General features: G+C 38.5%; 3 protein-coding genes and 3 pseudogenes across 4 annotated transcripts in view; 3 read left to right on the top strand and 3 right to left on the bottom strand.

Annotated features, from left to right (window-relative positions):
* Window positions 1-7,018: 7,018 nt before the first annotated feature.
* Window positions 7,019-7,137, bottom strand: LOC120610924 (uncharacterized; annotated as a pseudogene).
* Window positions 7,083-13,100, top strand: LOC120610811 (zinc finger protein 791-like). The gene is given in 5 exon segments (XM_039873113.1): window positions 7,083-9,096; window positions 9,416-9,542; window positions 9,748-9,808; window positions 10,212-11,670; window positions 11,672-13,100. Coding segments are annotated over 5 exon segments (1,950 nt in total). The 5' UTR covers window positions 7,083-9,057; the 3' UTR covers window positions 11,936-13,100.
* On the bottom strand, window positions 8,011-8,110 carry LOC120610939 (uncharacterized; annotated as a pseudogene).
* A 12,448-nt stretch (window positions 13,101-25,548) lies between the features above and the next one.
* LOC120610812 (zinc finger protein 709-like) lies at window positions 25,549-46,947 on the top strand. 2 transcript variants are annotated; one of them, XR_005655006.1, is made up of 5 exons: window positions 25,549-25,728; window positions 40,522-40,648; window positions 40,853-40,913; window positions 41,270-42,987; window positions 44,262-46,947. XR_005655006.1 is itself a non-coding variant. In XM_039873114.1 (4 exons), the coding sequence occupies exons 1-4, from the start codon at window positions 25,726-25,728 to the stop codon at window positions 42,930-42,932; spliced, it is 1,854 nt and encodes a 617-aa protein (XP_039729048.1). In that variant the 5' UTR covers window positions 25,549-25,725; the 3' UTR covers window positions 42,933-43,506. The 2 variants fall into 2 exon arrangements, 1 of the variants encoding a protein (XP_039729048.1); XM_039873114.1 differs by lacking the exon at window positions 44,262-46,947 and having other exon boundaries at window positions 41,270-43,506.
* A 20,139-nt stretch (window positions 46,948-67,086) lies between these two features.
* The window catches only part of LOC120610813 (zinc finger protein 709-like), a 20,027-nt gene continuing 15,024 nt past the window's right edge, over window positions 67,087-72,089 (top strand). Inside the window, exon 1 of the mRNA XM_039873115.1 lies at window positions 67,087-67,268. Coding sequence (XP_039729049.1) covers window positions 67,239-67,268 — 30 coding nt within the window. The 5' untranslated portion in view covers window positions 67,087-67,238. The remainder of the gene's footprint in view (window positions 67,269-72,089) is intronic.
* LOC120610935 (uncharacterized) lies at window positions 69,334-69,451 on the bottom strand (annotated as a pseudogene).

The raw sequence follows: 72,089 nt of genomic DNA on the forward strand, positions 1-72,089 counted from the left end.
GGATTCATCTATTTCTTTTGCATTCTGTCAGTTTTACCTCATGTGTTCTGCCTCTCTGTTCTTATGCACATATATATAAAAGGTGCTATGCCATTTTCAAGAATGGTTCCTTTTATCACTGTAATGTCTCTGTTTTGTCTCTGAGTTTTCCTTGGTCTGAAATCTGCATCTGAAATTCATATACCTCCGGCATCTTATTATTTTATTCGTGTTGGCATGATATATTTTTCTCCTTATCTTTATCTTTCATCTATCTCCGTCTTTATATTTAAAGTGCCTTATAGACAACAACATCGAACTGTTTTTTTGAAATCTGATATTACTTACCTCTCAGTTGTATTGAGACCCTTGATGATTAAAGTGGTGATTGATATACTTGGATTAATATCTATCACATCTTTTAATGTCATATGTATATTGCATTTTGGGTTCCCCATCCAAAGTGAAATTTCCTTCCGTCACCATATATTTGACCCCCTCTACCCTTATCTACCGCCTCCCCCCTTTCCCTCTGATAAACTGTTGTCTGTGTGTGTGGCCGTGTGTATGAGTTTTTTGTTTGTCTTATTCTTTTGTTGCTTTCAGTTTTATATCCCACATATAAGTGAAATCATATGGTCCTCGACTTTTTCTGTCTGAGTTATTTTGCTTAGCGTGATAAGCTCAAGATCCATCCATTTTGTTGCAAATGGCAGTATTTCTTCTTTTCTTATGGCTGAGTAGTATTCCATTGTATATATGTATCACATCCTTTTTACCCAATCCTCTATTGAAGGGCACTTTAGTTCCTTTCATGTCTTGGCCACCGTGAATAATGCTAAGTGAACATTGTGATGCCTATATCTTTATGGATAAATGTTTTTAAAATTTTGGGGTAGATACCCAGAAGAGGGATTGCTGGGTCATATGGTAGTTGTCTCTTAATTTTTTGAGGAAGATAGTTCTCTCTTAATTTTTTGTTTTCCATAGTGGCTATACCAGCTTACATTCCCACCAGCAGTGAATGAGGGTTCCTTTATCCCCACGGTAATAGCCATTCCAACAGATGTGAGTGTGGTGGTATCTCATTGTGGTTTAGATTTGCATTTCCCTAATAACTAGTGAAGTTGTGCACCTTTTCATGTGTCTGTTGGCAGTTTGTATGTCTTCTCGGGAGATGTGTCTGTTCAGTTTCTCTGCCCGTTTTTTTAAACTTGATTATCTGTTTTTTTGTTGTTGTTGTTGAGTCGTATGCGTTCTTTACACATATTGGATATTAGCCCCTTATCGGAGGAGTTGTTTGCAAATATCTTGTCCCAGTCAGCTGGTTGCCTCTTCGTCTTGTTGATGGTTCCATTTGCTGTGAAGGAGCTTTTTAGTTTGATATAGTCTCATTCATTTATTTTTGCTTTTACTTCCCTCGCTTTTGAGGTCAAGTTCATAAAATTCTCTCTAAATCCAAAGTCGGTGAATATAGTATCTGTGTTTTCTTCTATGCAATTTATCGTTTCAGGTCTTACCTTTAGGTCTTTGATCCATTTTGATTTAATTTTGATGGATGGTGATAGATAGCAGTCTCGTTTCATTATTTGCAGGTGACTTTCCAATTTTCCCAGCACTTTTTATTGAAGAGGGTTTCTTTTCTCCATTGTATATTTCTGGCTATATCGAATAAGAGTGGTGAGAATGGGCAGCTTTGTCTTGTTCCTGATCTTAGAGGGAAATCTTTCAGTTTTTCACCATTAAGGATGATATTAGCTGTGGGTTTTGAGATATATATATATAAAACCTTGATTATGTTGAGGCACTGTCCTTCAGTACTCATTAAATGCTTTAATCATAAATGGGTGCTGTGTCATGTCACATGCCTTTTCTGCATCTATGATATGATGATGACTTTATCCTGGATTTTGTTTATGTGGTATGTCACGTTGGTCATTTTACATGTGTTGAAACATCCATGCATCAATGGATGAACCCCACCTGATGGCGATGAATGATCTTTTTAATATATTGTTGTATTCGAGTTGCTAGTATTTTGTTTAGGATTTTTACATCTGTATTCCTCAGAGATACTGGTTTTCTTTTTTTTGTGCTATCTTTACCAGATCGTGGTTATCAGGGTGATGTTGGCCTCATAAAATGAGTTGGGAGGTATTGCCTCTTCTTCAGTTTTTGGGAAGAGCTTGAGAAGGACAGGTATTAAATCATCTTTGAATGTTTGGTAGAATTCACTAGTGAAGCCATCTGGTCCTGGACTTTTCCTTTTGGGGAGGTTTTTGATGGTGGTTTCAGTTTCCTTACTGTTGATCGGTCTTTTAGGTTTTCCAGTTCTTTGTGAAAGAAGATTGTATATTTCTAGGAACTTGTCCACTTATTGTAGGTTATTGAATTTGATTTTGTTTATTTGTGTCTTTTCTCTTTTTTCCTTAGGGGTTTGTCAATTTTATTGATCATTTCAAAGAACCAGCTCTTTGTCACAATAATTTTTTCTATTGTCTTTTTGTTCTCATTTTCACTTAATTCTGCTGTAATTTTTATCATTTCTTTCCTTCTGCTGACTTTGGGCTTCATTTGTTCTTTTTTTCTAGTTCTTTAAGATGTAATGTCAGGTTGATTATTTGAGATTTTTCTTATTTCTTGAGTAGGCTTATAATGATATATAAACTTTCCTCTTATAACTGCTTTGGCTGTATTCCAAAAGTTTTGATATGTTGTATTTTAATTCTCACTTGTTTCTGTGTATCTTCTGCTCCCTCTTTTCCTTCTTTGACCCAATGGTTCTTTCGTAGCACATTGTTTCATCTCCACATATTTGTGGTTTCCCCCACTTTTCTTTGTACAGTTGATCTCCAATTCCAAAGCGTTGTGATAGGAGATTGAAACCATACCAGGTATATTCTCCTGGGCTAGTTTTGTGTTCCAACGTATGGTCCATCCTTGAGAATGTTTTACGTGCACTAGAGAAGAATGTATAATCCGCTGTCTGGGGATGAAAGGCTCTGTAAATGTCTATTATGTCCAATTGGTCTAAGCTGTCATTTAAGGCTGATATTTCCTTATCGATTTTCTGTTTGGGTGATCTATCCATAGTTGTCAGTTGGGTATTCGCGTACCGTACTATAATTGTGTTTTGTCAGTTTCTCTCTTCAGTTCTGTTAGTTGTTGTCTTATATATTTTGGGGCTCTCTCATCGGGAGCATGTATATTGATAAGTGTTATGTCTTCTTGATGTATGGTTTCCTTTATCCTTATGAAGTGTCCTTCTTTGCCTCGATACCTCTTTCATCTTGAAGTCTTTACCTCATCAGATGTAAGTATGGCTGCACTCGCTTTTCTCTGGATGCCATTTGCCTGAAGTATCGTTTTCTACCCTTTGAGTCTTATCTTTGTCGTTGCAGCTGAGATGTCTCTCGAAGGGAGCACATGATTGGGTTTTGTTTTTTTTATCCAGTCTGCTACTCTGCTTTTTTATTAGTGAATTCAGTCCCTTTACATTAGAGTAATGATTGATATATAAGTTTTCCTATAGCCCTTTTATCTTGTTTCCTGGTAGCTCTATGTCTCCATTGTTTGTTTGCTTTTGCCTTTCTGTCTTGTTATTTTAGTTTGGTGGTATTCTCTGATTTTCCCCCTCTGTTCCCTCTTTTTTCTGTTATGTGTCATACTTCTGGGTTTTTTATGTACGGTTACCATTAAGTTTATGTAAAAGGAAGTTTCATATATACAGTAGTTCTTCTGCATGTGTCTTATCTCCATTCCCTTTTGAAAATTCAGACCTTTACTCCCTCCCCGCTCTTGTTTTTGTCGTCTCCAATTTTCCCTATTTATCTTGTGAATGTATTTCTGAGTTACAATGCTATCGTCTTCTCTTTTTAAAAATGTTTTTGCCTTCTTTAACCATCATGTAGTATTTAAGTGTATAATACCCTACTTTGAATAAGGGTTGCCATTTCCTGCTTCTGTCGGTCTTTTAGTCATTTTACTCACTCACAGTTGATTATTTCTTTGTCTTTTTTTTTTTTCTGGTAGAATGCCTCTCTTCAGCATTTCCAGTAATGCAGTTCTTGTGTTGGAAAATGCCTTCAGCATCTGTATGTCTGGAAAGGTCTTTTATTTCTCCTTCATATCTAAAGGAGAACTTTTCTGGATATATGATTCTTGGCTGGTAGTTTTTCTCTTTCAATAGTTTGAACATTTGATTCCATTCTCTCCTAGCTTTTAGAGCTTCTGCTGAAAAATCTGATGATAATCTAAGAGGATTTCCTTTATAGGTTACCATCTTCTTTCCCCTGGCTGCCTTGAGAATTCTTTTTTTCTCATTAATTTTTGACAGTTTTAATATAATGTGCCATGGAGAAAGCCTCTTTGGATTTAGATAATTAGATGTTCAGTTTGCTTCTTAGATTTGAGGATCCGCTTCTTTTCATAGGCTTGGAAAGTTCTCGTTGGCTATTTGTTTGAATCGGCTCTCTGTTTTGTTCTCCCTCTCTTCTCTTTCAGATATACCCATTATTCTTAGATTGTTCCTTCTGATAGCGTCAGATAGTTCTTGCAGAGTTCTTCTTTTTTTTTTAACTCTCAAGTCTCTCCATTCCATCTTTGTCATTTCCAGATTTCTGTCTTCAATGTTACTAATTCTTTTCTCTATCTCGTTAGCTATATTTCTTTAGCTCACTAGTTCATTTATTATCTCTTTTTTATTGAATTCTTCAGCTCCAGAATTTCTGTTTGGTTCTTTTAAAAGTTTCAAGCTCTTTGGTAAAGCATTCGTTTTGTTCTTTGATTTTTATTTCCGAATTCATTAATCCGCCTTATTTGAGTTTTCTTGCATCTCTTTGAGTTTTTTCAGAACTGCAATCTTGAATTTTACACGACTTAAATCACGTATTTCAATATTTTTATTTTGTTTATTATATATATTTTGTTTATTATTATTTTGTTTTTAAGTTTATTTTCTGGAGCTTTTAAAGTTCCTTTCTGAGCTGCCTTTTTACCTTGGTCATACATGGTATTCGATTGACTGTTTCTCCGCCTATGCGTTTATGGGAATGAACTCTGCTTTTAAAAATATTATATTACTGTTAATAGTAATGCTTCTTTAGCACATCGATAAGAAGAGCTTTTACCTTTGTTTTTCAGTCAGAGGCACAGAAGCCTCCTGTACTGTCCAGGTCTCTGGGTAGCAAAAGAAAAAATGTCCTTTTTTCCTGGGGATATGTATGTCTCCTCTGTGAACTGGTTGCCTGGGTCCCAGGGCTCCACCCCCTGGGGGCATGTGGTGAGCTTAGAGTTTCAAGCCTGTGAAGAGCCCCCGAAGTCCTGGTGCTTGTCCAGGTGGCTAGATGCAGTGTAATGCTACCTCAGGTGTCCCAGTTACCTGTGCCAGTATCAGCCTGGATGGCTCGGTGTGGGGTGGGTTTGGGAGAGGCCACCGGTGTGCCTGTGGCTCTGTTTCTTCCCAGTAATGGTGACCGCCAGGCCTCAGCTGCCTTCCCTGCGTATCTCCACCCTTGCCACTAGGACCAGCCTCAGTTTGCGTCTGCCACTCAGAACCTGTCTCCTCAGTTCTTGGGGCTCTGGACTTCCTGGTCTGTAGCCCAACACTCACTGCTGCACCTGTTCTGGGACCTGCTGCTAGCTCTGGGAGGGTGCAAGGAGTTGACCTCTGGGAAGGTTGGGAGAGGCAGTTAGGCTCTGTGTCTTCGTTTTCTGCCTGACAGTAGTGGTTGCTAGAACACAGCTGTCATACCTCTGTTTTCTGCCTCTTCCCTGATCATTGGGTTCCTCAGTAGTATTGCTGATCGCTCAGGCAGAAATGCTCAGGGCTACATAGAGTGCATACTGCAATCTGTTTCCTCCTCCCTTGCTTGCCCAATTTGCCTGCAGATGCTTTGCTTGAGCAGATCTCAGAAGTCTTTATGTGTTAGGCTGGAAATCTTTTATTGGATTATGGCTGTTCAACTTGTAGCCTGAAGGGGAGAGAGATCAAGGGGCCCGTCAAGCCACCATGCTTCTGACATCCTTACTACTTCCCTATGTTGGCCTTGTTCTTTGTTTCTTTTTGTTGTCTACCTTTGTCTGCCTTCTTTGGCTTTAATTGAGCATTTTACCGGATTCTTTTTTTCTACCGTCTTAGGATATCAATTACACATACTTTAAAAAACTATTTTGGTGGTTGCTCTTGAGTTTTCATTATACATTTACAACTAAGTCGCTTCCTATGTCAAGTCATAGTACACCACTTCACTGGTTGTGCAAGTACCTCATGCTGTCTCCTAGTTTTCTCCTCTCTGTTCCTGCTACCTTGTCGTCATTTATCTCAATTGTCCATAAGCTTATAATTGCCAAATAAATTGTTGGTAATTTTATTTTCAGCAAAGTGTCATCTGTTATATTAATTTTAAGAAATATAAAAGACTTTTTAATCTTCATTGTTTTGTAACTCCCTACCTTTGTCATTTACTTTCTTTCTGATGAATTTTTGAATGTTTTTCCAGGTGGATGTACTAATGAACAATTCCTGCAATTTTTGTCTCAGAAAGTTTTTATTTCTTCACTTTTGAAGGAAAATTTTGCTTGACACAATTTTAGGAGAGTGGTGTTTTTCTTTCAGACCTTGAAATATTTCTCTTCACTCTTCAATCTTGCATGGTTTCTGAAAAGAAGCCTGATTTAATTCTAATCTTTGTTTTTTCATGACTAAGGTGCTGTTTTCTTCTCACTTATTTCAATATATTCTCTTTGTCTTGAATTTCTGTCTAGTTTGCATATGACGTACTTGGTCCTGCACTTTAGTTTATAATATTGAGTGTTCTCTGAGCTTCCTGGGTCTATAGTGTGCTATCATCGTTAATTTAGGAAAATCTCAGTATAGTTACTTCACTGCTTTCTTCTGTTTTTTTCTGTCTTTTCCTTCATATATTCCTGTAATTTTTTTTTTTTTTTTAAGGCAAGGCAACCCTTTGTTGCCCTCACAGATTACAAGGACCTTCTCAGTTTACAATGTCTTATTTTTTTTTTAATTCTTTTATTTTTACACCTACAGCCCCTGGTCTTCCTAGGTGGTCTCCCATCCAAGTACCAACGAGGCCCGACCCTGCTTAGCTTCCGAGATCAGACGGGATCGGGTTTGTTCAGGGTAACGTGGCTGTAGATCCGTCATGTGTTTTTAAACCTTTTGTATAAAGCATGTTATCCTCGGGCTCATGGGTATCGTGTTCTATCTTTTTTGTTCTTTTTTTGTCTTTGAATGAGACTGCTGAAGCAGATTTTCTGTTGAGTGCAGGCCATATTATGAATTGAATATCTGGGGTATATTTCAGAATGTCCGGTTTGTTTTCTCTTTCTTAGTCATGGAGGCACTGAATTATCCTATGATCTTAATTCTCTGATGGATCTAAGAAAGTAAGTTTATTTCTTTGCTTTTTAATAGGGAGGTAGGGAATGACAGCTTCTAAGTTACTTAAAGGCCAGACCAGAAACCAAAAGTCTCTGATCCCATCTTTTTATCATTGACTGCTGACAGCTTTAGGGCCTCATCCCCACTCCTTTGCCTTGTGCCCCACATCTGTACAAAGTCATAAGAAAGCCTTAGTATTCCCTCCTTTGTGGTAGCAGAGATTAAAATCCATGCAAGCTCCCACCTTTATGTGTGAACGCTCACCTTAGTCCACTCCCTAACCACAAAACAAAACAAGTCTGTGTACCTTTCCTTGTTCTCTATTTCATGCCTGTTTGAAAGTCTTATATTACTCTCCCTCGAGACTCAATTATGGAAGCAATCAACCCTTTCATACCCTATTGGCCATGTATGGTGTCATCTGCTGAGGTATTCTTATGCTCTAGGGTTGAGCGATCATGCTCTTTACTCCATGGGGGAGCTTGGCAATGACAGAAGAAGGACAGACAGCCTGTAGGGTTGCTGGTCAGGAAAAGCTTCTTCCTGAGTAGAGAGTGGACATTTAAATGTTCTTTTGAAAGAAAGCACTGGTGACGCCTTTACCTATTTTTATTTTTCTATTCTATTCTTAAAATATGGGATGGATTTGCAAGTCATCCTTGAGCAGGGGCCATGCCGATCTTCTCTGTATTGTTCCTACTTTAGTATATGTGCTCCTGAAACGAGCACATGTTTTCATACGCTATAATCAAAGGCAAATTCACCATCAAGCCATTGTGGATGTGAACAAAGTCTCTTGCGATCTGCAGCTATTAACCTGTTCCTCAGTGTCGGCAGGGCTCAGGATCGACTGTTATGCCAGAAGTGCTCTTTCTCGCAAATCCGTTTCGGTATCTTGCACGTGTGCCTGTGTGTGCCAAAAATAGGGCGGAAGCAGCCCTGAGGCACCTGAGTATAGGGATTTTGTTCTCTGAGTTGTCATGCCTTCTTCCTAATATCTAAGCTCTAAGTTCCAAATAACTATTTGGAACATAAATTTTATGTCTAGACCATAAAATCCTACAGAGAGAGAAAGGAAGAACCGAGTCTGTAATAAATATTACACAAGGTAAAAGCAATGCTTCCCAACAAGAAGATTTTCATTTAGCTAGTTGCATCTGATTACAGATGCAGCTCAGAGATGCTGCAGGTGTGATTTCAGACCACGGCAATAAAGTGAATATTAATAAAATAGATCACATGAATGTTTGGGATGTGCGGTGTATATAAATGTTGTGTTTATATTTTACTGTAGTCTGTTAAGTGTGAAATAGCAGTTATGTCTAAACAACCAATGTACATACCTAATTAAAATACGTTATTGCTAAAAAATGCTAACCATCACCCGAGCCTCTTAGTAAGTCATAAGCTTTTTTTCTGGTGCAAGTTCTTGTCTTGATGTTGATGAAAATGCAATAAAGTTAAGGGAAATAGTAGAAAGTGTGCCTGTACTTCTAATGGTCTAGAGAGCCGTAAGATGATATGGCCAGCCGGGGTTTATTAAAAGTTGGATTTCCACAGGCCTCCTGGACTCGCATGTTTGGTAATGGGGAAAGAAGAAAATACTTCCAGTTCTTCACTAAGTTTTTATGAAAACCGCATGCAGAAGTGACCCGCTGCTTCACGGAGTGCTGTAAATGCAGGGGAATAAGGAAGGAGAAGAAAGAATTTTTCTCGTAAGAAATTGATGGTGTTAAAACGATAATATTTGTTTCATTTGTATAGCATTTCTGTCATTTCCCAACATGCTGTGGACCCTGCCATTAGGGAAAAATATGATGTAATGTGATCACAGAAAAATGTATCAATACTTCACAATGCTGTTAAAATAATGAGGAAGTAAGTGTGGACCGAGCGCAAGTTTTTGATGATCAAGTTATAAAAGAAATGTTTGGTGATGACGGAATCATTAGTAACTTTTCTCTACATGGAGTATAGCTGTCAAGTGCTATCGGTCTTACAAATTTTACCGTACACGTATTTGGGATGTTACAGGACTCAGTGGCCTTCGAGGATGTGGCTGTGAACTTCACCCTGGAGGAATGGGCTTTACTGGACCCTACGCAGAAGAAACTCTACAGAGATGTGATGTGGGAAACCTTCAAGAACCTGGTCTCAGTAGGTATGCGTGACAACTTCGTCTTCACCTTGTTAATTAGAGGTCAGGTGTTTCTTGCTTATCAGCATTGTTCTAAGACATGGAATGTGGAAATGCGGGGCATTGATAAATAAACTGGGGATGGTCACAGCTCACCACAGAACTAAAATCTAATAATTTTTCTAGGATTTCTAATACTTTGTAATTATTTTTTGGTGTCTGCTTTTAGGGGAAAAAATGGACGATTATGACATTGAAGATCAGTACCAAAGCCAGGGGAGAATACTAAGGTGAGCTACACTCACAGAATATTAAGCCAGTGTTCTATGTGGGCATCCTGGTATGCTACCAAATTTTAAAAAGAAGCAAACAAAAGATTCTCTTCCTCATATTTATTATTTCTCAGAAATTTTTTTACCAAATTACTTTCTTATATATGATATAGATGGTTCGCGTTTGCAAATAGTTCACTAGGAAACGACATTAATAAACCCTATGTATGAGTATCACTGTTTTGATAATTGCGAGGATGAAGTCCTCTTGTAGAGAATTTAGTATCCTTAATTCAGCCAATTTAGACAGCAGAAAACCTATACTTTTGCTATAAATCATAAAAATGTAGTTTGAATGTTCTACAGAATGCTAAAATATTATTGGAGAAATCATTAACAATGTACATCTTGATTTTTACAGAAGTCATATAGAAGAGAGAATCTGTGAAAGCGAAGCGAGTGTTCAGTGTGAGGAAAACCTCAGCCTTATTTCAAATCTCAGTCTGAACAAGAGAACTTTTCCTAGAGTAAAACCACGGGGACACAGTGTGCATAGAGAAGTCTTCGTACAGCATTCATCTTGTGATAGGCACATCAGATGTCACACTGGACATAATCCCTATGAATATCAGAAACATGGAGAGAAGCCATGTAAATGTAAGGCAAGTGTGAGAGCCTGCAGTTATCTCCAAATTTTTGAAAAACATGAAAGAAATCACAGTGGAGGAGAGAAACCCCATGAATGTAAGCAATGTGGTAAATTCTACAGAGATCATTCTTACTTAGAAAAACACAAAAGAATCCCCGCTGACGAGAAACCCTATAAATGTAAGCAATGTACTAAAGCATTCAGGTATCTCGGTAACCTTCAAAGACATAAAAGAACACACAGTGAATGTAAACAATGTGGTAAATCCTACAGAGATTACTGTTACTTACAAACACACAAAAAAACCCATACTGAAAAGACACACTATGAATGTAACCAGTGTGATCAATCCTTCAGAGATGAGTCTTACTTACAAACACAGGAAAGAATCCATACTGGAGAGAATCTCTATAAATGTAAGCTGTGTACTAAAGCATTCAGTTATCTCAGTCATCTTCGAAGACATGAAAGAATACACACTGGAGAGAAACCCTACGAATGTAAGCAGTGTACTAAAGCCTTCAGTTGTACCAGTTCTCTTCTCAAACATGAAAGTCTGCACACAGGAGTGAAACCCTATGCATGTAAGCAGTGTGGTAAAACCTTCAGAGTGTCCTATTCCTTAAAAACACACGAGAGAACTCACACTGGAGAGAGACCCTACAAATGTAAGCAGTGTACTAAAGCATTCACTTGTCTCAGTCATCTTCGAAGACATGAAAGAATACACACTGGAGAGAAACCCTATGAATGTAAGCAGTGTACTAAGGCATTCAGTTGTACCAGTTCTCTTCTCAAACATGAAAGTCTACACACAGGAGTGAAACCTTATGCATGTAAGCAGTGTGGTAAAACCTTCAGAGTGTCCTATTCCTTAAAAACACACGAGAGAACTCATACTGGAGAGAGACCCTACAAATGTAAGCAATGTACTAAAGCATTCATTTGTCCCAGTTCTCTTACCAAACATGAAAGAATACACACTGAACAGAAACTCTATAAATGTAAGGAGTGTGGAAAAGCCTACAGAGATCACTGTCGATTACAAACACACGAAAGAACTCACACTGGAGAGAAACCCTATGAATGTAAGCAGTGTCCTAAAGCATTCAGTAGTCTCAATTATCTTCAGAGACATGAAAGGACTCACACTGGAGGGAAACCCTATGAATGTAAACAGTGTGGTAAAGCCTTCGGACAGGCCCATTCCTTAAAAACGCATGAAAGAACCTCACACTGGAGAGAAACCCTATGAGTGTAAGCAGTGTCCTAAAGCATTCAGTTGTCTCAGTAACCTTCAAAGACATGAGAGAATACACACTGGAGGGAAATCCTATGAATGTAAACAGTTTGATAAACACTACCGAGAGTCCCATTTCTTAATAAAACACGAAGTCACACTGGAGAGAGACCCTAGAAACGTAAGCAGTGTACTAAAGCATTTTGTTATCAGTTCTCTTCACAGACATAAAAATCACGCTGGAGAGAAAACCTAAGAATGTGAAAAATGTACTAAAGCATTCAGGTGTTTTAGCTCTCTTCAAAAACATGAAAATCGTGCTCCAGAGACGTTCTGTGAATGTAAAAAAAGGCGGTGAAGCATGCGGGGATTACATTTCCTTACAAACACTCCAAAGAACTCATACTGGAGAGAAACAGCATGAACGTAAAGCCTATGGATTTTACAGTTTTTTACCATAATGACAGGAGAGACCCTGGGAATTGAGCAATGTGGTAAAGCTTTCAGTTCTCATCTAAGTTTCCAAATACGTGAAAGAAATCTCAGTGGAGAAAACTGTGAGTGTGCAAAATGCGGTAATGCATGGTTATTCCAGTTTTCTTGGATTGTCTGAGAGTACTCAACACCGGAGAGAAGCAGATGAATGTAAACATTGGTAAAGCCATTATTTGTCACAAACCATCTGAAGACAGGACAGTGTACACTGTAGACACACCATTTGAATGTTTGTGATGTGGGAAAAGCTTTAATCATCCCAGTTTTCTCCGAAGGTATGAAAGTGGTCACTGAATAAAACCTGAATGTAAACAGTGTGGGAAAGACTTCAACTGGTTCACATCCTCACAAGAGAAAACTTACCAAATGAAATATAAGTATCATGAGAAAGCTTGATGGACATTAAGCCACGTATAATGTTCCAGAAAAAATTTCACGTGAGAGTTATTAAATTTGTAAAAGTGTTTCATCCACATTTTTTTTTTTACTAATTTATGAACCGATTATTGAGGTGAGAGAATTCTGAGTCACCTTTCAACTATAATACATAAGATTGATAAGTATTACATTTTCCATAAATCACTTAATATTTTCTCTTTCTCCTTTGAAGTCTGTTGGATCCATGAGTGAACCGAAGTGCATTTGTAATATGCAATTAAGTTTAATTTGTATAATATTGTATTTGTTTTGTTTTAGGCTCCATTTAAAAATGAGAGTTTGGTATTTGGGTTTTTCCTACTGGCCTAAGGACAGTTCCTGGATACGCCTAGTTCACTGTATACATCCTAACTTTCTTACCGACAAAGTTTTTTTGGGGTGACAGGGTGGCGGGTATAAGAGCAGTCTTTATTTTCCATATCGATTCATTTGGAATAAATTATTATGTCTAATTTTATGAAAGAATATAACTTTTTTCTTGTTTTAGACTTTCTTTTTTTTTTGTCCTTCCTTTTGACTGCATGTGGCGGATAGACTTTAACAAAAGAGACCTGTCATAGGATAAAACTAGAATTGTAGGCATCCCTCCTCAGAGGTAATATTACAAATTAGGTTTTTCAGAATCCATTTCTTTTATGGTTTCATGTTAGAATTCACCAAGAGCATCGCATGCATTTGGAAGGCAGAAGTTAAGAAAGCTTTAATGATATTTTGAAGCCATCATATCAGGAGACAGGGGGATATATAGGAGCTTTGAGGAGATCATCTTTCAGCTAATTTTTCATAGTTTTTGCTCTTCCCATCAAAAGTGTCCTCAGCTTTTCGATTCCATTTTCTTAGAGGTGTGTGTTTTCACTGATGTCTTTCCAAGGTCTACATCAAAGCTCCATCAAAGTCTGAAATTTTCTTTAAGACCTCTTGAGTAGTCCACCATGAATCTAATTCAGTTTCCTTTTTGCGGGTATTGTCTGAATCCCCTCTTCTCTAGATTACGTACATATGAGACCTAATTTGTACAGGAAACACCTTATGCTATTAATAGTATTCGTACGTTTTCCTCGTGACGTCTACAATGGTTCTTTTGAAAAGAACAACATGGGAGCTTGTTCAGTCATCAAATGTTAACTGGCGTGTGTTTTTCTCACGTCGAGAGGATACGTGAAAATGTCCCATTATAACTGGATTTCCAGATAAACTTTGACGTTTTCTTTATTTAATCTTTATACACACATATGTATACATATATATAAGCACACCCACACACACACATATATATAACATCTGGATGTGTCGATAATATGTGCATACAAGTTCAGGTGTTTTATTCAGGCAAATTTTATTGTATTCTTTTATAGTTACGGATTTTGTCATGAAATTTATTTCTTATTCATTCTTAATACCAAAAGCTCAAATCGTGATTTTTATGAGTACCCTGTTGCCAGTCACCCATGGGATCGCACCTGTGGTCCACAAGAGAGATATAATGATTCTAATAAGAATGACCACAAATTCTGAGTATAAGAGTAACGTGGTGCTGCAAATGACTGCTTATATGATTTTAGGCTTGTGTTTGAGGGTTCGATTGCTATTCAAGGAAAAAAGACATTTTGTGTATTTAATGCTCAGGGAAGGTAAACCTTATCATCATCGGTGATCATAATCATTTTCTACAAGGCAAAAACAATGTAGTGGAACTAAACTAGTAAGAAGCCCCAGTTAGTCATGTTAGAAGAGGGCGATATTGGTCACTTTTGTGATTTAGAACTTTCTTTTTTAACATTGTTTGATATATAGTTACAAAATACACTTTAAATGTCTTAGTTCATCATGGTCACCGCTTGTTTTAAATGAAGAAGTCCATGACATTTTTCTTTTCAAGAAGAAAAGAGTTGACTGCAGCGAAGGCGAGGCCGCCAGCACCTGGTCCTTCACAACAGCTTTTGCGTTTCCCGTGGCGACACAGTTTACCATAAAGTGCTTAGGTTAAAATATATAAATCTGCTTCTGCGTATACTACATAATATTTTAAATATTTCCTCTTTGACTCAACTGAGGTTTATATGTTTAGGTAAATTCGAGAGAACAGAAACCTAGCCCGAGAAAAAAGGACCACTATCCCAATCAAGGTTTTCTTGCTCAGAGACTACTGATGTTAATGTTTCAACATCTCTCGTTGCCATGCACTTTCGATGCAGCACGAATTTCAAGGCGCTGGCGGATTTGGGTATAAAGGCAGGAAACAAGTTCTTGCAGTCCTGGTGCTTATGTTTTCATGGGAAAAGAGATCATTACAAATAGTAAACGTCGATTTATAAGATGGACAATGGGCTTTGAAGGAAAGTAAACGATGACATGTGAGGTAGTAAGGAGTTTGGGGTGTGTATATATCTTCGCTGTCAGGGTACGAGCCTCAGTGAGTGACGGTGTCAATGTTGATACTTTGAATTTTTACCATGCAGTATAGTTAAACACTGTTTCAGGAACTGCTTGAGTATAGAAGTAAATAGAGCACAGCAAGAAAGTCCTGCATTCTTGTGATTAACAGGAAAGATTCCCCATAAAGATAAAGATACACCTACGGTTCATCCTCATTTTTGCAACTGTTACCAAACATTTTGTATGAAGAATATGTAGTCATGAGTTTGGACATTGTTTTGGTGTTTATTATTATTATTCAGAGACTACCAAAGTGTGATTTGATATTCCCGTGCAAACGGCTTAAAACCTAAATCTCCTGTCAGCTCTTCATGATACCCTGAAGAAAGAAATGACATAAAAAGTTTGCTAACTGTGCAAAATATAAAATTCCTAAAACGTTTTATGCAATGAGATGATACGTGTAAATGTCAAAGTTGACATATGAAGTTAGCATGGGTAACAAGCTTTTGATTTTATATTTACTGTTGGTACACAACAAAATTATCACAGAAGACAAAAATCCATTAAAACGAAGTCAACAGGGAATTCTCGAGGACCTCATAAAACACAAGATGATGAATGCAATTATCACTCCACCTGAGAAAAGTTTTCAATCTAAGTGAACATCATTTTTTTCCATTTTAGAACATTTTATAGAATTTTAGTAAGACAAGATAAATATGTGAAAAAATGTAGGTACAAAAATGATGCAAACTAATAACTTATATTTTATGAACCCAAAGGGAAACGGTGCAGATGGATAATTCAAACGATAACTTTAAAAAAAAAACCCTAAAACAATTGTGCACAAGCTCAAGATTACAAAGAACTCTAGACTCTGCACTTCTTGTTTTTGTTTGGTTTTTACTTCTTTATATTACTTGTTTGAATGTAATATAAATATAATAATTTAGCAGAAATGCAAACTAGAACTGCCCACTACTTGAGTGGAAAAAGAGTTCGATATTCTGCAGTTTTCTGCCTCTTAATTTTAAAAAGCGGCAGCAATCCCTGCATTATTTAGGTCTGCACTGTTCTAGAGCTTTCTGGGTTTATTCTCTGAGTAGGGCGATATCCATGCACGTTTACTGTGATTGCGCAGTGGACGCATCACAAAGAACCATGAATGCTTAGAGCATCATCCAAGGAATACTTAAGGTGAGCTGTAGAGAGTATCATTTTGAGAAATATTCTTCCATATAAGAGGAGATAGGAGAAATTTTCAGTCTTTTTGTTGCAGAAGTGGCTGGAAGTCTATGTTGATCCCCAAAGCCCCACAGCCCATTTTGCTTTACAAAGGTTTCACTTCCATGTACTTTGACTTACGGCACATGAAGAGTGTGAGAAAAATAGTAGTTATGAGTTTTTACAAAGTAAAAGAATTCAGCTTATTGTTTATAACGTTAACTTTCGTATTAGAGGGGTTTCTTTCAGTTGGGAACCACGATAGTGTTCCTATGAAGTGATGGCATGTTTTTTTTATCTTTTGATGGCAGTATTATACATCTGTGTAAACTCACAGGTACACCCAAGATACATATATATGTATGTATACATATATATATATATATATATATATATATATATATATATATATAATGTTTAAAATATGTATGAGTAAGTGTGTGTGTCTAAGAAACAACAGAATTGCTTTCATATTCCAGGAAAATGTCATACTCTTGAACGTTGATTTTTAGTGTTCAACTATTTCTTTTTCACCACTTGGGAAGTATTCAAGGGCTGGAGTAGTGTGAAACAGACCACGGCAGGTCTTTCTTGCCACTGTCTTATTGAGAAAATACCCTCTAGGGTTGCACCTGCCCTCATCTCATGCATATAACTAGGAATGAAGTGAGTGGGCTCCCAAAGTTTTTGGGTTTAAAACACATTCGTTGGACAGATCTGCAAATGTACTGTGGCTCTGAAACATACAGGTATATTTCAAGTGTGATCTGCCGGGGACATCCTGTTTATGAGCGTCAGCGTTATTTTTATCCATTGCCATCTTTAGACCTTTTCCAGGACTTTGGTTCCCAAGTCAAGCCGCTGGGTACCTGCTTACTTATAAAACACCTTTAGAAATTTATGTGTATCCTGCTCTGGAAAATGTCTCTAGGGCAACACCAGGGGCTTTGTCCTGAGAGGGTGACAAAAGTAGATGTAGAAACTAAGTCATGGGCACTTTTCCTTCAGCCACAGCAATTCCAGCTGAAGCATGTTTATCAGCTCTGCTTGTTTACTTATTCACACAACACTTAATAACTGACTTCGAATGGAGAAAAAGAATAGCTCAAGAATTTTCAAAACGAGTCACTTTATTGTTGTCTTCCCCTCACCCCCTTCTTTTATTCATCCAAAAGTTTCTAAACCACCCAAGGTGGACATAATTGTCCACGGCATTTTTGTATTAGAAACTATTCTCTTCAGCTGGATATGCACACAGTTAATTAGAGCCTCTACTTCTGGCAACTGACAGAGTCTCTGTGGTTGATCCTCCAAAACAAGCTTCCCAATTTGATCTTGGGTCATAAGTGCAGGAGCACGCAGGCTTTCCCCTAGAGTCTTACCCTGGTACAAGCAAAGAGCCCATAGCGGTGCCTCTGGCATATTCCATATACAGGAGAGAGTGTGTTCTGTTCTGTGATTTGATCCATGTTGAAAGAGGTCACCTTTCTAGACACACTGTTCCCTTTGGAAGTCACTCAGGTCATGTAAATGACCAGGGGATTTATACTTTTATGGACAAGTGTGCCACACCCACACCTGACGGAGTCCACTGCTGAGATGCTCTGTTTTGTCCCTAGATCGAACAAGTCATTGCTGATCAAGGATCGGATCCTAATATCAGATCAATTAGTCAAACTCCAGGTGATCATGCTAGCACTAGAGAATTTCCTGGCCAAGAATCAAACTCATCCATACATTTTTTACAATTCCTCTGTCAGGGAAATGATCTAGCTGTCTTACACGAGTAGCAACAACTCTTTGTCCACGATCATACCTTCTAGAATAAAGACATTTGAGCATATATTTTCCTCAAACAGCCAAGTACAATTCAAAGTCGTTCCTAACTGCAGATGTTAAATCTCAGTCTGGGGAGGCTCATTTCATTGCTCAGAGCACTTTGAGTCACTTTATATGATCGAATATCTGAGACACACACTGACACTCCAGACCCAATGTTACTAACCTTACCCCTATGTTCTCATGTAACACAAAAAATATTTAGAACCTAAAGGTTTAGGCGAGATTCAAAGGAATTTCATCCTCTGGCATGGGTAACTTAGTGACTGACCAATGTACCTGATGTAAAAAGAATGTACCACCGATAATGTAAATGATGATGAACACAGTGGACCTCGTCGGCATCCTTCCCCCTCTGCTGGGCTACTTGGTATGATCAGATTATAATAGAAACTCGCACCCAAATTATTCTACCACATAGGACACACTTGAAGTTACAAAGCAGCGACTCACCAAGAAACACTAGAAATTATATCATCGACTCATTTCTGACAATACATTTGTATTTGGGGCTTTTGAAAAAGGTGTTCAATAGACCTCACTCTGAACCTGATCCTTTTTGTTCAGGCCCCTTGAAATACAGATGGTTTTCTCCTTGGTCTTCTGTCCCTCCCTACTTATGAGGCCAAGACTTCCTAGAGATGCATCATGCTGGAATATCCTTTACCTGAAAGGGAGAAATAATGTTAGAGCTTGATGGTAACTCGGAATGGCCAATTTTGTGAATTAAATGGCCTTTCAACATATTTTATTTGTTCTGTTTTTGACAGTACAGTAGCTGGGTCTAAGAGCACTGATCAGTTGTCTCTTTTGGATCAACCGACATCTTATGGGTAAAACCTTCGACTGATATGGGCAGAATCCACAGTGGACCTTCTATTCAGATTCAAATTGATCTTTCAGAACTTCTTCCTTGAATTAATTAATATCTCATAAGTAAAAAGGCCCTTTAAGGTATGAAGCCCATAATAGAGGATGATGTTACTCAGGGCCACACTATCATTTATACTAGCCCCTATAACACTCCCATTTCACCTGTGAGAAGATCTAAAGGACCAGGGTGGAGGCTTGTCCAGGACCTTCGAGCAATAAACCACATTGTTACCCCTCCACACCCTGCTGTCCCTGACCCTCGTACACTGCTAGCCTCCATCCCAACTGGAAGTAAGTTCTCTCCGGTGATTGATTTATGTAGTGCATTCTTTAGTGTCCCAGGTGATGAAGTTAGCCAATACCGTTTTGCCTTGACTCAGGAAGGAAAACAATTTCCCTGGACAGAAATGCATTAGGATTTTACTGAAAGCCCTTTTTATTTCTGAGGACTGATTGGGACAATACTTTTTTTTCAAAGGTTCCACCTTATTGCATGGATGATTTACTCCTTTGCTCTTCTTTTCAGGTCTCCTCACAGGAAGATAGCATCCACCTGGTAGAACCTTTGGTCTCAAAGAGACATACAGCCTCTAAAGAAACATTACAGTTTGTCCAAACTCAGGTTCACTATTTGGGGCCTCTGATATCAGAACAAGGACCACACCTGGATCCAGATAGGCTTCACAGTGTCCTAAGTTTGCCAAGGCCCCAAACTAAGCGTCAGTTGTGAGATTTTCTTGAGCTAGTTGGCTCTTGCTGAAATTGGATCCCAAATCTATTATGGCAAAACCTCTTTGCCTTACTAAAGAATCACCCAATTTTACTGGAAGAACAGGATGACAGAGCCGTTAAAACCTTAAAGGAGAGTCTGATAACCTGCTCTTGGGCCTCCTAATTACCAGGCCCTTGGGTACTCACCTGAAAACATGGGGATCACTGTAGACGCCTAGGATACTATAGCCAACAACTGGACCCAGTGGCCCAGAAGTGCCTCCCTTTATCCTAGAGCCATTGCTGGTACTGCCCTCTTGGTTAAGGCCACAGAGGAAATTTTTCTGGTTCCCTGTAACCATCATTGTACCTCATGCAATAGAAGCTTTCCTAAATTCTCACACACCTGGCATCTTTCCACTAGTCGCCTTATCTCCTATGAAATTCTCATTAACTGCTTCCCATATAACTCTCTCACGTTGTAATAACTTTAATCCAGCTACTCTTCTCCCTTCTGAGACCTCATACTGCTTGACACTGACGTATCACCACATGACTCCCCATGACAATTTGCAGAATACTCCTTTGAGTAAAATTTACTTCTCATGGTTTATAGTGGTTCATATTTTTAAAATAAAAATGGTAAGTACTGTGCTGGTTATATGATTACATCCCCCTTTTGAAGTCATCGAGGCAGCATCTTAGCCTTTGGCTCCTGCGGCACAGCAGGCTGAATTCTGACAGCCTCACTCGGGCTTGCATTTTAGCAAAAGGTAAAACTGTCAACATTTATACTTACAGTAGATAGGCCTTTGAATTAGCTCATGCCTTTGGGATGTTATTAAAGCAACATGGTTTCTTTAGTTCTAGTGGAAATAAAATTAGAAATGGCCTGTATGTTCAGGAATTACTCGATGCTATGCTTTTACCTGATGCTTTAGCTGTTATTAAGATCCCAAGACATTCCACACCTGACTCCCTGGAAGCGAAAGGAAATCACCTTGCTGTCATTTCTGCTAAGGATGCTGCTCTTGAAGGCATCAGCAGCTGTCAAACCTCTGTCATGGTCCAAAGGGATGTTTACCCAGTTGATAACTTAGAAAAACTGGCCAGAGGAAACTTCGGAGGAAAAAAAAAAAAGCAAGATTGGAAATCCAATGATTGTTAGTGAGATAAGAGAAAGCTCTGGTTCGGACCAAATAACAACCTAGTCTTACCAGAAACTCTAAAATTTCCACTCCTAACTACTGTATATTCATTAAACCTTTGGTCCACTTGACCAATGACATCATTCATGAATCAGTGTTGGTGGGAGGATATTAACAAGGCCACAAAGTTGCCCACCTTTAGTGACACATCTGTCCAAAAACAAACCAGTGAAGCCTGTTTGCACTGCCCCTGGATAGTTTAAATTGCCTAAGGGACCATCTGAGGTTTGGCAAATAGATTTCATATAGCTTCCCCCACCTCATGGACACAAATATGTTTTGGTCATTGTAATAGCCCGCTGAAATGTGAAAGGGTTAAAGAATAATTAAAACCTAAAACTGGACAAAAGAAGTCTATAACTTAGGCCTAGTTTCTGGAACCCCTAACCACATTCTGTTAATCATGAAACTTGTAACAATGAGCTCATACGCTAACTGCCAATTTTAGCCTGTGTAACCCTGCTTGCTTGCGTGGCATGAAAAATAATCAATTGTATATAAGCTGAAAATTACTGTTTGGCCATCGCCCATGGGAACACTGGCTATTGTCCATGGGAACATAGGCAATCACCCATAGGAACATAACATTCTAACACAAGCTTTCTGCTTCTGTACTTCCCGCTTGCACACCTGACCAGTGGGTTGACAGGTAGTGAATAGGAGAAAGATGGACCTTTGTGTTTAAGACAGAATGAGGAATAGGATTTAGGGCTTAAAAACCTTGTATCTTGGCATTTCGGGGCTGCTCCTTTGCAAGGACAGCCGCCGGCTAATAAACTGTCTCCTGGTTAAGAGCACTCAAGTTGGGTCTGGTTATTCTGGACACAACAGTCATGTGTATGCTTTCTCATTGGACTGAAGCTTTCCCTTACAGACAAGCTAAAGCCTCTCCAGTGCTAAAGTCCCACTAGAGAAGATTATTCCCACGTGGGGAACTCCCCTCCAGCTGCACAGTGATGGAGGACCGACTTCACTGGTCAGCTCCTCCAACGAGTCTGTGCTGTTGGACCCATTCTACGACATTTTCACTATGCTCACCGTCCTGTCTCCAGGTTTAGTTGGACGTACTACTGGCATTATTAAGATTTAATTGGCAAAATTTGTAGGTACTCTTCTAATACCTTGGCCAAAAGCATTGCTATTGGTCCTCTTAAATGTCACATCTACCCCTTTTGGGGCTCATAAGCTTTCACTTTTTGAGATAACCACAGGATGCCCCATGCATTTGGTTCCTGCTTCTTTTGATCCCCAGTTGGTAAAAGAAAACATGCTTCAATATCATAAAGGCTAATTGCTTCTATTGAAAACAATCATGCTTTGGTAGAGAAATCTTTTGCACAGTGCATTCTAAGGAAATAAAAACTCAAAACCTACACTCTGCAACCTAGAGATTTGTTTACTGGAAAAGACATCTTAAAAATGATTCCTTCCAGCCTCAATGGAAGGGCCCCTATCAGGTATTGTTGAGTAACGTCTGTGCTACTAACTCCAGGAAGTATGTGACACAATTGGATGCATGTGTCACACCTAAAGAGGGTACCAGGCCATGCCTAGAACTGCAACACTGTTGATCTGAAACTAAAGCTGTCAAAATTTAAAGCAGGTGACTTCTGAAGGAAACAGCTTTCTCCCCACAACTGGATCAGACCTGTACAATCTTTTTTCTTTAATATTAATTCTTACTTCATTTTTCTCTTTTCCTTGGAAGCAATGTGCCCTTGTTCACATTTCCTAATATACTGTGAAAGGGGTTAACTTTTCCAGTTATCTAATGTGTCATTAAGAACTTTGCCACCCTGAACAAGCCCAATCCCATCTGATCTCGGAAGCTAAGCAGGGTCAGGCCTGGTTAGTACTTGGATGGGAGACCACCTAGGAAGACCAGATGCTACAGGCATAAAAAATAAAAATAAGGGATTGTAAGCTGACAAGGCCCTTGCAATCTGTAAGGTCAACTAAGGATTGCCTCACCTGAAAAAAGAAAAAAAAGGAAAAAAACTTTGGTCTGTCCAAGATAATCATGATCTTTGTTTTATTGCTACAGGATTGAGCTCCTGATTTAAATTCATCATCTAGACTAGGTTGTTATATTGTTCTAATTCTGTTTTGAGTTACTAAGCTCTGCACCTGTTGTCTGTTGACCCTGGACACAAGGTGTTCCCGATCCACACACTTTCCCTCTGATGTGAGCAACAACATGCAGACCAGGTACTTCCTGACATCGAGGAACAAAAGGCTGCTAGAGTTGAAAGACCTGACTTTGGTCAGTGAGGCTTTCAGAGAAAGATCTTGATCAAAAGGGGGGAATGATAAAGATTATGATGCGATTTTAAAGGAACATGATCGGTCTGGAAGGTCTGTGGGAAGAGCTAGCACTTATGGGAGGCAGTCTCACACTCTGTCATCCTGAGCACCCCACAGGAAGAGCTCTCCACTTACCATAAAACTCGGTGTTTGTAACCGGCTCCCCCGAACTTCTTTTTTTTTCCTCCTATAAATATTTCTCCATCTTGGCAGAAGGGCAGTGTGTGCACACGGCTTACCACATCTGCATACATTACTTGCATTCCTTTCTTTTCCCCAAATCCTTTTTGGTGCCAAAATACCTAGTTGATACTGTTTTTCAGTGGACACAATGGAATATTCTTCAACCATGAAAACGAATAAAGTATGGATACATGCTAGCTACATCAAGGATGTGCATTGAAAATATATGTTGAGTGAAGTCAATCACAAAGACCATTGTCAGCACCAAGCTGATCGAGTAGGGAGGTTTTTGGTGGTGAGATGCCCAGTTGAAAGAACGCACGAGGGACTGACACAAGAATGAAACAGCAGGCACCAACTTTATTGTAGGGAGCGCGCTTCTGCTCCGTTAGGGGACTGCATGGGCTTTGTATATAGCATTCTGCCACACATGCTTGATACAATCAGGTGAATCATACTTACCTATGTTGGGCGCAGGTGCCCTACTGTTGCAGAAATATTGCAAAAATCAGACCAGCAAGAAACCAAAGGAGCACTCAGAGAGTTGGAAAACTCGGGTTTATTACACCGGCAGTCCCAGAGGAGCTAGCGCTCTGAAGATCTTGGCCCCAGGAGCTCAGTTGCAACTTTGCTTATATAGGGCTTATTCGGCATAGGCTGATTGGTTAATTTGCCCTCAGATGGTTACAAAGCCCGGGAGTTGCTATGGGTTACAAGCAGTTACATTTTTTAGAACAAGCAAAAGGGAGGATGAGTCTTTAGTTAATTTTGAGGTCACCCTGCCCTACAGCCTATGCAGCAAGCATATCTACAGAAGCAGAACAAAGAGCTGATTATAAAGTTAGCCTTTTGAGTGAAAATTCCTCTTCACTACTACACTATTGTAACATTCTAAATTCGGGGTCCTATTCCTAGCCACGAGCCTGGATCACAGCCAGACCTGGGACCTACCAAGCCTGGGGCCCACAACCATATATTATACAATGCCAGGCATATGAAAGACCGAACTAAGAAAATCTGTAGAGACTAAAAGTGGATTAGTGATTGTCTAGGGCTGGGGATTGAAGGAGGAAGATGGTAAGACTGAGAGTGATAGCTACATTATAAAATGCAGTATATCAAATCATCATGTTGTAATCTCTAAATACAATTTTATTAGTCAATTATACCTCAATAAAGTTGGGAGAGAGAGGTTTCCAAGCGCATCCCAAAATTACATAATGATTTATAGTTTTGCTTACATCAGTGAAAATAGGAATTCAACCTTAAGGATAGTAAATCATTTACATTTCCAAGTTTTCTAGGGACACAGAGAAATTAACCTAAAATAAATTTCCTTTAGAGTTAAACGTACACCTGAAAATGTAATGAACACATCTCATCCCCTGTGGTTAGACTGAGAAGAGTCCCTGAGCCTCGGCCGGAGCTGCAGGGCTCCATCTTCCCACCAGAGCCAAGTGCTCTGGGTTTCTTTTAAGGATCAAATGAGAGAGGGTGGGGGCAGGGGTGGGTGGAAGGCCCGAAGCATCAAAGATAGAAATGCAGCCTGACTCTATTTAAAGATGGTGCAGTCACATTTAAGTGTCTGTGTTTCTAAACAAAGATCACAGTTCCATGACTGAGGTCACAGTCTTAAATGCCAAATCCTTGACCCCTTACAACAGGGGTCCTCAACCCGCCCTGGGCCGAGGACCGGTACCGGTCTGTGGCCTGTTAGGGACGGAGCCACACAGCAGGAGGTGAGCAGTAGGCAAGCCAGGGAAGCTTCATCTGTAGTTACAGCCACTCTCTAGCGCCAGCATCACCGCCTCAGCTCCGCCTGTGATCATCAGGCATTAGATTCTCATTAGGAGCACCAGTCCCTGGTGCCAGAAAGGTTAAGGACGGCTGCCTCACAAGGGTAGGACCCTCTTGTTCCAGGGTGGCCTGGCTTGGCCCATCCTCTTGCCTATACTGCCTTCATGGGGAAACCGAATCCGGAATATGCTGTGCATACCTGTGACCAGGCCTTTCGAAGAAGCTGAGGAAAAAGACAAAGAAGGCAGCTCCAGGCCAGAAAAAAGTTCTGTTGAAAAGCAAATGTTGGGGGAGGGGGGCAGAATCCAGCGGCTCTAACTCAAGCTCTCTCTGCTGAGCCTCAGGGCCTCCTGGCGCTTGTCACTCAGGCATGAGAGGGCGTGGCCTTCAGAACTGTCCAATCGCAGGGGTGGGTAGGTGGGGCGACGCCCACTTTCGCTCGGAAGTTCCTGCTCCGTTTGGCAACGCTCTAAATCGCCAGTCACCTGCCCTTACCGGTCGTTAGTGTCTCTGCTGCAGCTGTTGTCGCGCGGTGTGATCTGCACTGGTCGTGGGAATCTTAGGCAGGACTTGGCAAGACCCAGGAAAGCTAGAAATGGTGAGTGTGCGGGGCCGGGTGCCTAGTCGGCGATCAGGGGCTCGCAGCGTGGGGGCTGGGCCCGCAGCGCGACCCCGGGCGCCCTGTCACGTCACTGCGCGCGGCGACTTCGGCCCCGGCAGGGAGCCTCTCTGGGCAGCTCTGCCCCCGCAGCTCCGCGTCCCCAGATGGTGTGGCGACCACGAGGAAGGTCATCAGGGGACAGTCGTGACTCTGACTCGGGAGTTTGTGTGTGGGAGGATCAGTGGTGTGTGGCGTCCCCAGTCCCTCCTTTCTCCACAGTGGCACATGTATTTCCCTGAGTTTTCCAAATGTTGAGGGAGCAGGAGGTCAAAACCATGACCCTAGCTCTTCCTGGGGCCGGCAGTAAATTCCGATATTTCCAGATCCCTCTCCGCATTCCCAAATGGCACTTCCCCTCTAAATCACGACATTATTACCCACTGCCTGTCATCCGTGGTGCATCCCAAACAACCCCAGTATTTTACTTGTTTATTTTTTTCACATAGCCACGAATAGCTATATTTTAAAAATATTTTTTTGTCTGTGAATATTGTACGTGAGAGGAAAGCGGAGAATGACACCTGGAAGACGTTGTATGAAATCCCCGTCCCCTCCCCCAGGACCTCCTCTGGGCACAGATGCCCTCTGGGAAGTCCCTTGGGTGGGAGGTCCTCTTGGAAACTCTCTGGGTGTTCTTTCGTGTCAGCAGTACCCCTCCCCAGGTTTGTCACTCCAGAAAGATTTATTGATTTCAGTTTCCATTTTTCCATAGGGGTGAAATTATTTAATCAGTACAGCTTGAAAGACAGTGTAAAATATTGCCAAAGAGTTAACGGAGTGAGGAATTTCAGGGGGGAAAAGTTCCAGTATTACCAATCTATTTGTTAAGAATTCTGGTTTCATAATTCTCTTCCCTTCAGCATGGGTAGCAAGCTTCTGAGGTCTGTACTTTTGGGTGCTTTTAAATGAAATTCCAGAGCTTAGACTTATTGAAGTGTGATTAATTATTACAAAACAATGTCTTGCCTCAGAAATAGTAACTGACTGACACCCTGTATTCTGACTGGAACAGATACTTGAGCTTTCCTGGTTGAACCAATAAAAGCAGTTACAGTTTTCTTTTCCCCCTTTCCACATTATTACTGAGTTTGAGTGATTTTGCTGAACTGTTCAAACATTAAGTTTATGTCATTTAAACGTCAGTGGTGGCTTCTCCAGTGAGCAGCAGAGGCCTGAGGTCAGTGGCCCAAGCCAAGGCCACCTTGACCTGCAAAGGGAAGCACTTGAAGGCCCAGCGGTTCTCCCTGGGGAGCCTCGCCCTGCAGGTGTCCTACCTGTTCACACCCACCATGGAGGAGGCTTTACACGGAGAAGCCGCAGCCCTGGAAACCCAGGGGTGCACGTGCACAAGAAGGGAAAGCGAGGTGACACCCTTTCAGAGGTTGTCTTAAAGTCTAGATATTTTTAGGCTTTGTGTTTGAGTTTTGCATCCACAGTGTAGGTGTGCTCAGTGTAATTCGTGCACATTGAGAATCGGGGGTTCTGTCTTGTGGACAAAGGGTTTATGAATTGGGGAGTTCATTGGGGTCAGAACTCAAACTGAAGCAGGCTGTTTCCTCACTGTGAGCATGGAAGCCTGGGGGAGGGAGCGCTTCCATGCTCACAGGAGCAGGTGGGTGGGTATGGAGCTCCCAGAGTTCATTCTTAGGGCTGCTCAGGTGTAGCACTCTCCTTCCCCAAGGACTGACCCACTCCAGAGGTTCAATCTCAACCGGGGCTGTCTAGAACCTAAGTTTGGAATATGTTCAACTTTCTGAGTATGGGTTTTTTTCTCAATCAGAGGTAAGCAGGCTGCATATCTGTTTTCATTCCAATATTTGTGGGCTTTTTTTTTTCCATTGAATTCCTTTCTCCTTGAATATTGTAGCCCTTTAATTCTAGTTTCCATGAACACATGGGCTTTTAATATGTAGTTGAATAAGAGATACCATGATAGTAAGGCAAGATAATTGTGGACTCAAATATAATTTTTGGTTTATTTTGGGCAGAAGAATATCAAGATGTGAAATGGGTGTACTTAAGGTCTCGACTGCCTTTTCATTTTTAGGTCAGTGTTTGTGAGTCCTTGTTTCTAGAGAACTTGGACATTTAAAAGAGTATACTATTCCTAAGGAAAATGATTACCTATTTTAACTGATATGAGGAAAACACCTCAAGGCTTGTGGAAATCTCTCCAATTCCTAATGCATTTAATGGCTTAATCACAAACTCCTACTGCATTATTATGTGCTACTCCTTCCTGAAAATATCCCCCGTGTGAAATGTAGTGAGGGACAGAGTATAAGCCCCTTGTCATTTTAGCTAGAAAGGAATTTGTAAATTTTTATGGTTTGCACTTACGTCTGTTACCGTTTAAAGGGTTAAAGCGGAGTGGTTTCCTCTATAGAAAAGTTAAAATTAAATTTTTCTAAAGTAAAAGTTAAAGTCATGGTTAAGCATAGGAAAATGTGGTGTACATAAATTTCCACATTTATTTTAAATAAATAATGCTTAGGAAGGTTAAAACCATTCTTAAGATAGAAAACTAATTTACAAATACTCCCTACTCCACTCTGCTCTTCATCCACCCTCAAACAACCAAATTCGATCACTTTTTCATCATCTTGTTAGTGTTTCTTTACATAAAAACAAGCCAGTGTGGATGCATAGTTTTCTTACTAATATTTGGTCTTGTAGTATTTGGGGTCCACATATTTGATGTTCGACGGCCGAAAACATAACACCTGATAAACAAAATTCAACCAAGTAAATTCGAAGGTCTGTGGAAGTAAGAAGCATCCAAACCTGTAGAGAATTTTAATGAGTTTATTTGAGCCAAACCGACAATAGCCTGGAAGCAAAATCTCAACGGATTGAGAAAATGCTCCTGAGAACGGCAGTTTTGGCAGTTTTGGAGGGTTGCGTGAAATCCCTGGTAGTAGATTAGGGAGGCAGGAGAAAGCAAAGCAGGGCCATGTCTGGGCCTGGATTAAAAAAAAAATGGCAAGACACAGCTTCTTTTACATTGGTGGGTTCAGGATAGTTAACAATTAACATTTATAGAACGAAGAGAAAGTGTAGGGGGAACTAGATGACCATGAGAGGTTCTGCTCTAGTGCCATGGGCTGTGCCCCAAGAGGTCTGGAAAAAAGGAATTACTCTGACATTCCGAGGGTCTTTTAGATGCAAAAAGAGAATAGATGGACTCACAAGGTAAGGATTGACCTTTGTTAAGAAAGCTACAGACCCAGTGTGTGACTACCCGCCATGACCTGCTTTTAGGAATTTTTATATTCAGACCATCCCCTGTGCTTACTTTCCGTCTCTAAGTTTGTACGGCCTGCCATGCTGAGCTTGTCAGTTTTAGTGTGTGGCCCCTTTTTCATCTACAGATATAAGTGGCTTTAATTATCGATGAGTTGGTCTTCATCTCATCTAGCACCTAAGGGCACATAAGGGTTTTAGGAAGAAGGGTGAGGCAAGGGAACTATTAACAAAAGAAAAAAGGATTATTTGGGGGGCTGGGACATCGCTTTTTGAGGGGTGGTGGAAGGGTGTTTTTCTTCTTTCTTTTTGTCCTGGAGATGGCCTCAGTGACTGATTGCCTTATCTGTGCTTGACCAGGAAATTCTAGACCATTTCTGGGAGAGGCTGAAACTGCAGTTAGATCAGATATTAAACGAGGTTTGGTATCATGGGCTTTTAGCACAAATGATGGCATTTTGGGGCCTGATTTTCTCTTTAACAAACCTCACCCCTCCCTTTTCCTCTAGTGCTTTTTAAAAATTTTTATTTTTCAATTTTATATTTGTGTCAGGTGTACTACATAGTGCTTGGACATTTATATACCTTACAAAGTCATCCCCACAATAAGTCTAGGACCCACCTGGCACCATACATAGTTATCACAATATTATTGACTATATTCTCTGTCATTTACAGCCAAAAACTATATAACTGGAAGTTTGTACTTCTTAATCCCTTTCACGTTTTTTGCCCAGCCCCCTCCCATCTGGCACCCATCAGGATTTATGAGTCTGTTTCTGTTTTGTTTTGTTTGTTCATTTATCTTGTTTTTTAGATTTCACATATAAGCAAAATCATATGGTATTTTTCCTTTTCTGACTTGCTTCACTTAGCATAATACCCTCCAAATCCACGTTGTTGCAAATGGCAAGATGTCCTTATGGCTGAATAACATTCCAGTGTTCCATTGTATATACGTACCACCTCTCCTTTATCCGGTCATCCATTGTTAGACATTGAGGTTGTTTCCATATCTTGGCTTTTGTAAATATCACTACAGTGAACATAAGAGTGCATATATCTTTTTGACTTAGTGTTTTGGATTTCTTCGGATAAATAGCCAGAAGTGGAATTTCTGGGTCATAAAGTAGTTCTATTTTTAACTTTTTGAGGCATCTTCATACTTTTTTCCATAGTAGCTGCACCAATTTACAACGCCACCAGCGATGCAGGGTTCCTGTTTCTCTACATCCTCCCCAACATTTATTCATTGTTGTCTTTTTGATAATAGCCATTCTGACAGGTGTTATCTCCTTGTGGTTTTGATTTGCATTTCCCTGAGCGTCTTTTCACGTGTCTGCTGGTCATCCATGTGTCCTCTTTGGAAACAGGTATTTGAGTCCTTTGTCCATTTTTAAATTCCATTACTTGTTTTCTTAATGTTGAGTTGTATGAATTTATTATGTTGATCTTTTTATGATCTATCACTGTCATCAGGCAGCATTGTCTGAATGGTAAAACAATGTGACATTTTTTATTTCAACATAGTAAGAATTGGCCTATTGGTGTTATTAGTGGTATTCTATGATTTTTTCCCTCATTTTCTCTTTATGTTATGGGTCTCAGTTCTAGATTTTCATTTTGTGTTTATACAAAAAAAGTTTCATATGTAAAGTAATCTTTTATCTCCATTCACCTGTGTAAGTTCAGTGCTTTTCCCACTCCCCTTTTGTTTTTGTTCTCACAAATTATTCCTTTTTCTGCTGTGTTCATTTCCAATTCGTAGTAGCTATTGTCTTTTTAAATGATTTCACTCTCTTAAATTTTGTTATATTTAAATGTTTAATACCCTATTCTGACTGTGAGTTGCCATTTTCTGCTTCCATTCGTCTGTCATCTTGCTTACAGTTTTGTATTGTTTTGTCTTTTTGTTTCAGCTAGAAGAGCTCCTTTCAGCATTTGTAATGCGGGTCTTGTGGTGGTAAATTCCTCAGCTTCTGTTTGTCTGGAAAAGTCTTTGTTTCTCCTTCATATGTAAAAGATAACTTTGCTGGATATATCATTCTTGGCTTGTGATTTCTCTTTCAATAGTTTGAATATTTGATTCCTCTCAAATGAAAAACTCCCTGATGGTCTAATGGGGTTTGCTTTATAGGTTCCAGTCTTTTCCCTGGTTGCCTTGAGAATTCTTTCTTTATCATTAACTTTTGACAGCTTTAATACAGTGTGCCTTATAGAAAAGCTCTGTTTGCATTGAGATAATTAGGTGTTCTGTTACCTTCTTAGATTCAAGCGTCCAGCTCTTTCTATAGGTTTGGTAAGTTCTCACTGATTTTTTTTTTTTAATAGGCTCTTTGTTCTCTTTTCCCTCTCTTTTCCTTCTGGTATACTCATTCTTATAGTTTCATCTCTTTGGTAAGGTAGTCCTTTTGCTCATTGATTTTTATTCCTGAGCTCATTGAACTGACTGAATTTTTTGTATCTCGTTGAGTTTTTTTCAAAATCGCAATCTTGAATTCTCTATCATTTAAATCACAATATGCCATGACTAAGTTTATTTTCTTGAGAGTTTTCATTTTCTTTCTGAACTACCTTGTTACTTTGGTAATTCATGATACTTGATGGATTATTTCTCTGCCTGGGCATTGATGGAATAAAATGTTTTTTAAGTACTTGTCTATTTTAACTGTTTAGCATGTTGATAAGCTGAGGACTTTTGTTTGTTTTCCAGTAGGCGGTGCTATAGGGCAAGTTTCTATTTTCTCTTAACACTGTATCTGTGGCGCAGTGTCACCTCAGCCATCTCAGCAGTGGAAAATGTCCCATATTCCCTTGAGAGGTGGGTGTCCTCTTTACTGTCTCAGGACACTACTTCTATGATGGGATGTGGCAGACAATGGGGTTATAGCCTGTGTGTTCCCAGCACTAACTTCCTGCATCCAGAAGCTGCCAGCCATGCTGCACTGTGTAATGTGTCACAGCTGACTCTACCAGGATCTGCCACAACGGGTGGCGGAGAGGTGGGCAGGGGAAGCTGGTTTGCATGTCTGTGGGTGTGTTTGTTCCAGTGAATTCAACTGCAGTGAGTTCAACTGCAATAAGTTCAGACCACTTTAGGCTGGAATGTTTCTTCTTCTTTGCAATCTGCCAAGGGAGGGTTGTAATGTTTGGGGGAGGGGAGGGGCACAGGAGGGTGAAGGGGAGCCAAATTCCAGCATCTGTGGCTTTCTTTGCCTGGTGATGGCAGCTGGGCCACTGCTGCCACTCTTTGCACCATTTCTCTGCCCCTGATCGTGGAATCAACCTCAGTGTTTACCAGCCACTCAGGCTGGAATGCTGCCTCCGCCCCTTGTGTCTGCCCCAACCCTTCACTGTGCCTGCATCCTCTAAGGCCCCAGCAAGTCCCAGACTGCATCTGCGGCGCCTGTTCTATTATTCCCCTGTGCAGCCTCCCCTGCTTGTTCTCATGAGCCCACATTCAGATTCCTCAATGCAAAGATCTCTCAGTTGTGTTTCTGTGTTTAGCAGGGAATCCTTCACTGAATCCTTCAGCTGTCCAACCTGTTGTAACTTAAAGGGGAGAACCCTGGATGTTTTTCATGTCACCATGATGCTGAGTGTGGGTTTTTCTTTTGGGGCTCCCTGTTCCATTTCATTGATCTAAGTGTCTTTTTTTTTTTTTTTTTTTTTTTTAGTACTAGGCTGTTTTAATTACTATAATCTTGTAGTATAGTTTGATATCAGGTAGAGTGATACTTCCAACTTTGTTCTTTCTCAAGATCACTTTGATCATTCAGGGTCTTTCATGGTTCCATATAAATTTTAGAATTATTTGTTCTACTTCTGTGAAAAATGCCATTGGTATCTTGATAAGGATTGTATTGAATCTATAGATTGCTTTGGGTAGTATGGACATTTTAATGATATTGATTATTCCAATCCACGAGCATAGTATATCCTTCCATTAATTTGTTTCATCTTCACTTTCTTTCTTCAATGTTTTATATTTTTCAGAATATAGGTCTTTCACCTCCTTGGTTAAATTTATTCCTAGGTAGTTTATTCTTTTTGATGCAATCGTAAATGTAATGATCTTCTTAATTTCTCTGAATTACACATGATGATCTTAAGTTGTCCATAGTCTTCTGATGCAAGAATCTGTGCTGGCCCCCATCCTGTATGCCATTAGAGCTACAGTTATGATCACCGACTGAGCTCTCTTGAAAATAGAAGCTCTTGTGAGCACTGAGCATGTGATCTGCTGAGCCACCCACCAGGTCAGTACGCTTACTAACACCTCCAGGTAACAAGATGGAACGAAACCTTGGCGTCTGGCTTATGCCACCTGTAAGAAGGTGGCCCCTTCTTTATTCAGTCCATTGGAAGATACTATGGTATTGGAGGAGGTTACCACTCCCCCAGAAGGAGGGAATCGGTGAGCGCCCAGCCCTGGAGAGGGCAGACCCTCAGGAAGACAGCACACGCTCATACATGGGGGAGCACAGTGGAGAGCTGCGGCTCTTCATCCCTTCTTTGGGACATTCATGATCAAGGACCGATCCCAAGGGTCATACAGCTCCCCAGACATCAGCAGTCATCTTACTGCTGGCCAGAAATTGGCCTCATCTGCACATGTTCACAAATGTTTGGACGATTATCTAAGAGTTGCCTCTTTGTGATAAAAGAACCATAGCAGTCTCTCGACTTGGAGATACTCCAAATAATAAATCAGAGTAATACTCATCTCTACAATACCAGGACTCACCAGGACAACTCCTCATCCACATTGGTTTCTAGACTCTACTGATAGTAAGCAGAGCACTTCTCAGAATACAGAGCACCCCGCTCTCCCACGAGGCATTCCATGGAAGCTTCACCTCCTGTACTGGTCTCAGGCTCATAAGAGCACCATGCTGCCTTATTGAAATAAGTTCAGACCAGTTGAATGAAAATTGCCCAATTTCAGTCATAGCATCAAGGTGAATTGTAATAAATCTGTCTTCATCTTTTTTTTCATACTACACTTCAGTTTTTTAAAGAGCAATTAGGTTTGCAGAAAAGATGATCAGAGAGTACAGAGGTTGTACATAACCCCTGTGCATCCACATAGTTTGCACAATTTTTTACATCTTGTATGACCGGGGTACATTTGTGACAATTGCTGAGCCAATATTGATACATTAAAGGGCACAGTTTACACTGGCATTGACTTTTGTGTTATAGGAACATTGGGTTTGGGCAGATGTTTAATGACATGTACTCTCCATTTCTGTGTCATACAGTTTCCCTTCCTTAAAAATCCCTTATGCCCCTCCTATCGTTTCATCATCTCTCCCTCCAACCTCAAATCCTTCACAGCCAGAGACCTTTTTATTGGCTCATAGTTTTGTCTTTTCCAGAATGTGGTATACTTGGAATCATACAGTGTATAGCTTTGTGAGTTTGGTGTCTTTCATTTAGTAATATTCTTTTAAAGTCTTCCCATATGTTTTCATGCCTTATAGCTCGTTCCTTGCTGTCAATGAATAGTATTTCACGGCGTGGATTTACCACCGATTGTTTATCCTTCAACTCTTGAAGGACATCTTGCTTAACTCAAACTTTTGCCAATTATGAATAAAGTACCTACAAACATTCACAAGTAGGTTTTTGTGTTAAGTATAAAGTTCCAACTCATTTAGGTCTATACCAAGGAGAGTGATTGCTGGATCTTACTATATGCAGTAAGAGTACATTTAGTATTGACAGAAAATTCCTGTCTCCATTGTAGACATGCCACATTCTGTTCCCACCAGTAAGAAATGAGGATTGCCTGCAGCTTCATTTCTTCACCAGTATCTGGAGTTCTGAAAGTTGACTTTTCAGCATTTAATAAGTATGTGGTGATATCTCGTTATCCTGTTTGTAATTTTCCAATGACATGTTGGGCATGTTTTCATATTATTTCCCATCTGTATTTTTCTTTGATGAGGAGTCTGTTCTGATCTTTTGCCCATTTTTAATTGGCTTATTCATCTTCTCATTGTTCAGTTTTAAGAGTTTTTTTTTAATATTTTGGATATCAGTCATTTATCAGATAAGTGTTTTACAAAAGATTTTCTGTTACTCCTTGACTTGTCTTCTCATTCTCCTAATGCTTCCCCAGCACAAGAGTTTTTCATTTTAATGAAATGAAACCAATTTTTTCTCTCCATGGATTTTTTTTTTTTTTGATGTCTCATCTAAAAATTTATTGCTTAACCCAAGGTCACTTATATTTTTTCATGTTACCTTCTAGGAATTTGTTTTTTAACTTTTGCACTTCACATTTAGATGTATGATCTATTTTGAGTTAATTTTTGTGCAAAGTTTGTCCTGTGTCTCTACATTTGTTTTGCGTGTGTGTGTGTTGTATGTAGATATCTATTATTTCTAACAGTTTGTTTAAAAGACTTCTCATAACTGCCTTTTACTCATTTGTCAAAGATCAGTTCACTATATTTGTGTGGGTCTTTAGAGAACCAGCTGGCTTGTGTATCCTTCAACCTGGACATACTCTTGTTAATTCCAGGTATTAGTGCTGTTATTGTGGGTTTTTTCAGATGTTTTACATAGACAGTTATGTCATTTGGAACAAAGACATTTTTATTTCTTGTTTTCCAATCTGTTGTACCTTTTATGTCCGTTTCTTGATACATGGCTAGGGCTTCTAGTACACTGTCAAATGGGAGCACTGAAAGGAAACCTTCCCCTTCTTACCAGAAAAGCATCCAGTTTCTCATCAAGTATGACGTTAGTTAGCTACAGGTGTCATGACATTCTTTCTCAAGAAGAAAGAGTTCCCCTCCATTACTAGAGTATTATAATAAATGGGTGTTACCTTCTATAAAATCCCTTTTTCTTGTTCGTTTGCCCTTCTTTCACTTCTGATCTTAGAAATTTCTACATTCCCACTTTTCTCAATTCTATTGACTAGATGTTTATCAATTTTATTAAATTATTTTTCAAGGGATCCAGGTTTTGGTTTTCTAAACTAGGAGAGTGGTTTTGTTTTTTTCTTTCACACTTTAAACATTTTACTCCACTCTCCTTGCTCGCATGGTTTCCGAGAAGTCTGATCTTTTTTCTTTATAACTAAAGTGTGTTTTCTCCTCTGGTCTTTTTCAATATAGTTGATCTTTGATTTTTTTACTAGTTTGAACATAATATAGTTGGTGTGCATTTCTGGTATTTTCTATGTTTAGTGGTCTTTAAGCTTCTTGCTTTTACAGTTTGCTGTCTATAATTAATTTTAGGAAAATCTGAGTGATTACTCCTTACCTTCTTTCTTCTGTTCCTTTCTATCTTTTCCTTAAGATAGTCCCATTGTGTGTATTCCCATGTCGCTCATTGCCCTACAAATATTGTGTTCTGTGAAGTGTGTTCTTTTTTGTCTTTACATTAGCCTTTGGTGAAATAGACTTTTCAGTACAGGTCTTGTTAAGAACAGAATATTTGGGGCAATTTTAAAATGCTGTTTTCTTTTCTTTCTTACTTTTTAAAATTTTTTTTAAATTTCTTAAAATTTATTTTTATTATGGTGACATCAGTTAACGAAATCCAATAAGTTTCAGGTGTACAATTCAACAGTAAGACATATATATATATTGCACTGAGTGTTCACTGCCCATAGTTAAATTGTTTTATTTTCTCCTTTATAATGTTGAAGAGAGTGGTTTCATTGTGACCTCAATGCTCTGATGGATCTAAGAAGAGTTGTTCATTTCAAGTTTTTTCACTTTTTTAAAAAGTTTGTTTAATTAGTTTCAAGTATACAGTATATTGGTTAGCCATCTATATAGTTCATAAAATGATCCCCCCAATTGCTCTCTCCCGCCCCTGACCCTCCACCTAGCCAATTTATTAATGCTAACTGCATTCCCTATGCCATGCTCCCTAACCCGTGACCATCCATCAGCTACTAATTTGTACTTCTTTAACCCTTCACCCCATTCTCCCAGCCCCCCAAGCCCTCCTCCCCTCTGTCTGTCACCAAATTGTCCGCTATATTGGTGCATCTGTTTTTAATTAGTTTCTTATTTTTATTCCTTAGATTCCACATGTAAGTAAAATCATATAGTGTTTATCTTTCTGTCTGACTTAAATACCTTCTAGGTCCATTAAAGCAACATCTTTTTCCATCCCCTTTGTTTTAGTCTGTGTGTGTCTTTTAATTTGAAGTGAGTCTTTTGTATTTTCTTCTTCTTAAAGAAGTCCCTCCAACATTTCCTGTTATACTGGGTTGGTGATGATAAATTCCTTTAGCTTATTTTTGTCTGGGAAGCTCTATATCTGTCCTTCAACTCTAAATGATAGTTTTGCTGGATAAAGTATTCTTGGTTGTAGATCCTGGGTCTTCATCACGTTGAATATATTTTGCCAAGTCCTCCTGTCCTGCATAGTGTCTTTTGAGAAATCAGTTGCCAGTCTTATTGGGTGTTCCCTTAAAAGTAATTATCTGTTTTTCTCTTGCTGCTTTTAATGTTTTGTTTTGTTTTGTTTTGTTTGTATTTAAACTTTGGCATTTTGATTATGATGTGTCTTGGTGTGGGCCTCTTTGGATCCCTGATTTTTGGAATTCTCTGAGCTTCTTGGGGTTGTATGTCCATTTCCTTCAGCAGGTTAGGGAAGTTTTCCATCATTATTTCTTCAAACAGCTATTCGACATCCTGATTTTCTTCAGTTAACGCTGATCAGACAGATAACTGGACCCTTAAGTTTGCTCCTTAAATTATTTTTATAGTCTTGGCATCTTATCTCTTGCCATTCTGCTTGCATGTCCTTGGCTTTCCCATTCTCTAGATAGGGCATTTGATCCTTTTCTTTATTCACTTTGTTTATTTCTTTTTTTATTCCATTTAATATACTTCTCATCTCAGATAATGTGTTCTTCATTTCAGATTGGTTCCCTTTTATAAGATCCACTTCCATTTTTATGTTTTTTTATCTCTTTGTTGGAGTTCTCACTGAATTTATCTACACATCCCAAAAGTTCATTGAACATCTTTATAACCAGTGTTTGAACTCTGCATCTGTTAGATTACTTGACTCCATTGTATCTGGATCTCTGTTCTGTTCTGTCATATGGTTTCTGCTTCTTTGTCTTCCCATTTTGGCTGCCTTTCTATGTCTGTTTCTATGTACTAAGCAAAGCTCCTAAGTCTCCCTGTCTTATTAGTGTGGATTTGTGAAGTAGGTGTCCAGTGGCACAGTCCTGAGAGGGGTTCAGCTTCAGGCCAAACTTAGCCCAAGTCTGTGCCCCTCCAGGGCCACCTTTTAAGATTTAGCAAGCAATCTACAGATGCTGTGCTTATAGTTGCCTCAAAAGGCCGCACCAGAAACCGAGGCCAGCTGCCTCCAGTATGAGTCTAGGTGCTGCTCAGCAAGGAGCACCTGACTGACTGTGGCTACACCTGGATATGGCTAGGTGGGGCCACGTGTTGGGGGAGGCAGGGTTTCAGGGAATCTTTTGGGCAGATCGACCTCTGTTATCCAGTTTGATGACATCATAGCTATGGCGGCACTGTGTCTGCACACTGGCAGGACTCAGCAGGGAACAATGGATACCGCAGGCACTTCTGTACAGAGCAAGTCTCACCTCAGCCCTCACTCTGACAATGTCTCTCTGTAAGTCCTGATGCCCCCTGTGCACAGCCAAATCAGCACTTGTGCTCAGAGCGAGCAAACCCGTCACTGCAAAAATCCACTCAAGGACACACTGCTTTAAGAGGCGTCTGCCGCTGCTGCAGCCTCCATCTCACTCAGCCTCTCGAGACCGGGCAGCCCCGCGTCCTCATCCCATTCTACCTTCTGCCGTTGCAAGGTGATTTCTTGGATTTCTCTTTAGTTGTATGGCTTGTTCATCAAGATCCCTGGCAATTTTTCCATGTTGCTGCTCCTTGTTTCTGTCACAACTTTGATTTGGTCATCAGAGGGATGAACAGAGCCTCTGTCATCTACACCATTTTTTTCCTTTCCAAGTTTTTTCACTTCTTATATGAGGTTGGTAACGATGGCTTCCAAGTTATTTAAATGCCAGACCAGAAACCGGAATTCTCTGACTCCAGCCATTGATTGACAGATGACAGGTTTAGTCTCATCTCTTCTCATTTCCCTTTGACCTACATCAGCATAAAGTGATGAGTGCCTTGATGTTCCTTCCTCTGGAGGTGGCAAGCGAGTCAGTCATGTAAGATTCTACTCTTGTGTGTGAACCCTCACCCTAACCCACCCCTTAACCTCAATTTTACAAAAAGTCCAGGCATCTTTCCTTGCTCTCTCAAGCCATTTCATGACTTCTGAAGAGGCCTGCCTTGCTTTCTCCACAGACACCTCAATTATGGAAGTAATAAACCCTTCATACACTCTTGATCATGTCTGGTGTCATTAGTAGGAGATTTATACTCTGAGGGATTGAGATATCATGCTCCTTTACTCCATCAGGGAGCTTGGGAATTAGAGAACTTGAGAGTGCGGCCTCTAGGGTGGCTGATTGGGAAACACTTTCTCTTGCAATTTAAAAATGGAGATTTTATGTTCTTTTGAAGGAAAGCATTGCTGAATCCTTCAATGTTTGTTATACTCATGGGCAAATTAACCATCAAATCATTGTGGAGTTTATTAAATGCAATTGCAATCAGCAATTCTCAACCTGTTCCTCAAAGTCAAGAAGGTACAGGGTACATTGTTCTGTGTCTGCTAAAAGAGGTCTTCTGGCATAATTGTTATTATGTGTAGATACATGCACCAGAATTTGGCTCCAAGCAGCCCAGAGGCACATCGGCATAAGGATTTTGTTGTCTGATTCATCATGCCTTTTTCTTGTGTCTGAACTCTTAAGTTCCAATTAACCTTTTAGCTCATCAAATTGAACAAAGAAAAGAGAAACTGAGTCTTATAAATATTATGCAAGGCAAAAACAATGCTTCACACAAATATTTCAGTTTCTCCAGGTATATCTACTTCTAAAGGCCTGGTATACTTCAGGAATGATAATGGCTAGCTGGACCTTATTAAAGATTGGATTTCCACTGGTCTGCTAGACTCTCATGTTTGGTGATGGGAATAGAGAGAAAAGTTTCCAGTTCTTTATTTTGCTTGTATTTATTGAACTTTTATGCAGATTTGACCCATGGAGAGCTGCAAAAGGTGGTTAATAAAGGAAATGAAAGTTTTTCTCACAAGGTATTGATGGTCTTAAAATGATAATATTTGTTTTATTTGTATAGCATTTCTGTCACTTTTCCATATGCTCTGAACTCTGCCATTAGAAATAGATATGACATGATCACAGTAAAAGTGTATAAATCATTTGCATGTGTTCATTTATGAAGAGGTAAATGTGGAAAGAAAGTAAGTTTCAGATGATCAAGTTGTAGCGTAAATGTTTGGAGATGATAGAATTATATGTAACCTTCCTATAGAGTATAGGTGTCTAGTGCTATTAGTCTCACCCGACCTACTGTAAACATATTTGGGATGTTTTAGGACTCCGTGGCCATTGACGATGTGGCTGTAAACTTCACCCTGGAGGAGTGGGCTTTACTGGATCCTTCACAGAAGAAACTGCATAAAGATGTAATGCAGGAAATCTTCAGGAACCTGGACTCGATAGGTAAAGATGATGACTTTCCTTGACTCACTCAATTAAAGAACAAGTATTTTTTGCTCATCATTGTTCTTCTAAGATGTGGGATGTGGAAAAGAAGGACATTGGTAAATAAACTAGGCATGATCACAGCTAACAATAGATATAAAGTCTAACAAGTTTTTTGAACTTCTAATGTTTTGGAATAATTTTTTCTGGTCTACATTTTAGGTAAAAAATGGGAAGATCATAACATTGAAGATCAGTACAAACACCAGGGGAGAAAACTAAGGTGAGTCAGATTCACAATAGGAAATAGTGTCTCATACAAGAATCTTGGTATGTTAAGAAGTTTTAAAAGAAGTAAACAAAATGAATAACTGCTGCTTCAAATTCAGTTATTCTTCAGAGAATACTTTATGTGTGACATAGATGTTCAGTGTTTGAAAAGTAATTCAAATGAAAAACAGCATTAATAAACCCTATATACGAATGTCACTGTTTTAATCATTGCAAGAGTGAAGTCTTCCTGGAGAGCATTCCGTATGTTCAATTTTAGAGAATTCAGACAAGACAGAAAACTTATACTTTTCCAATAAATCCTAATATTTTGAAAAAAATCATTAACAATATTCTCATGTTTTACAGAAGTCAAATGGTGGAAATACTCTGTGAAAATAAAGAAGAAAGTCAACGTGGAGAAAATTCCAGCCTTACCCCAAATCTCAGTCTGAACAAGAAAAATGCTGGAGTGAAACCACATGAATGCAGTGAATGTGGAAAAGTTTTCGTGAATCGTTCATCCCTTAATAGGCACATCAGATGTAATACTGGACATAAACCATATGAGTATTCGAAATGTGGAGAAAAGCCATATCAATGTAACATATGTGGGAAAACTTACATTTCTTCAGGTTCATTTCAAATACATCAAAGAATGCACACTGAAGGGAAAACCTATAATTGTAAGGAATGTGGGAAAGGTTTCTATTTTCGCACATCCTTTCAAATACATGAAAGGATTCACACAGGGGAAAAACAATACGAATGTGAGGAATGTGGGAAAGCCTTCATGTGGTTCACAGGCTTTCGAAGCCACATGGCAATGCACACTGGAGGTGGACCTTATAAGTGTAAACAGTGCGGAATAGTCTTTAGATATCATCGTAATTTTCAAGTACATGAAATGACTCACATAGGAGAGAAAGCCTATGAATGTAAGCAGTGTGGTAAAGCTTTTAATTCTCATCGAGGTTTCCAGGTACATCAAAGGTATCACAAAAGAGAGAACCCATATGAATGTAAACAATGTGGAAAAGTCTTTAAATATCATCATACTTTTCAAGCACATGAAACAACTCACACAGAAGATAAATCCTATGAATGTAAGCAGTGTGGTAAAACTTTCAGTTCTCATCGAGGCTTCCAAGTACATGAAAGATATCACAAAGAAGAGAAACCCTGTGAATGTGAGAAATGTGGTAAAGCTTTCAGTTCTCATCGGAATTTCCAAATACATGCAAGAAATCACAAGGGAGAGAAACCCTATGAGTGTAAGCAATGTGGTAAAAGTTTCAGTCGTCAGCGAAGTCTCCAACTACATGAAAGAAATCACAAGGGAGAGAAACCCTATGAATGTAAATGTGGAAAAGCCTTTTTTTGTTCCTATTCCTTAAAATTACACAAAGAAACCCATGCTGAAGAGAAACTCTATGAATGCAAGGAATGTGGGAGAGCCCTGTCCAGTGACCACAGCTTAAAGATACACCAGCGACTGCACACAGGAGAGAAACCCTATGAATGTAAAGAATGTGGGAAAGCCTTCATGTATCCCTCAGGATTTCAGGCACACATAAAAATACATGCTGGAAATAGACCTTATAAATGTAAGGAATGTGGGAAAGCCTTTATTTATCCATCAGGTGTTCGAGAACACATGAAAATACATACTGGAAATAGACCATATCAATGTAAGGAATGTGGGTTAGCATTTTATGTTCATTGTACATTACGCAAGCATGAAATGACTCACACTGGAGAGAAGCCCCATCAATGTGAACAATGTGGCAAAGCCTTCAGAGATTACAGTTACTTACAAATACACAAAAGAGCTCATACTGGAGAGAAACCCTATGAATGTAAGCAGTGTGGTAAAGCTTTTTTTTCTCAGCAAGGTTTTCGAATACATGAAAGAAGTCACACTGGAGAGAAACCATATGCATGTGAAGAATGTGGGAGAACCTTCAGTTCTCCTAGTTCTTCCCTAAGGCATAAAAAGACTCACCGGATAAGTCCTGTTGAATGTAAATAGGGTAGGAAAGATTTCAATTAATTCACAGCCTTACATGTGAAAAACAAAAAAGAGATTGTGAGTAACATGAGAAAGCTTGATGTGTGAATCAATCCATGTGTACCATCAGATTTATTTATAAATGTTATAAGTACATTTTTATCAAGCCTCCTTAAAGTGCATTGATGGTCTGTGGATTTGTACTAATTGTTTCCAGAGCTGAGATAATTCTGAGTCATTATTCAACAATAATACATAAGATTATAGGTAGTGCTTTTTTTAAAAAATCAGTGAATAGTATTTTATTTTTCCATTTTGAAGCCTGTGGGATTCATGGGTGAATTGAAGTGTGTTTCTCATATGCAATTTGGTTCAATTTTTTGATGTTCTATTTGTTGTGTGTTAAGGGGACATTGAAAAAAGAAAGTTTGGTTTTTATTGGGATTTTCCTTCTGGCTTTGTGACAGTTCCTGGATATCTTTAGTCCATTGTATATATTCTATTTTTCTTATTGTATTGAGAAAGCTCATTTGGGAGAGTGGTGGGTGTAGGACCTTTTTTTCATTTTCCACACTAATAAACCATTGGAATGAGATTTATGTGTGGCAAATGTATTAAAGAATTTAATTTCATGTGAATTATTTTAATATTGATTTTAAAGGGGACTGTGAGCTGAAAGAATGATAATCATTTTCAGAATGCACATAATTGGCTGATTCTCCTCAGCCACAGGAATCTCAGCTGTCACTTATTTATCAGATCTGTCTTCTTATTACCAGGGCACTTAAAAATTGACTGACTTTGAATGCAAAAACAATTGGCTCTAAAATTTGCTGAAGTGATAGTGACTCCATTAGTGTCTTTCTCTTCACTTCCTTTTACTATAGAGTTTTTAGCAGCTTTCTCTTATGCATCTAGGAGTCTTCAAACCACCCATGGTGGGCATGAATTTCCCAGGGCATTCTCGTTCAAGAGACTGTTTTTCTCAGCCCCTGTGTCATACAATTTGAGTAGCCACTGTTAACAACTGACAAAATTTTTTAGTTAACAACTGAGTTGATGATGCCCTGCAGTCTGCTTTCCATTTTGCCTTGGGTCGTAAACGCAGGACCCTCGGGCTTTCTAACCACCAGCCTCCTTGTTGAAGAAATACTGGTACTTACAGCACAGAGCCAAAAGTGGTGCCCCTGGTATATCCCAACAACAGGAGGAAGTGTGCTTCTTTCACATTAATGGAATCTGTTCAGGAGGAGGGATTTGCTAACAAACACTTAATGCTTCAGATGTTTTCCTTGAAGGAAAACCCTACAACCATGGTAGCTGCTGACCACTAGACATTTTCTAGACATTCACCACTCTTGGAGCACATGAGTGGCCAGATATACTTTAGCGACAGTGTGCTACCACCACACCTGATGCAGTACACTGCAGAGATGTTGCATTTTGTCCCTAGATCAAACAGGCCATCCTTGATCAAATATTGGACACACAGCAGATCTGTTAGTCAAATTCCAGGCTTGTTAGCATTAGAGGATTCCGTGATCAAGAATTGAACTCATCTACACATTTTTATAGATCCTTTGGCTTGTTCCAATATCTAGCTGTCTCATCCCACTGACAGCATCAATCCCTTATCCAGTTTGGCATAGTGAACTCGGAATATCTTGCTTCACAATAGCCAAGTACAAATCAAGGTCGCTCATAACTATACATATTAACCCTCAATCTGCAGAGGCTTGATTCAGTGCTCAGGGAGATAAATTGAGTCAGATTTCTGAGAGACATATGGCAGTTCAGACTTGATATTATAAACCTTGGCTCTGTGGGCCCACCTAACACTAAACCATTCAGAGGCCTCTAACCTAAAGGTCTAGGCAAAATTGAAGGGAGTTTCTTCCTCTGCCATGGCTAACTTCATGACTGACTAATGCCCTTAATGTGGAAAAAATATGCTGCTAATAATATAATCAACATTTTTCATACTAAGGAAGGGATACCTTCAGCTAATGGCAAATAAACTTTTTAGGGCCCCTTACTCCATCTTCTGGGATACTTGCTATGCTCATACCATGGCAGAAACAAATACAAATTACCTTAGCATACATGACCCCACTGAAGCCAAAGTGCAAAGACTTAGAAGAAATTATTGATACTGTCAACTAATTTATCAAAATAGAAAACACTAGGCTCTTGAAAAAGGCAATCTGTGAAACTTGTACCTCTCATGACCTTGTATAACTCTAATAGATTGACCTAATGGCTTTCTTTGAGAAACCTTGCTTTCTCTTAAATGGCTCTCCTGCTGTTTGAGGCAGCAGTTTACACTCAGTGCCCAGTCGTTAGGGCCAATTACCATACATTGTTCTGATCATCAGGCTTACCAGTACCTTATGAGTAGAGCCTTTCTGTACTAGATATTTCTGTTGGAATGAGCACTCCTACAGTCTCTGGTGTATTGGAAGAGTGCACCCTCCCACCACCTCACATCCCACACCTGGGTCTTCCATGTAACATTACTTGTAGTCTGGGTACCCTGTATGTCTATTTCATTTTTGAGCACCCCCTTTCAATACCCCTCTGACCCACCCAACACAAATGGGCTGTTTTCCTACTAATTGCGCTCATGCTCTCGTTGTCCTTGGAGTCACTGGTTCTGAACTGGGCACACATAATGTCATTCAACAAGCCCATCATTAATACCAATATAGAAATGTCCAAAACAGTAAAAATACATGTAACAAACAGCTAATGCTTCAGGTGTTTTCTTTGAAGAAAAACCCTACAGCCATCGTAGCTGATGACTACTTGGCTTTGAACTGTTTATTAACAGCCAGGGAGGATGCTCACCACATGTGGGTAGGCTATACTGGCAAGGTGCCACCAGTGAGAACAAGTGAGATAACAAAACAATAACATCACTAAAACATGAGAACAGTTCTGGAACCATACTGACTCACTCTACTGGATCTCTCCAACACCCAAAGATGACTGGATTCAAATTTTTTTTTTTTTTTTAGGTTTTGACAACTTAATTATAACGTGTTGTTTGTGTTTTTTTACATGGTTTTTATTTTATATTCAAATTCATTTAAAGGAGATGTGACATAGTTCAATCAACAAAGCTTGGAAGAGAAGTTTAGTAAAGGCATTGAGCTCATTTTTGGTATTAGACCCTTAATCAACTTCAGATACCTGCTCACACTGCCTGACCCACAATGGGTAAACCAGTTATGATTACATAGGTCTCTTTTTGTGTCAGCAGATAGGAGGGTCAAACGTTGAAAACTTGCAGACTCTAACCCTACACATCTTAAAAGGCCACCCTACTCTTCTGTGTAGAAGCCACTTATATGAGTTTACCCTTCCCTTGTTCTTAGAAAGTACTTTTGAGTAATAATTATTTTTCTCTTCACTTGATGCATGTGGTGACATTCCGTGTGATGCGGTCTTAACATTAGGTCCTGTTTTAGGTAGAATGTTAATCTAGCCCCTAAAAGGGCAATGACAAAACAAGGTAACCAATGGAAAAGGTTCTTCAGATAACAAACAGCTGTTCAGTGTGGGGAATTTTGAGAAAATGATAAATTCAAATGCAGAGATCCTATTATGATAATGCTTTGAGATGCACTGGTCACAAAAGAAAAACTTTGAAACCACCTACATGGGCACTAGCAGTAGAATCAATAATTGAAAATGCCATAGTCTTGTAAAGGAAATATACAGAGCAACACAAGTGAATGGATGGTTTCTGTTCCTACACATTAAGAGCTTGGAGTGTTCATTCTCATCTTCACAACATGAAAAAACTAAAAAACCTGAAAAGCAACACCTCTTCTTAGATCCATGAGATATTTAAGGTTATAGGGCAAAGAAATGCCCCCAAAACAAGAGACGGCCGAATATGGAGAATTGCCACTTACTGAGAGCAGAGGCCAATGGAACCAGCAATCTCCAGGAACATGTAAACTGGAATCAAGAAATTGCTGGAGACGCAATAAGAACTAGCCTAAGATTTGCAAACTCTACCTGAGGAGGCCTGTCTTAGGATGTTCCCTACAGTTCATGATTTTTTTTTTTTTTTTTTTGGCGAGAGCTCAAACAAGTTCTCATCATGAAGCGTGGAAGAAATTGCCTTGTGCTTCTTGCAAGAAACGGGAAAACATTTCGATACACACACAAAGCATTCTGTTCTATGTAACTTAGGCTATCCCTCAAAGAAAACTACTTTGCCAAAACCTTATCTCATGGTGAAAGAGCCATCAGACACCTCCCAGACCCTTCAAGTTTATTCTTTGACAAAAATAGAGGAATCGATGTTCTGAAGTTCAATGTCCAAGGACTCTGTCCCACCAAAACAAAAGAGGCTTAGTCAAAATAAAAGAGAACATTTTCCCACCCAAATACCTGACCACCATATCACCAGGGCTCCAGTATAAAAAGTGTGTTACAATAGTGAGCTAAAGATGCAGACTCTACTTAAGACTGAGTTTCTAGGAATAGACAAACACACGGGAGAATATGCAAGGACGCTAGAGGATATTGAAGCCCCTGACACCTACAGCAAACATTAAACATGTTCGGACACCTATTCTAGAAATCATAAAATGTCACACTAAGGTCTAGTTACCTCAAATCTTATTGTGAAAATTCACAAGTACGTGGAATATAAACAAATATGCTCCCTCCTTTCACTTGGTTAAAATTCTTGTTTTGGCTTTGTTATTACATAAACTATAAGCAATTTGAGTATTTCCTTATTTGCTTGGGGAAAGGTTAGCCAGATAACTTCCTATCTGACAAAAGGGCAGGAATCAATACTAAGAACCTGTTCTGGAGTTCATAGTTCAGGGATTCTATCCCACCAAAACATGACACATTTAATCATAACATAAGAGAACATTTTCCCATTCAAATATCTGAGCATAATATCACCAGGGCTACAGTGTAAAAACAGTGGATTGAAATAGCTGCAAGACACAGACTTAATTACAAATCAATTTCTAGGGAAACTCAAAGACACCAGGGAGAAAAAACAAAGACGCCAGAGGATATTGAAGCCCCTGACACCTACAGCTATAGAGGACACTAAACAGAGTGTACCTTCCATTCAAGAAAACATAAAACATTACATTAAAGTCCTAATTATTTCCAATATTATTGTTAAAATTCACAAATATGTGGAAATTAACATATGTGCTTCCTGGTTTAACTTCTTGGTTAAAATTGTTTGTTTTTTGTTTTTAGAAACAATAAGAATATAGGTATTTTCTACAGTATCAAGATTCCTGGTCAGGTATTAGCCAAACCTTGGGAATTTCAAGCAGAAAACAGATGAATGTTGGATTTGAGAGCATTAGGGACACACGTTTTATATTTATATCGATTTTTGAAGAGAAAATGTATTTATGTTTCAAACACTATAAACAGATAAACTACAAAATAAAAACCCAGGGCAAAGTTAAAATTCTTAAGAATACTTAAACTTACCTCATATTGTAAAAAAAAAACCCACAATTTTTGTCAAATCCTTACATAGATGTTTCTTAGAAATATCCTGTAGCTGTGCTTTCAAATGACTGCTTTAGTAACAAATATTGTCTTTATTTTCCATTTACTGAGAGCATATATTAAAATATTTCTTTTTAATTTTGGATTTTGAGATCCATTTTAATTTCCTCCATTTAATCATTCTGAGTCAATATTAGCATGTCATACAAGTTCAGAACATTTTATTTTCAGGCAAATTTAATTTTACTCATATAGTTTAAAATGTTCGTCATTCACTTATAATACCAAAAACTTAATTATGTTTCTGTCAGTACCCTCTTGCCAAAGACAACCAGGATACACCTGTAGTCACAGAGAGGGGCGTATTAACTTGTAGTAATGAGCACAACCACAAACAATGACTGAGTCTATTAGTAAGAGAGTGCTCAAAGGGCTTCTTATAGCATTTGGACTTATAGGTTATTTTATCGATATTTAGTAGAGCCAGATGTTGCTCTCTTAGGTACCTGTGAGGAGATAAATGTAATTCTGTGACTGTTAATCATAATTGTTTGGAATATTTGGTCATTTTGTGGTTTGGACTTTGTTCTCTTTTACCGTTTTTGACACATAGTTATAGAGGTCCTTTGATCTATCACAGTTACCAAACAGCATTATCTGGTGGAGGAATGTGACGTTTTTCTCTTTAATAGAATAAAACCTAGTCTACCAGTTAATGGGAGGCAGTTCTTTGTTATCCAGTGCTGTTTTTTCTTTCTCACTAATTATCTAAACATTTAAACATTTCTTATTGTGTAGTTGCCAATGTTTTTAAGTGATTCCGTACAACTACTCAGTTATACTATACAAATTCCCTTACTCCTTAGCAAACTCCGTAATACTTTTATTATCTGTTTTGTTGAAATAAGTTTCTAGGCCCAAGATGGAGCTGCTTCTGCTTGGCAAGCCATGTCAGCAGGTTAGATAACCTTCCCGTTTCTGTAAATGCTCCACTTGACCAGAAACACAGTCTGTCCAGCCAGCCAATCCCCAGCTGCCAAGAATCTGTAGTGATTTTCTTGTTCTTAATCAGGTCAGTTGTGCGACCCTGGCCAATGAACTGATGCCAAACACTCTTTCCTTATTCCCTAAATGCCTTCCTCTGCAACAGCTCGCAGCCCTGTCTCTCAGGAGTTCTCTGGACTCTTGAGACTAGAGACTACCTATTTCATGAATTATGAAGTTTCAAAAGTATTTTAACACTTTTAATGAGTCACGTGAAGCTTATACGTTTAGATTAAATGTCAGAAACACAAATGTAGCAAAAGACAAAGACAGAGCCACTAATAACATCAGGCCTTCCTTGCTTAAGAACCATGTCTTAATGTTGACTTTTGAGCATTCCTCTTCTACCAGGCTCTCTAGACTCAAAACGTAATTAAACACAAAATTAATCAAGGTACTCTGGGCTCTGGATATAGAGGTATGAAACAAGTTTTTACAGTCCTGGGGCTTTTACATTTGTGGGGATAGAGATATTGTTAATAAAGCTTGGCTTATAAATCAAAAATGAGAGCTTTGAAGGGAAGTTTAGAATGACATGAGATAACAGAACCAGGGATGTGTTGTATATCTTCTCTGTGGAAAATAGTAGTCTCTGTGATAAGGATGTCATCATGAATCATTTTCATTTCCACCATCTAACACTGTCTCAGGAATTTCTCATGTGTGACTGTAAATAGTGGACACAATACACAGTTCTGCATTTGTGGGCAACAATAATGTGTCCTATAAAAATAAAGGCTTACTCGCATACGTTAATTAGGATTCATAATATAAGAAAACAAAACAAATATAACAAGTGTTGGTGTTGGCAAGAATGTGAAGAAGTTGAGACAGTTGTACAATGCTGTACAACTGTAAAATGCTGGAGCCAGTATAGAAGAAGGTGTATTGGATCCTCAAAAAATTAAAAACAGAATAACCACATAGTCCAGCAATTTCACTTCTAGGTATATGCCCAAAATAGTTGAAAGCATAGTCTCAAAGAGATATTTGTAAACCTACATTCATAGCTTCATAATCCACTGTAGGCAAATGGTGGAAGCAACCCAAATGTGAATCGACTGATGAATGGATGGTCAAAGGTAGTATACACACACAGAGGAATATTACTTAACCCTAAAAGAAAAAATTATGACATGTTACAATATAGATAAATCTGTAGGACATTTTATTAAGTGAAATATGCTATTCATATGAAAACAAATACTGTATAGTACATATATTCAAAGTTGAATTATAGAAAATATTCTATTTATTCAAGCTGAATATATAGAAAATATTCAACTTAATTTTTAAAAATCGATAAAGAAGGAAAAGTAAAACTTTTATGAGGTACGTAGAGAAGTCAAATATATAGAGATAGAGAGTAGAATGGCAGTTTCCAGGAACTGGAAGTGAGGGGAATGGACAGTAGTTGTTTAATGTGCATAGAATTTAAATTTTGGAAGATGAAAGGAATCTGGAGATGGTAAGTGGTGATACTTGCACAACAATATAATGTAATTACCAATCAACTATACTCTTGAAAATGGTTAAGATGATAAATTTTATGTTATATATATTTTACCACAATAATAAAACATGGAGGAAAGGCCACAGGATTGCACAAATCCCGTTGGAACCCAAAATGCTCCAAAGCTTTAAGTCTCTTTCCTCCTCATTTTCAGCACTGGGTTTGTCCCTTTTCCTGTGTCCATAAACTGTTTTTCCAAAACAGTCCTTTGACTCTGAGACTATCTCTAGACTCAATCACCAGGGTTGCCTCACCTACCTCCTCATCTCTTCTCTCCAGACCTCGGATCCTATTCACTGTCCTAAGGCCCCAGGACTATGCTAACCCTGTCCCATTTTGTGTTTAAGAAAAAAATATTTTTGAAAGTAAAATGCTACATTAGAAAGTATTCAACTTAATTTTTAAAAATCAATAAAGAAAGACAAGAAGGACTGAAAAAAAAAGACATGAGAACTGTAAGGGAAAAAAGTAAAATGGCAGATGTAACTGGAATTACATCTATAATATCAAATGTGAGTGGATTACATAATCCAATCAAGAGATTATTACCCTGCATTTAACAAGAACATCCAACTATTTGCTCTCTACAAGAAGATGCTCTTTAGATTCAAACATGCAAAAGGGATGGGGAAAAGATACATATGTAAACACCACCCATCAGATATCTTGAGATATTATGCTAATATCAAGAATAAAATAGACTTTAAAACAAAAGTATCACTAGAGATATAGGGGGCATAATCAAAATGGTCAATTCATCAGGAAGCTATTAAAATCATATATGCACCTAATAACAGAATACCAAAATAAATAAAGCAAAAGTGACAGAAATGGAGAAACAAATAACAATAACTGTAGGCTCTAATATCCCACTTTAAATATTATATGCAACAACCAAGCAAAAGATCAACAGGGAAATGAAAGACTTATAAAACACTATAAGTACACCCAACATCTACTGAACACTCTAGCCACAGCAACAGAATATATATTCTTCACAAGTGCTCATGAAACTTTCTCCATGGTAGTACAAATGCTAGGACATAAAACAATTAAATTTAAAACACTAGGAATAAATATAACCCATGATCTATAACAGCAATGTAACGAAATTAAAAGTCAAAAACTTAAGAAAATTAGGAGATATTCACAAATATGAGGAAATTAAAGAACATACTTCTAAATAACCAATGTGTCAAAGAAGAAATCAATACAGAAATGAGGAAAATAGTTTGCGTTGAATGGAAATGAGGATATAACATACAAAAATTTATGGACAGCATCTGAAATAGTATTGAGAGGGATATTTCTATCTATAACTGTCTATACTAACAAAAAAGATCTCACATCAATAACCTAACTTTCTACCTCAACGCACTTGACAAGATGAGCTACCAAACCCAAAGCAATGAGATGAAATAATAAAGCTTAGAGCAGAAATTAATGAAATGGAGAATGGAAACACTACACAGAAAATCAGTAAAACCAAATATGGATTATTTGAAAAGATCCATAAAATTGACAAATCTTCTTTTAATATATTTCTAAATTATGGTTGATATACAATATTAAATTAGTTTCAGGTGTACAACATGGTGATTAGACATTTATATAACTTATGATGTGATCACCTTGATGAATTTAGTACTCATCTGATGCCATATATAGTTATTACGATATTATTGACTATATTCCTTATGCTATACTTTACATTCCCATGACTGTTTTGTAACTGCCAATGTGTACTTCTTAATCCCTTCCCCTTTTTCACCAAGTAGGTTTGTTTCTGGTGTTTTTGTTTGCTTATTTTGTTCTTTAGATTCCACATGTAAGTGAAATAATATGGCATTTGGCTTTCTCTGACTTACTCTACTCTGCATAATACCCTCTAGGTCCATCTATGTTGTTGCAGATGGCAAGATTTCATTCTTTTTATGGCTGAGTAATATTCCATTGTATATATGTACCACCTCTTCTTTATCCATTCATCCATTAATGGACATTCAGGTGGCCTTCATTTTTTGGCTATTGTAAAAAATGCTGCAGTGAACATATGAGTGCATATATCTTTTTGCATTAGTGTTTTGGGTTTCTTCAGCAGTTCTCAATGATGGCTATTCTGCAGTTTAGTTATAATTTTGATGTGGTCATGTGAGGAGAAAATTAACAAATCTTTAGCTAGATTGGCCTATAGAAGAGGAGGGAAGTCTCAGATTCCTACAATCAGACAGAGAGATTGTTACTATCTACCTTACAGCAATAATAAGGATTATAAAGGAATTCAATGAACAATATATGCCAACACATTAAATAACTTAGATGATCTAGACAAATACACAAACTACCGAAATTAACTCAAGATTTAAAAAAAAAAAGAAAGAAAAGAAAAAACAGAAAATCTGTCTAGAATTATAACAGTTGAAGTGGCTGAATTACTAACCTAAAAACTACCCAAAAAGAAATGCTCAGGCCCACAGCTTTACTACAGAATTCTCCAAAACATCCAAAGTGTTAATATGACTCTTCACAAACTCTCCCAGAAAATAGAATCAACACAACACTTCAAACTCATTCTATGGAACCAGTATTACTCTGATATCAAAACCAGACAAAAGTATCACAAAAAAATCTAGAGACCAATTTCTCTTTTAAAAATAGATGCACAAAACCTCAGTAAATACTAGCAAACCTAATCTAGCAACGTCTTAAAAGAATTCTACACCATGACTAAATTGTATTTGTTGCAGGGATGCTATGTTGGGCTAACATCTCAAAATCAATTAATGCAGTACAATGTATTAATAGAGTAATAAAAAAAATGGCATGATCATCTCACTAGATTCAAAAAGTATTTGACAAAACCCAATGCCCTCTCATGATAGGAAAAAAAAAAAACATTAGCAAACCATGGATAGATAGAAATTTCCTTAATATTAAAATTAGTATCTATAAAAAACCAATGACTAATATTATATTTAATGGCGAAAGACTAAATGCTTTTATCTGATCAAGAAGAAAACTAAGATATCTGCTTTTAGCACTTCTATTTGACAATGTCCTGGAGGCTTTAGCCAGAAAAAATATGCAATAAAAGAAAATAAAATGAATTCAGATTCAATAGGAAAAGGTAAAAGTATCTCTACTTGTAGATGACATGTCTTGTATAGAGAAAACTCTAAGGACTTTACTAAAAAAACTGTTAGAACTGACAATTGAGTACAGCAAGGTTTTAGGATATAAGATTTATTTATAGATAGATAGATAGATAGATAGATAGATAGATAGATAGATAGATAAATAGATGGTTTATGTATGTATGTATGTATGTATGTATGTATATTTACCACCTAACTATCCAAAACATTCAAAGATTTAATATGATTCTTCACAAACTCTCTCATGGAATAGAATATATATGTGTATATATATATATGTATATATATACATATATACATATATATATATCTCAACTGTGAGATATATATATATATCTCAACTGTACCTCTATACACTTATTTGCAAAGAATGATCTGAAAATGAAATTAAGAAATAAATCCATTTACATTAGCATCGAAAAGAACAACATTGTTAAGAATAAATAGAACAAAAGCCAAACAAAAACTCTGAAATTTATAAACTATTGTTGAGAAGAATTAATAAAGGTCTAAATACATGACATAAACTCCCAGGTATGTATATCAGAAGACATTTTTGAGATGGCAGTACTCCCTAAAATGATTTACAGGTTTAATGCAATCCCTGTCACAATCCCAACTGATTTCTTTATAAAAACTGACAATCTGTTTCAAAAATTCATATAGAATTGCAAGGCATCCAGAATAGTGAAACCAACCATGAAAAAGAAAAAACCAAGTAGGAGGACTCACACTTTCTTATTTCTAAACTTTCTACTAAACAATGGTAATGAAGATGTTGTGTTACTGACACAAGGATAGACATATAGATCATTAGAATAGAATTGATATTTCATAAATGCATACATGTATGGTAAACTGATTTTTGAAAACACTGCCAAGAATGAGAAAGAATATTCTTTTCAAAAATTGGTTCTGTGACTACTGGATAGTCACATACAGAAGTGTTAAGTTGGACATTTACATCACACCACATACAATCATTTACCAAAATGGATCAAAGTCTAAACATAAGAGATTAAACTGTAATGCTCTTAGAGAAAAAAACATAAGGGAAAATATTCGTGACCTTGAATTGGCAGTGAATTCTTAAATATGACACCAAAAGCAAAAACCAGGAAAAAAGACATTTTTGGATTTCACGAAAATTAATAACTTTAATACTTTAGAAGATAAGCTCAAGAAAGTGAAAACACATTGGAACCCAGGTGTACTGTTGTGGGAAAGTAGAAAGGTGCAACCAGTATAGACGACAGTATGGTGATACCTCAAAAAATTAAGAACATTGTTATCGTATGATGCAGCAATACTATTTCAGGTTATATACCCAAAAGAATTGAACGCAGTGACTCAAGCAGATATTTCTATACCCATATTCATAGGTGCATTATTCATAAGAGCCAAAAGATAAAAGCAACCCAAGTGATCATCGATGAATGAATGGGTCAACCAAGTTTAGTTGACCCATGGAATAGAATCAATACACACACATATGTGCGTGTGTGTGGGTGTGTGTATAAAATATTATTCAGATTTAGAAAAAAAGGGAACTCTGACATAGTTGCAGCATGAGTGAACCTTGAGAACATAATGCTAAGTGAAATAAGCTAGTCAAAAAAGGACAACTACTGTATGAATCTACTCATATGACGTACCTAGAATGGTAAAATTCATAGAGACAGAAATTAGAATGGTTGTTGCCAGGACCTAGGGGTAAGAAAAGTGGAAACATGTTGTTTAATGTGTACAGATTTTCAGTTTTGAAAGATAAAAACAGTTCTATGACTGGTTTCTCAATGTCTATGTATTCTCACTACTAAATTCTACACTTAAAAATGGTTAAAATTTAAATGCTATAGTATGTGTATTTGCCACAATTAAAAGTAAAAATTTTAAAGCAAGAGAGTGAAAACACAACCCATGGAATCAAAGAAAATTTTGCAAATCATATATCTGATAAGGGACTTGTATCAAAACTATATAAAGAGCACTTACAGAGTTATGTCAGCAGCATGTCAGCAGCATGGCATCATGAGAGAAACTTCACGTCTCTCCACTTGAAGGTACAATAAATTAGATGACTATAATTCAACAAAGGACTCCCTGTTCAACACATAATAACATCTGAGAGATCTTCACATTGAGACATCTGAAGGTAGGCATACCTGAGTGGACAGGGAAGACAGGGTTGGGGGAAGGACAAAGACAAGAACCACATATACAGCCTGATACTCATCACAGCCCCAGCGGAGGTGATAGTGGTGATAGCTCAGGGTGCAACCCCCACTGAGAAGACCTAAGGGGTACAATCTGCCCTGAGTATCTGATACACATTGAGGCTGAACCAAGGATCAGAAACAGGGGAAAGGGCAGGGGGTGTCAGCAATTGATCAGCCTCCATCACTAGGCAGACAAAGGCATAGAAGCAGGAATCTGCCCCTGCTCATCTTCCTGTGGCCTGCGTGGCATTGCAACCCTCACTTGACTGATCACAAAGGGGCAGAAGCAGCATTTCAATTTGGGAGGTCTGCAACCAAATTGTTAAACCTATTGGAAGGAACAAGCTTTAGACACAAGAGCACTATTTTCCCCACCCCACCCCTCCTCCACCCACAACAGCAGAGCCTGGTAGAGACCACTATAGCAGTGCACAAAGCCTGGCTTTTGGTTACAGGAAAATGATAATGAGAACACATAGCCCAGGAGCCTCATCACCTGACTCAACCCATCACCAGGTTAGTACTCTGAGACATGGGTGATCAAGTAGTAAAAAAAAAAAAACTATCTCCTTGGGGAATACAGGGCATTTCTCATGGCCCAAGAGACACCAAGCACAGAAATCCCAGAAGTAACAGCAGTACAGATAAAACAAAATCTTGCATTATAGCACCATTTACAAAGGAGAGACCTCAACTTATCGATCTGCTAAACAAATTAAAAAATCAAGTACTAAAAAAAAATTTCATTGCCTCTAATGCCCGGGCAGAATAATAACCCGTCAGATACCATGAATAACCAAGGTAACATGAAAGTGCAGAAAGAAAAAGAAAAATCTCCAGAAGATAAACTTAGACTGTGATTTGAATGACAGAGAATTCAAGATTTCAATTCTGAAAAATAACGAGATACAAGAAAACTCAGAAAGGCAATTCAACAAACTCAGATATCAAATTAATGAACAAAAAGAGTACTTTACCAAAGAGATTGAAACTATAAAAAAGAAACAGAAATACTGAAGTGGAAGAACTTAATAAATGAATTAAAGGTGAACTACTGAGCTTAGGAAATAGGGTAGACCAAATGAAAGAAGGGATTATTGACATTGAATATAGAAATATAGAAATGACTCAGGTGGGAGGAGAGAGAGGATCTAGAGTAAAAAAAAGGGCGGCGGGGGAAGACCTCTAAAAGAACTATCTGACTCCATTAGAAAGAGCAATATAAGAATAATGGGTATGCCAGAAGAGGAAGCAACAGGAAAAAGGATAGAGAGCTTATTTAAATGATGAAAACTTCCCAAACCTATGGAAAGAGCAAGACTGTCAAATCAAAGAAGCTAACAGAACACCTAATTATCTCAATCCAAAAAGGCCTTCTTCAAGGCACATTATATTAAAGCTGTCAAAAAATTAACATTAATAAAAAAGAACTTTAAAGGCAGCCATGGAAAAGAAGACTGTAACCTGTAATGGAAACCCCATTAGATTATAATTAGATTCTAAGCAGAAACTCTGCAAATTAGGAGAAAGTGGAATCAAATATTCAAAATACTGAAAGAGAGAAGTCACAAACCAAGAATAATATATCCAGCAAAGTTATCTTTTACATATGAAGGAGAAACAAAGGCTTTTCCAGACAAAGAGAAGTTGAGGGAATTTACCACCACAAGACCTATTGCTGAAAGGAGCTCTTCTAGCTGAAACAAACATAAAACTATAAGTAAGATGACTAACAGACAGAAACAGGAAATTGCAACCCTTGTTCAGAATAGGATATTAAACACTGCAATATAACATAAAGGTTAAAGTAGGTAAAAACATTAAACAAGAAGACAATAGCTACTGGAGTTTGGAAATGAATGCACAGCATAAAAAGAGATCATTTTGACAATAAAAACATAAAAGAGGAGGGGAAAAGGTCTGAACTTACACAGGGGAATGGAGATAAGATGCAATCAGAAGAAAAAGGACTATTATACATATGAAACTTTCTTTTATATAAACCTAACGGTAACCACGAAAAAAAAAAACTAGAACTGAGACACATAACAAAAAAAAAAAAGAAAGAGAAAACAAAGGAAAAAGTCATAAAATATCACCAAACTCAAATAATAGAAACACAGGGGGAAAGAAACAATGGAGACACAAATCTACCAGAAAGCAAAAGATACAATGGCCATAGAAAGTTCCCATATATCACTAATCACCCTAACTGGAAATGGACTGAACTCACCAATAAGAAGGCACAGAGTAGCAGGATGGACTAAACAAAACAAAACAAAAAAAACAAAAACCTAACTATTTGCTGCATTCAGGAAACCCATCTCAGCTACAAAGACAAACATAGATTCAAAGTGAAGGGGTGGAAGATGATACTCCAAGCAAATAACATCCAGAAAAAAGTGGGGGTAGTTATACTTATATCTGACAAAATAGACTTTAAGATAAAAAAGGTAACAAGAGACAAAATTGGACACTTTAAAGCAATAAAGGAGACAATACATCAAGAAGATATAACATATTAATATATGTGCACCCAACCTGGGAGCAGCAACATATATATAACAATTACTAACACAACTAAAGGAAGTGAGACTAATATCATACTTATTTGTGAAAAATTGAAAGCTTTTTCTCTAAGATCAGGAACAAGACAAAGATGCCCACTCTCACCGCTATTATTCAAAATAATACTGGAAGTCCTAGCCAGAGCAATTAGGCAAGAAAAAGAAAGAAAAGACATTCAAAGTGGGAATGAAGAAGTAAAATTGTCGCTTTTTGCAGGTGACATGATTCTTTATATAGAATACCCTATAGTCTCCATCAAAAAAACTATTAGAAACAATAAACAAATAAGTATAGTTGCAAGCTACAAAATCAGTGTAAAAATATATTGTGTTCCAATATACTAACAATGAAATATCAGAAAAAGAAATGAAGAAAACAATTCTATTTGCAATTGCAATGAAAAGAATAAAATACCTAGGAATAAACTTAAGAAAGCAAATGAATAACCTATGCACTGAAAACTACAAGACATCTCTGAAAGAAATTGAAGAAGACACAAAGAAATGGAAAGGTAGTCCATGTTCATGGATTAGAAGAAACAACATAGTTAAAATAGTCATATTACCTAAAGCAATACAGAAATTTAATACAATCTCCATCAAAATTCTAATGGCATTTTTCAAAGAATAGAGCAAAAAAAAATCATCAAATTTGTATAGAACTACAAAAGACCCCCAATAACCAAAGCGATCCTGAGAAAAAAAGAACAAAGCCAGAAGTATCATACTTTCTGGCTTCAAATTGTACTACAAAATGACAATAATCTAAATGGCATGGTATTGGCAGAAAAATAGACACACAGACCAATGGAACAGAATTGAGAGCCCAGAAACAAACCCACAATATATATGGGCAACTGATTTTCAACAAGGGAGCCAAAAACATACAGTGGAGAAAAGAAAGCCTCATTAATAAATGGCGTGAGATAATTGGAAAGCCACATATAAAGGAATAAAACTAGAGTACTATTTAATATCATACACAAAAATTAACTCAAAATGGATTAAAGACCTAAATATAAGACCTGAAGCAATAAAATACATAGAAGAAAACATAAGTACTAAACTTATGGTCTCAGAGACCATTTTATGAACTTGACCCTAAAAGCAAGGAAAGTAAAAGCAAAAAGAAATGGATGAAACTAAATATCAAACTAAATATCTTCTGCACAGCAAAAGAAACCATCAACAAACCAAAGATGCAACCAACTGAATGGAAAAAGATATTTCCAAACAATACCTCTGATAGGGGCTAACATGCAAAATATATAAGAAACTTATATGACTCGGCATAAAAAAAATCCAATTAAAAAATGGGCAGAGGGCCTGAACAGGCTATTCTCAAGAAGACATACAGATGGCCACCAGATATAGGAAAAGATGATCAATTTCACTAATTATAAGGGAAAGACAAATCAAAATCATAATGATATATCACCTTATACCTATTAGAATAGCTATTATCAATAAGAAAAGAAATAATAAGTGTTGGATAGGATGTGGAGAAAAGGAGACTTTCATACACTGCTGGTGGGAATGTAAATTAGTGAAGCCACTTTGGAAAACAGTATGGAGGTTTCTCCAAAAATTTAGAGCTACCATATGACCTAGCAATCCTTCTTCTAGGAATTTACCCCAAAAATTTAAAAACAATTATTCATAAAGATGTATGTACCATTATATTTATTGCAGCATTATTCATGGAGGCCAAGACATGGAAACAACCTAAGTGTCTTTCGATAGGTGATTGGATAAAGATACAATGGAATACTACTCAACCATAAGAAACAATGAAATACAGCCATTTGCTACAGCAGGAATGGATCTTGAGAGTATCATGCCAAGCCAAATAAGATGGAAAAGGACAAAAACCATATGATTTCACTCATATGTGAGATATAAAAGGAAAAGCAACAAATGCACAAACAAAACAAAAAAAACTCATAGATACAGACAACAGAACGCTGGTTGTTAGAGGGGAAGGTGGGTAGAGGGAGAATGAAGAGGGTAAAGGGAATCAAATGCACGTTAACTGAAGGAGACTAGACTTTGAGTGGTGAGTACACCACATAATATACAGATGACATATAATAGAATTGTACGCTTGAAACTTATATAACGTTATTATCCAATGTTATGCCAATAAATTTAATTTTTAAAAAAGAAAAACAAGCAAAAGTAAAAGGAAGGAGAAAAAAAGGCAAAACATAGCATTTTCTCCCAATCTATCAATGAAACTTTAAACATATTTTAAAATATATGAAAATCAGGGGAAATCACTAAGTGGCAACAGATTACAATGTTGAAGTTATATTTCAAATATCTTTGTTGTAAAATAAATATGGATCCGTCGGCAAAAAAATATAAAAAATAAAGAGCACTTATAACTCAATAAGAAAAAGCTATATAGCACAATTTAAAAATATCAAAATATTTAAAAATATCAGATATAAATAGACATTTTTCCAAGGACGGTGTACAAATGACCAAAAGCACATGAAATAATGATGGATATCATTAGTCATCAAGGAAATGCAAATCAAAACCCCAATGAGATATCACTTCACAACTATTAGAATGACTAGAATCAAAACGTGAGATAATAAATTTTGTTGAGAATATGGAGACATTAGACCTTTATACACCGCTGGTGGAAAATAAAATGGTGCAACCATTTATAAAATAATCTGGAAGTTCCTCGATTTTAAACTTAGAATTACCATGGAACCTAACAATTCACTCCTAGGTTTATGCCCAAGAAAAATGAAAATATATATTCCCTCAAACACTTGTACATGGATATTTACTGCAATGTTATTTATAATAGCCAAATGGTGGAAACAATCCAAATGTCCATTTACAAATGAATAGGTAAGCAAAATGTGTTTTATCCATACAGTGGAATATTATTCGGCCATAAAAATGAATACAGTACCCATACATGCTACTACATGGATGTTTCTTGTGAAATTATGCTAAGTGATTGAAGTCATTTAGAGACAACATGTTTTATGATTCCATTCACATGAAAATTCAGAATAAGGAAATCTATAGAGATAGAAAATAGATTGGAGGAGGGCTATGACTGTGGCTTGGAGGAGGAAGATGGAAAAATGAGAAAGTGATAGTTAAAGGGTATAGAGATTCTTTTTTGAGGCAACCAAAATGTTCTTAAATTGTGGTTATGATTATGTATTTGTGCATATACAGAAAAGAATGAGATATATACATTAAAGGAGTTCATGGTATGGCGCACGCATTCTATATCAATAAAGCTATTCAAATAAATAAATGCATTGGTGGTGTGGGATTGTCGAACAGAGAGACCGGACACCGAGGCTATAAGCAGGAAGCAGCGTTTATTGATGCCAGCACCAGCTCAGCAGATTCTTATGCAAAGGCTGAGCCCCGATAGTAACATAACTGGCAGTTTTATACAGTCTTGTCATTCCTACACAACTACAGATATAAGGAAGAACACTGATTGGTTGGCAAGCTATGAGAAAACCGACGTCAGTGGAGAGTCCTTGGAAGAGGGTGAGGGTAGTCAGGAAGGAACTTGTTCCAGCAGGAAATGGCCAGGCAGGGTCAGGCTGCCACATTAAGAGTTTTCAACCAATGTGTTAAGTATATTGAGTTTTTGAATACATCTCATATTTACATAACTTTTTGTTTTTTCTAATATTGGTGAAAACAGGAATTCAGTTGCCTCAGGGATATCATAGCCTTTTATAAAATCTCTAGGCACACACTCAAACTAACATAAATTTTCTTGTAGTGTAAAATATGCACCTGAGAGTTTTATGGAACATGTCTAATAGCTCACAGTTGGTTGGAAAAGAGTCTCTGTGTTCAGGTGAGGGCTTCCAGGTTCCAACTTCCAAACAGAGACAAAGCATTGGACAACCATAGGATTCTTCCGTTAAAGTGTGTCAGCCTGACCCTGCCTGGCTATTTCCTGCTCCGATGAGTTCGTTCTTCACTTCCCTTCCCCCACCTCAAGGACTCTCCAGCTAACATCAGTTGTTTCACAGCTTGCCAACCAATTAATGTTCTTCCTTATATCTGTAGCTGTGTAGGAATAACGAGATTGTATAAAACTGCCTGTTATGTTACAATCAGGGCTCAGCCTTTGCATAAGAATCCGCTGAGCTGTTTCGGCATCAATAAATGCTGTTTCCTGCTTATAGCTTTCCGGTGCTGTCTCTCCTCTGGAGAATCCTGCAACAAAAGTACTGCACTATGGAGGTGGAGAAGGAATGGGTGGAACCCTCAACACTGAGGACAGTGAAAAACACAAAATGGATCCAGTGGGATCCTATGTGGTGAGGTAATTTTTAAGTGTGTTCTTAAATAGGGGTAATAGTTCTATGCGTGGCTTGTAGCCTGTGCCGACCCTGGACCCAGGCAGGATCTCTGACCCTCTGGTCCCAGTCTGGTGTGGCCTGGGATTCCCTCTTGTACAGAAAGAGGGCGACCCTCTCTCCGGAAACTGACTCTAGAATTCCCTGCACACACCTGTGTTCTTGCATTCAGAAAGAGCTACAGGAAGAAGGCCACTGTCCCATTAGGGCCAGGAACAAGTTTTGATTAAAAGCCAACGTCCCTGAAGGAGAGGTGTTGACGACCAAAGGCGGAAATTGGTTCTGCTCAGCCATCTAACCAGTAAATTCCTCCCATCATCGCCCAGGAATGAAGGAGTCGGGTCCTTGCTAACTGTCCAGCCAGGGGCACAGCAGTACAGACTGGTGGGGCGACGCACTGCAAACCGCGTGGACGCTCCTGGCAGCTCTTGAGATCGCGTCTCACCTGCGGCTAATGGTCAACGGTCCAGGTGTCTCTGCTACAGCTTCAGTCCCGCTATGACCTGCAGCGGCCGCGGGAGCTGCAGGGACGATGCTAGGAGACTCCAGGACCCGGGAAATGGTGAGTGTGCGGGACCGGGTTCCGAGACGAGGACGAGGGGCTGGTTGGAGCCAGCTGTGGTGGGACCCGGCCTCCCCGCTGTCACCTTCTGAGTCTGCCCACCGTGTCTGTTCGGAGCTCCACTGGGACCTCGGGCTCCTCCAGCACACAGCATGGGGGCTGGGCCTGCAGCCGGGTCCCCGTGCGACCTGTCCCGTCGCTGCGCGCGGCGACTTCGGCCCCGGAGCCTCTCTGGGCAGCTCTTCGTCCGCAGCCCCAAGTCTCCCCAGATGGTGTGGTGACCACGGGTAGGGTCATTAGGGAACGGTCATGACTTGGTCTCTGGGGGTCCTTTCAAACAGACATATTGTGTTTAATTATCATTTTCCCCCAGTCAGTGAATGGATCATTTTTAAAGATTTAATTTTTGTTTGCGGATATTTTACATGAGAGGAAAGGCGAGAATAACCAGCTGAAGGATGTTGTATAAAATCCCCGTTCCTCTCCGCCAGGAACTAGCCCGGGCACGGACGTCCTGTGGGAAGTCCTTTGGGTGGAGGCTCCTCTTTGGAAATTTTCCTGGGTGTTCTCTCCTGTCAGCACTGTCCCTCCCTGACTTTGTCACCTGGAAAAGATTCACTCACCTTTTATAAAAATTTATTTTATAATAAATGTAAAATGCATTTAATCAATCGATCTTAAAGATAGTATAAAATACTTCCAAAGAGTCATGAAAGAGGTAAATTTCAGAAATGATTTGGAGGTGATTTCAGATGAAATTTTAACAGCAGAGTGTTTAAGTGTAATCAGTTGTTTACAGAACAATTTCTTGCCATGGAAATAATAATTAACATCATTATTTTCTGAAAGCAGTAGATACTTGTGGATTTTCTTGTTAAGCTAGCCAAATACCTTACAGTATTCTTCCCTCCTTTACTCATTGGGTTTGAGTGATCTTGCTGGATTGTTCAAACACTGGATTTGTGTATTTAAAATATCAGTGGTGGTTCAGAGACACTCCAGTGGGATGCAGAGCCTGAGGTCAGTATAACTGAGCTAAGCACCCCCTTCTTGACATGCGAAGGGAAGCACTTGAAGGCCCAGTGGTTCTCCCTGGGGAGACTCTCCCTGCAGGTGTCCTTCCTGTTCACACCCAGCATGGAAGGAGAAGTTACGGCCCTGGAAAGATGAGGGGTGCACTTGCATATGGAGGAGCAGGCGGTGACACACCTTCTGAGGCTGTGGCTTCTTAGGCCTTGACATTTTTAGACCTTATGTTTGAGCTATTCATACATGGTGCAGTTGACCTCATACTCTAATTTGTGCACATTGAGAAAGTCAGTGAAAGACAGGAGTCTGTGTCTTGGGTTAGAGTTTGTGAATTGGGAGTTCATTTGGGTCAGAACCTTATACTGAATCCAGCTGAGCGTTTCCTCATTGTGAAGTGAAGCCAGAGAGAGGGAGCATTTCCATTATTCCCTGGGGAGAGGAGGGTGCTGGGTCCCAGACTTCAGTCCTAGGGCGGCTCAGGTGCCCCTCCCTTCCTTCCCCTGGGACTGACCCACTACAGGGGTTCTGTCTCAGCTTGGAGAGTCTGGAATGGCTAGAGAGGACTCAAGTTGCCTATTTCCCTCCCTCATGTCAATTTGGTGCTGGTAAAAGCCCAGTCAGTTCGGCTCTGCTGGAACAATCTTTGAGGACAGGTCTTGTTAAGAAGAACAGAAAATTGTGGGCATATTTCAAAATGGCTATTTTTCTGTCTCCCTTTCCAATTTTGGTAGACAGCAGTTTGCCCTGTAATTAATACTTTGATAGAGCTGAGTTGTTAATTTTAAGTTTGTTAGTTTTTTTCTGGTGGGGATAGGAATGTCACATTTTAAGCTCCTTACATGCCAGAGGAGAAACCAGAGGTCTCTGATTCCATTTTCTAATGATTAACAGCTTAGCCCTCCTTCCCCTTGTGCCCCACATCTGTGCAAGGTGATGATAAAGTCTGAGTGCTCACTCCTTTGGCACTGGCAAGAGATTAAATCCCTGGAAGCCCCTCCCCTTGTGTGCCCACCCCCTAACCTCAATAAAAACCCAGGCCAGGCTCCTTGCCTTGCTCTAGCAAGGCATTTCTCACCCGCTTGAGAGACCTGCACTGTTCTCCCCAGACACCTCAGTTATGGGAGTCATAAACTCTTTCATATGTTTCTGGCAGGAATGTGTTGTCCACTAAACCTAGGGTGGGGGCCCATCTGACTCTGCAGGTGACCGTGAAACAGTTATAGAAGAGATAACATGGTGTGTATATATATATTTCAATATATTTCAATTGTTATATCGATAAATAGAACTTTACATATCAGTAGATATCACCCTTTGTTCTTAAAAGGCACATGTGATGATGAGTTTTATATAACCCATTCTTTCTAAATAGATGCATGGCTTGCTACCAATTTTTGCTGCCAAAACTGTGATCGCCACTTTACAGGGCAAACATATACATTATATTGTTTTAAAAAATGAATTTCTTCTTAACATTTTTATCATCAAATGTATTCAGAAAATAATATACAAAGTGTTATTGTACAATTTTGTAGTGACAATATAAACACCCTTGGAATCATCATCAAGATTCATAAATGGCCAGTGGGCAGTGGCCAGCTTGTCCTGATGTTCCGGACCTTGACTTATCTCTATCCTGCCCCATAGATGACTACTATCCTGACTATTCTTTATACCTTTGCCATCTGTTATTTTTCGATAAACAGTGTTCTTTCAGTTTTCCTCCTTTGACCTTTCACTGAATGGATATTAATGGGATTCTTTGAAAAGGTTTTCCAGTGATTACTTTGCTTCATGTTTCACACATGCTGGTACCTTTGGCGTTGGGCCTAGACTAGGTCTGTGAGGTTCAAAGTTCCCACCACAGCCAAGTGCCCCTGAGACCACAGGATTCTTTAAAGTACCCGCTGACTGGGGGGAAGGGCAACGTTTCCCCGCTGGAACCGGGTCAGAGATCAGAATGGAGCCAAACTCATCATTATGTGCATGTTAAGGCCACTTTTAAGTGTCCATGTTTCTGAAGGTCACAGTTTCGTGAGTGGCCTGGCGGCCTTATGGTTAAACGCAGCGTCCTTGGAGAGGGCAGATTCTGGCCCACTGCCAAGACAACAGCTCAAAGACGAAATCTCCGTCCTGCTGTCACTCAGGCAGGATGGGGCGGAGCTTTGAGAACTGTCCAATCAGGAGGTTCATCGGTAACGAATGTGGGGGCGGTTCTGCGATAACGGCGTGCTGGCGTGGACTGCGTGCTAGTATCTTTTACCTCTTGCCACGTTCTGCTCTCTTGCTGCCATCAAAGGCCTCAGGTGGCTGCAGCACGTCATCTAGCATTGTGACTTGCACTTGCCGCTGGAGTCGTAGGGTGGATGGCAGGGAACTCCAGAAACCGAGAAATGGTAAGTATGCGGAGACGGGTGTCCAGGCGGGGACAGGGGCTGGTTGGAACCAGCCGAGGCGGGCACCGACCTCACAGAGGCCACTATCTAGTCTGCAGACCCGAGTCCGCTCGGACCTCAGCCCCCTCTCGCACGCAGCCTTCTGGCAGCCGGGACCTGCAAGCCCTCTGCCGTGCCACGGCGGCCGTCACCGCGCGCGGCCGCGTCTCCCTCAGATTGTGCGGTCACCATGAGAAGGGTTATCCGGACGCAGGATCCAGGGTTCGTGCGTGGGAGCAGCTGTGGTCTGTGGAATCCCAGGTCCTCCTTTCTCCTTAGGGCACTCGTCTTCCCCTTACTTTTCAAATGTTTGGGAAGCAGGGCCTCAAATCCACGACCCTGCTCCCCCCGCCTAGCTCTTCCTGAGGCTGGCAGTAAATACCTAAATTTCCAGATCTTTCCCCGCATTCCGCATTCCTAGGCGCCATCTTCCCCACTCCAGTTCTTAGCAGCAGCATTAACTGTTTGTTCTCCGTGGTGTATTTCCAACAGACGCAGCAATTTAATCGTTTATCATTTATCCACTGAGCCATGGATGACGCTTTTCAAAGATTTATTCTTGTGGATATTTTACCTGAGAGGAAAGCAAGAGACAACCACCTGGAATATGTTGTATGAAATGCCTGTTCCTCTCCCCCCAGGATCTTATCTTTCCTATAGGAACAGACATCCTCAGGGAAGTCCGTTGGATGGATGTTCCCCTTGGGAAACTTTCCTGGGTGGTAGGTCCTTTCAGCATAGTTCCAGGTCAGTTCTGCCCCTCCCTATGTTTGTCACTTTGAAAAGATTTTTTCACTTGAAATTTGGTTTTTCAATACATTTAAAATTTATTTAATCACTAGAGTTTGGGAAACAGTATGACGTATTTCCAAAGTGGTGAGAAGAGGAGAATTTCCAAATAAAATATTTCATTATTACATACATTTCTTAAAATTTTTGTTTCTCTTTTTTTTCCCCCAAAGTGGGGGGGAGTAATAATATTGTGAGGTCTGTTCTTTTCCTTTGCGTGATTTGAAATGGCATATCGGGGCTTGATGAACTAGGAAAAGTCCCCTACAGTTTCTTATTTCATTACACATGAACACTGGGTTTAAGTGATTTTGCTGGATTATTGAAACATTGGTTTATGTCATTTAAATTATCTGTGATGGTCCAAAGCATTGTGACTGGGAATCAGAGGCCTGAGGCCAGTGACTCCAAAGTAAGTTCCACTCTGAGCTGGCAAAGGGGGTTTTCTTAGGCCTAGATGTTTTTTACATTTGCATTCGAGATATAGGTGCACTCAGTATAATTTGTGCACATTGAGAACGACTGTGAACACCAGGAGTCCTGTCTCCTGGACAAAAGGTTTGTGGATTTTGGAGTTCATTTGGGTCAGAACTTAAACTGAATTAGGCCGAGAGGTTCCTCACTTGTGAGAATGGAAGCCTGGGGGAGGAGAGGAGAGAGTTTATTCCTGGGACTGCTCAGGTGTCCCTCTCCTCCTTCCCAAAGGACTGACCTGATTTAGGGGTTCTGTCTCAACTGGGGTGTGCCTGCAACCCAAGCCTGGAAATGTATTCGACTTTCTGAATGTTAGTTTTTCTTAACTGTGGGTAAGCAGACTGCTTATCTTAGCTGATTTTATATTTCTTTCCTTTAGGTATCTTTACTGAATATATCAATCATTTAACTGCAGGCTTTTTTAGCAGTTCACAATTTTATTTCCTGTGGAAGATTTTTTATTTCTTGGGCTTTGAAAATGTAAATTGATTGAGAAATAAATGTGTAAGGCAAGAAATTCCTGGAACCAAACAGGATTTTTGTTCCATTTCAGACAGGAGAATCTCTAGCTCTCAGATGGGTATATTTAAGTTCTCAGGCACATTTTTTAGTTTCAATTAGTTTTTTTATGTGCATGTTCCTAGAGAACTTTGATATTTAAAAGGCTATATTATTCTTTTTTTTTTTTAGTGAGGCAAACCCTTGTTGACCTCACAGATTGCAAGGACCTTGTCAGTTTACAATCCCTTATTTTTTTTTTTTACACCTACTGCATCTGGTCTTCTTAGGTGTTTCCCATCCAAGTACTAACCAGGCCCAACCCTGATTAGCTTCCAAGGTCAGACGGGATTGGGTTTGTTCAGGGTAGCATGGCCGTAGACAAGGCTATAGACAAGGCTATAGACAAGGCTATACTATTCTTAAGACATATTTTATTTGATGAGAGAAAAAAGCTATTGAATTTCTATTTTAATTGATAGGAGGAAAACAGCTTGAGCTTATGTAAATCTTTGAAACTCTGAGTTGGTTTCAGAGATTAAATGCAAACCCCTAAACTACTCACTTCTGACAATATCTTCAATGTGAAATGAAGTGGAGGGATAAACTATGTCTCTTGTCCTTTTAGAGATTTGAAAATTTTTGTTTATGGTTTGCAGTTTTATACTCATTAGTATTTAAAGATTAAGTCTTAGAATGATTTTCTAAATAGAAAAGTTTAATTTAAAATTAAATTTAAAGTAGCAAAAGTTAATTAAAAACAAACTATTAAATAGTAAAATATGGTGTATATAAAAATTTCTGTTTCTCTTAAATGCATGCAGAGGATTAAAATATTCACTAGATACTAATTTTTTTAAGTCTAGTTTTTTAAGATGTGAAGCAATGAGACTTCATTTTTTTCAGACCATTTTAGGTTTACAGAAAAATTGATCAAAAGTACAGTTTCCAGTTGACCCTTTGCATCCACACAGTTTGCACCGTTTTTTTCATCTAGTACTACTGTAGTGTGTTTGTTACAAGGATGGCCCAATATTGGTGCATTAAAGTTCACTGTTTATATTAGCTTTAATTCTGAGTATTAAAATATGTGGGTTTTGGCAAATGTATGTTGACGTATGACCATCATTTCTATATTCTATAGAATAGTTTCACATCCTTCAAAATACCCTGTGTTCCACCTGTCCATTCATCTCTCCCTCCAGTGCCCAAATCCTTCGCAAGCAAAGATCTTTTTATTGGCTTATAGTTTTATCTCTTCCAGATTATCACATACTTAGAATCACACAGTATATAGCCTTGTCAGTGTCTTCTTTCACTTAACAGTATACTTTTAAGTTTTCTTGCCTTTTCATGGCTTGATACCTCATTTTTTTCATCTCTGTACAATATATCATCATATGGATATACCACATGTTGGTTATTTATTCTACTATTGAAGGGTATCTTGCTTAACTCTTAAGTCTTGACAGTTATGAATAAAATACCTATAAATACTTATTTGCATGTTTCTGTGTGAATATAAGTTTTCAACTCATTTGGGTAAATACCAAGAAGTATGATTGCTACAGCCTATGGTAAGAGTATGTTTAGTTTTGTAAGAAATTGCCTGTCTTCTAAAGTAGGCATACTATTTTCCATTCCCACCAGCAATGAATGCAGATTCTTGTAGCTTAATTTCTTCACCATATTTGGTATTCTGAGTCTTTTGAATTTTATTTATTTATTTTTTATCAGTGTCTAGTGATAGCCATTGTTGCAATTCCCTGATGACCTTTGATGTTGACCTATTTTTCATATGCTTATTTGCCATCTGTATATCTTCTTTAGTGATATGTGTTCAGATCTTTTGCCCATTTTTAATTGGATTATCTGTCGTATTGTTGAATTTTAAAAGTTCTTCGGACATTTTGAATACCAGTCCTTTACCAGATAAGTGTTCTGCAAAGATTTTGTTCCCAGCCTGTGCCCATCTTTTCATTCTCTTACCACTGTCTTTTGTAGAATGGGAATTTCATTTTAATGCAGCGACACTTACTATCTTACTTTTGGTGGTGTATCTTAAAATTTGTCAGTTAACTCACGGTCACTTTTATTTTCTTCTGTATTTTCTAGATTTTAATTGTCACATTTTACATTTAGATCTATGATCTGCTTTCAGTTGTGAAAGATGTGAGGTCTGTATCTAGATTCATTGTTTTGTTTTTGTGTGTAGATAACCACTATTTCCAGCACTGTTTAAAAGATTCTTTTCTCCATTGAATTGCCTTTTAGACCCTTGTCACAGATCAGTTGACTGTATTTGTATGGGTCTATAGGAAAAAAATTGAATTATGTATCCTTCAACCTTGCTATGATATACTCTTTTATGAATTTCCAGAGTGATCTCTGTTGTGGATTCTTTCAGGTGTTTACATAAAAAATTATGTCATATGCAAAAAAGTTTTATATCTTGCTTCTCAATCTGTATATCTTTTACTTCTTTTTCTTGCCTTATTGCATTAACTGGGTTTACTAGTACAGTGTTGAATAGGAATGGTGAGAGGAGACTTCTTACCCTGTTCCTTATCTTACCAAAAAAGCATCTAGTTTTTCAACATTCACTGTGATGTTCCAGACAAGTTTCATGTACATGTTCTTTTTCAAGAATAGAAACTTCTCTTTATTCCTAGTTTGTTATAAATGGGTGTTGGATTTTATCAAATGCTTTTTCATTTTCTCCTCCTCTTATTCTTAATACAGTAGGCATATGTTGCAGGACCCCAGTGGATGCCTGATACCACAGCTAGTACTGAACTCTATGTATACTGTGTTTTTTCCTATATGTACATAACTGGTAAAATTTAATTTATAAATTAGCACAGAGATTAACAACAATACTAACATATAGAACAATTACTATAACATACTATAATAAAAGTTATGTGAATGTGGTCTCTCTCAAATTATCTTGTGATGTACACTCTTGAGATGATGTGAGATGATACAGTGCCTAAGTGATGAGATGCAGTGAGGTGAGTG

The sequence above is a fragment of the Pteropus medius genome, unplaced genomic scaffold, assembly GCF_902729225.1.
Source record: "Pteropus medius unplaced genomic scaffold, Ma_sr-lr_union100, whole genome shotgun sequence".
In the NCBI taxonomy this organism is placed as follows: Eukaryota; Metazoa; Chordata; class Mammalia; order Chiroptera; family Pteropodidae; genus Pteropus; species Pteropus medius.

Bases quoted from the DNA above. Each gene is read 5' to 3' on its own strand.
- LOC120610812 (XM_039873114.1), top strand. The intron at 40,649-40,852 runs GTAAAGATGATG...TCTACATTTTAG, and splicing joins CAGGAACCTGGACTCGATAG to GTAAAAAATGGGAAGATCAT. The intron at 40,914-41,269 runs GTGAGTCAGATT...CATGTTTTACAG, and splicing joins CACCAGGGGAGAAAACTAAG to AAGTCAAATGGTGGAAATAC.